Below are 72,089 nucleotides of genomic sequence, written 5' to 3'. Positions count from 1 at the left end.
AAAGGTGCAGGATGAAGCCTTGGCTCAATCCTTGAAGGCCGAGGAATCCGCTACAAAATAGAAGGTTGATGTGGCTAAGGCATCCGAGGCCAAGAAAAGTTTACGCATATGAAGAGAAAGTTCAACCATTATAAGACTAAGGCCCAGACCTACTTCAGACAACTTTCCAATGCTGCTTGGATCCAAGACTACGCCTAGGCCCTAGGATTCGTTTGGGGCTTCGAGACCTTTCGGAACTTGGCTTTGAATCATTCGACTCACATCAACATCATAAGATTTCTCCTACTACTTTTCCTGTTGAAGGTGAAGCAATAGAAGAAGTCACCCGTTTGGGTCAGAGAGAGATGCTTGATGCTCGGGGTATCTCTGAGTTTGGTTCTAGACCAAGGGCCGATGAATCCTCGGCAAACAATGTAACCTTGGGAATGTTGTGCTAAATACTACCTAAATTAACAGATAATAATTGGTATGTTATAACTTGCAAGTGCATAAGATCAAAACAGTAGTATAGTGCAGCAAGTACGAGATCGTTCCCACGAAAATTGTTGATTTCACTTATAATTGATTAAAATATCAACTTTGTCACGAAATTGATATCAAAATATTGAAAAGAAATAAAGATAAATAAAAGGTAGGGCTTTGATATCGACCACTAATCATGCTCAAATAATATAACAATATGCCAGTGCTCTAATCATATTATAAATACCTAAAGTTTGCCAACCTAAGGGTATAGGTGTTTACTCCTTTAGCTATTGATCTCCCTAACAAACGAATTAGGCATGAGTGTCTACTCTAATTCTTTTCTTTCTTAAAGGATTTAGCATGGGTGTTTTCTAAGTTGTTCTTTAAGAAAGCATAAATTTGTGGAAATGGACAAACACATGAGGCCTAGGGCATGGGTATCTATTCCCGGTTCCCCATGTTGATTAACCCAAAAACCCGCGGTGAGATTTTTTTGTTACTTTATTAAGCCCAAGACTTAATCATCTAAATTGACTTAAATAACTAATCCATACCACATGCATATAATTGTCAGTCATACACATATGAGGAATTTAGTAAAGCAGGAATTAATCAAGTTAAGCATCACAATATGATTATCACAAAGGCACTAGTATTGAAATATTAAATAAACATAATTAGGGCTTCAATCTAGCCCTACGAAGGAGTTTGGTTACACATAATTAAAATAAAACTAAAAAGAAAAGGGAAAGAAAGAACCAAAAACGACTCTTTGAAGTAACCTCTAATTCCTCTCCCCAAGTGTTGTGTCTGAAGATGGTCTCTTGAATTGTGAGACTTAGAGGTCTATTTATAGGCTTAGGAATACTCTATAAATCCTAGAAACCTAGTAAACGGGTAGGGTTTAGTCCTAGTGCAACTAAGACTAGAAAAACCCTAATATGGAAAGCAAAAGAAGTTTGGCCACAGCTTCTAAAATTTCCCAGCACATTGGTGCGATCGATCGTAGCCCGTGTGCGCTCGATCGCACGTCTGCAATCGAGTCTCCTCTTGTGCGCACAAGCGCAGGCCTTGCTTGTTCGTTTGGACCTCTCTGGAAGTGCACTTGATCGCACTACTAGAATGCTTTTGCTTGACTTAAATCTTCTAGGTTTTTTGCAATTTTGTCCTTTAAGCCTGATACTTCTAGAAATGCTTTCTTTCTTCCAAAAACCTATAAAACGAAAAAAATACAAGAAGGAAATAAAATAACATAAACTAACAAAACTAAGGAATTAACAAATACAAGTTAAGGGCTAAAATATGAATATTTTGGCACTTAACACACCTCCAAACTTACATATTGCTAGTTCATTAGCAATACGAAAGTAAAAACTAAATGAAAAACTAAAAGAGAAATCTATCTTTCGTGAGATTTACGATTACATTTAGCACATGCAACAAGCCTTTTAAACCCCTAGGCATTCCTTAGAGGACGAATGAAGTCTCGTGAGGGTTTTGTAGGAATGTTACCCACAAACATTATGCACAAATTCAAGTTATTCAAAACTCAAGTATTACTCAAAACCATGATTTTCATTCATTAGTAAGCTTAAAAAGATAAACTCCATCTTTACAATGAATTGAAATTTTAAAGTTTAATCACTTACAAAAAAAAGGCTAAGGCATCACAAGTTTGAAACAGTGTAAAGTCAACTAGCATACAAATATGAAGCTTCCAATTATTTCCAATGTGTAATGTCTCAATATCTCAAAGTTCACTGAAATCCCCATTAGAATGAACAACAATGGCATATTTTTCTTTTCTTTTTTTTTCTTAATTATTTTATTATTATTATTATTATTTTATTATTATTATTATTTTATTTTGGGTTAGGCTGTGCAATGTTTAGTCCCTTAAGCTTTCTAATTGACTCATGTAACGAGTGTTGAGTCAATGACTCCCAAACCAGGTGATTTTAGGGCCTTAGGTGTAAAACACCCCTAAGGAATTACTAACTCGAGTCAAAAAGGATACGAAACCAAACTAATTATGATATTAATCAAATCAAAATTCTTCACCTTTTGACGTGAACAGTCAATGCTTTGAGGCAGGCGGTCCAGTTACTTAGTGAAAAGCTTATCAATGATCACACACACACACACACACACACACACACATATATATATATATATGCCAAAGTATCCATCTAATAAATCATTCAATTTCAGCCAAGACATAGAAACACATACATCAGACTTTCATGTCATACCCCACAAATTATGTGCTAATGTGCTTGTGTAAGATCATATCAAACATATGAATTCTCAACTGCCTAAAGCAAGTAACCAAATAGAAAAACTCTATCATCAGATCATGTGTTTAAAATTTTAAGCTCACCAATAAAATCAAATCACAATTCTTCCAGATCAACCAAAATTTAGGACAAACATGAACATGCATATATATATATATTCTCCTTTTTTTTTCTTTTTTTTTTTAAAAAAAATTAGGACCAAGTGTATGCAAATGTGTCTCTCATACCCCCAAACTTAAATTACACATTGTCCCCAATGTGTGTATAACATGAAACGATCTTACCCAGGAGATGCTTGAAACTGTCTGGAATAGCATGGCTTATAGCACACCCCCAAACTTGAACGTAAGCACACCCATTCCTGAAAAGCAAAACACTCAAACAACTAAAAAGGAAACAAAAAGAAACTAAAGATAAACATAAAAATAAACTGAAAAACAAATAGAAAAATAACAAGATAAACTGTGGGGTGCCTCCCATTAGCGCTAAGTTTAACGTCTTGATCCAAACTGTTGTCCTCCTCTCACTACTGTCCCGAAGAAGATGCTCCTGAAGGTGGTGGTAATCAGTTTAGAATGGACGACATCATTACTTTTAGGTTTGCTAATCTTTGGTTTGCTAGGAATTTCTCCTCCCGGGCCTCTTGTCTTTGATTTGCCAGCTCAGACTGGAGTACGGCCATCTCTTCACTAATGGAACGATATTGTGAAGCGCCCATACTGAAAATCTCCTTCTCTTCTTCCGCTTCCTGCTCAGCTACAGGTTCATCTACTTTCATAGGCTCAAGCTCTTCCGCCTCGGCTTCTGGTGCCTGAGGTACACTTGGCATTTGTGAACAACTTTGATTCTATTGTCTTATGCCAAACCACATGGTTTTGGTGACTAGTCAATCTTCTAAGGTGCCCTTTTTCTGAAGTATATGAGTGAGTAAATATGGAAAGGGCAACCCCCATGAGTTTGTATTCTCAGCTCCCCCTAAATGCACCCCACTCTAGAACTTGTGAATTTGACTCCAGATGATCGCAACAATGGAACACGAAAAACCTTTATGAAATGAGTAAAGTGTTTGGAGGAATAGATCCCGCTTTTGGGTTTTGTGTCCCAAGGAGAATCCATTGCGATACAGAATAAAGTCCACAAGCCAGAGTCATAGAGGCATCTTGGCTCTACTGCTATCATTGTTATACTTGTCCGCAAATTTTCCCTCACACATGTCCGCGATGATATTTGCAATATAGAACCTGGGAGGTTGTGCCTCAAACGATGATTCTTTTGGAGTGTGCTCATCATTGCATTTTAGAGCAGTGGCAATGTCAGCTGAAGTCACTTCAAGATCCTTGCCTTGAACTGTTGAGGACAAGACACAAGGCCTAGTGCAGTCGAAAGAGAGAAGCTCATAGAACTAAATCATCAATTTATTGTAGGTAATGGAGGTGACCGGCTTGAACATTCTCGTTAACCCACGGCGTTTGAATTCTTCAACCACCCAGCTAGTAGCTTCAAGGTGTTGGAAGTCTTCTTGAATTGCAAAAGTTATCTAAAAAAGAAGCTCCCTCTGCTCAAAAGTGGGTCGGGAGGAGGTGGATTGAGTTTCAGAGACACAAGAGGACAAAGCTAGAGCTTTAGGCATTGTGTAGCTTGGCTCAGGAATTTCGTCGAACACCTTGTGTGCGGTATCACGAGCTAGAACTGCAAAAACCACTGTAAAATGGCCCAACCCCCTGCTAAAATAGATAAAACCAACCACAGAAACAATCCGTGCTTGGAGAAACTCCCACAAATTGCTTTACCAAGAAAAATTTTGGGAAAAGTGGGAGTGGGTGAGAATGGGGTTAGAATGGAGATGGGCGATGGGGGAATGGGTTGTGAGTGATATGTGGCGGTGAGTGGAGGCCGGAGGGTGAACGGCGACGTGGAGATGCAGTGGTGGCAAGAACAGGCCGGTGGAGGTGAGCTTGTAGTGTGCAGTGAGTGAAAGGGGGCTGGGGATGCGTTCGAGTGTGCAGATGAGAGGCTACGGCGCTGGGGAAAATGATAGGGGTGGAGTAAATGTGACCTAAAATTAGGTCAAATGACTCTCTACCCAAGTGCGCTAGATCGTATTCTCGCAAAGGTGCGTGTGTAAGGTGGTGATGCGCTCGAGCACACACAAGGTGCGCTTGTTCGTAGAAACAGAATGCCAATTTTTTTATTTTTTATTTTGCAAAAAGATTAAAACAAAGAACAACATATCTAAAATTAAGAAAAATAAAACTACAACACTAGATAATACTCCAACCAAATACTAGTAAAGTGCAACACATTGTTACAAAATATATATAATCAAAGAATTAATTGGAACAACAATGCTAAGGATAAAACCTAGTTGGAGATCTTGGACCCTTGCCTGATGGAGGACTCGAGTGCGTAGTTTGCTCTCAATCTTGTGGAGCTGACTCATTTAGTCAAAATATAGGGAATCCGCCAAGCCAACGGAATCCTCCCCATTGAAGCGCTTGATGCTTTTTGACCTTTAAGTTTAAACTTGAAACACCAGTCTTTTCTTCTTTTACACCAAAGAGAATGAATTTTTCCTATAGCAGGAGGATTTCAATTGTTTGTAGATCAGGGTAGACCACTCTGAGTTTTCTCAAACAGTTTCTCATTCGGTGGGGAATCATGAACTGGAATAAAATAAGAAGAAAACTCAAGCAGCTTTTCTATCTTGATGTCCTCAATTTTATCACTTGGTAGCTCTGACAGACTTCTCTCCTGGCCTCTTGGTGTTTTAAGAAGAAAAGCTAATGTTGAAGAATTCTCAGTGCTCTCTTCTTTTTCCCAATGTGGTTCTTGTGGAACCTCAGTTTGCTCCTCCTTCCTCTCATCCACTTGTTTTTCAATCACTTCTTCACTCCTCAATGTGGTGATAGCTTGCTCATAATAGAAAATGCACTCATCCTCCATGTAATGTCCATTGTAATTGGCCACCGATTGATCTTGGAGCGCTTCTTCTTTGTGGGTCTCTGATATTTGCTTGAAGTGAACCTCTATCATGATGGATTGCAACTATTGATTATAGGCCTTACTGTGGCTAAGAAAAGCTGACATTCTTTCTGCTAAGTTAGCATGCGCTTCTTCTAACGCAGAACTCGCTTCTTCTAATGCAAAACTCTTCGGAGGGGGTATCTCTTCTTGGTATTGTTGAGGTGGAGAGGAATATGAATAATCATATATGGGAAATGGCACCTCTTCTTGAGCTTCTATCTTAAAAATGGATTGCCTCATACTAGGGCTAAGAGAAGAATATGATTGACCATATAACTGTGGAGATGGCTCATCTTCTTGGTATTGTGGAGACCAATAGGTGGAAGATGGTTCCTCTTGGTGTGCTTCTTCTTCTTCTGCTTCTTTAAGTATGTCTGATATTTGCTTAAGGTGGGCCTCCATCCTTTCAAATGATTGTGTGCAAGAGTTCTCCATCCTTTCAAATGTTCGCTTGCTTTCCTCCATCACATCTAAAAACTCTTTAGAAACCTCAGGAAGAGGTGGTTCAACCTGATATTGCTGTTGTGGAGCTGATTGAGAAGAATATGAATGATCATAGAACAGTGGATATGATGGATGTTGCAGTCCATGAAATTGTGGAGCATGTATTCTAGGAGCTTGAGCTTGCCACGAGAGATTGGACTATTGGCTCCATGACGGGTTACAGGAATCAAAATAGCGGTTGTTCCCCGGTCTAGAGAACGATGTGTTCATATGCCCAAAATAATTGTTAGAAATTTGCCTTATTTAAGGACATTCTCTAACATGGTGATAAGGGTCATGGCAAAATGAACATGGTCCATGGGGCATCGGAGTGTTTCCCCACATGTGTGAAAATTTAAAATTAAAATAAAGAAATTAAAATCAAAAGGGAAATAAAAACAAAATTAAAAATTAAAACTTACGAAGTTGTAGACTCGAATGACCCTACATGAAACGAAAAGAAAAAAAAAAATCAGATCTGTAATTAGTACAATTTTTATGCTGCTGTCCAGATGTGCGATCAATCGCACAGTGAGGTATGCTCGATCGCACTAGTGCGCTCGATTGCCTTGGAATAGGCACTAAAGCGCACCTCCGGAGGCAGAACAGGAACTGTGGAAAAACTAAAAAATTCAAAAATTAAAAAAAAATTAAAACAAAAATAAACAAAGGAAAAAAAAAATTCTAACAAAATCAAACAATCCTCGGCAACGGCACCAAAAACTTGTTGTGTCAAATACTACCTGAATTAATAGATAATAATTGGTATGTTTTACCTCGCAAGTGCACAAGATCAAAACAGTAGTATAGTGCAGCAAGTACGAGATCGTTCCGATGGAGATTATTGATTTCGCTTAGAATTGATTAAAATATCAAACTTTGTCACGAAATTGATATCGATATATTGAAAAGAAATAAAGATAAATAAAAGGTAGGGCTTTGATATCCACTACTAATCATGCTCAAATAATGTAACAATATGCCAGTGCTCTATTCATATTATGAATACCTAAAGTTTGACAACCTAAGGATATAGGTGGCTAGTCCTTAAGCTATTGATCTCCCTAACAAATGAATTAGGCATGGGTGTTTACTCTAATTCTTTTCTTTCTTAAAAGATTTAGCATGTGTGTCTATTAAGTTGTTCTTTAAGAAAGCATAAATCTGTGGAAATCGACAAACACATGAGGCCTAGGGTATGAGTGTCTACTCCCGGTTCCCCATGTTGATTAACCTAAAAACCCGTGGTGAGGTTCTTTTGTTACTCTATTAAGCCCAAGACTTAATCATCTAAATTGACTTAAATAACTAATCCATATCACATGCATATAATGGCCAGTCATACATATATGAAGAATTCAGTAAAGCAGGAACTAATCAAGTTAAGCATCACAATATGATTATCACAAAGGCGCCAATATTGAAATATTAAATAAACATAATTAGGGCTTCAAACTAGCTCTACTAAGGAGTTTAGTTACATATAATTAAAATAAAACTAAAAAGAAAAGGGAAAGAAAGAACCAAAGACGACTCTTTGAAGTAGCCTCTAATTCCTATCCCCAAGAGTTGTGTCTAAAGATGGTCTCTTGAATTGTGAGGCTTAGAGGTCTATTTATAGGCTTAGGAATACTCTAGAAATCCTAGAAACCCTAGTAAACGGGTAGGGTTTAGTCCTAGTTCAACTAGGACTAGAAAAACCCTAATATGGAAAGCAAAAGAAGTCTGGCCGCAACTTTTGAAATTTTTTAGCGCACGGGTGCGATCAATTGCAGCCTGTGTGCGCTCGATCACACGTCTACGATTAAGTCTCCTCGTGTGCGCACGAGCGCACGCCTTGCTCGCTCGTCTGGACCTCTCTGGAAGTGCGCTCGATCGCAGGTCCCTAGCGATCGATCACACTACCACAATGCTTTTGCTTGACTCAAATCTTCTATCTTTTTTTCAATTTTGTCTTTTATGTCTGATACTTCCATAAATGCTTTCTTTATTCCAAAAACCTATAAAACAAAGAAAATACAAAAAGGAAATAAAATAGCATAAACTAACAAAACTAAGGAATTAACAAATATAAGTTAAGGGCTAAAATATGAATATTTTGACACTTAACAGGGAAGTGTTGTTGCTCTCGAGCCCAAAGAGTTGTAATATATATTTTGATCATTAATGAAAGTTGAATTTTCTATCAATGATTCTTGTCTTATCAATGTCTCTTCTACATTCCGCGTGAATTCTTCTGCTTACCTCAGTCTTCTATGATTTGCTTTCCTCGAGAATGGGCCTTTGAGGCTTCTCATTTTGAGAGTTTATTTCAGGAATGGACCCTTCTGGCTTCTCGTCTTGTGAAGTCAACTTTCGGGATCGGGCCTTTGAGGATTCTCATTGATGTACAAATTTAATTGTACTAGCAAGCGCACGAGTCGTGTGCAATATAACGTGTGTGCAAGTACGAGGTCGATCCACAAGAAATTGTGTCATGAAAACTAATTTTTATCTAAACTTAATCATATTTTAACCTAGTTCCGAAGTTTGTCGTGCATTTGAAATTGAAAACAAAAACTAAAACAAAATGAAATAATTAAAAGATAAAAAGGGCACTAAGAATTTCAGAATCCACCTCACCAAATTAAAGCATATATTCTCATGTGTTTGTTCATACATTCGACAAACAATTAAAACCTATGCATGTTCTATTGTTCCTATTGTAAGATTCAATGAATCCATCCATTTCACAAATAACAATGCATATCCAATTTAGTTCAAAATATTCAATGTATCCATGCTTTGCACAAAAGACAATGGATATCCAAAGTAAATCAAAAGCTGCACAGTATCCGTCAGATGAAACACAATGAATATCCAACTTCGGCACAATCAAACACAATTTTGTCACATAATTGAATTGAAACGAACATATATTACATTAAGGTCGGAATTGTATGAACAAAACATGAAAACATAAAACTAATCAATGGTGAGGCTTCATCTTCAACCTTAGTTGAAGATTTAGCCTCTTATAACAAAAGAAATCATAAAGAAACTAAATTACTTCATTAAAATTAAAAACTTACAAAAGAATTCAAGTTCCAAGCTATAAAAACCCAGAAAACACGAAAAACGACCAAGAACGGCGCCCCCGGCGCGTCTCTCTCCGTTTACAATTGAAAAAAATGATATTTATAAGCTAATTTTAGGGTTTTAGCGCTGCTAGGTCGGCCGAGTGCGCTCGATCATTCTCTAGGTGCACTCGATCGCACTCGTGCAACATGTATGTTGCTACGCAGGGCGCGAGTGTGCTCGAGCGCACTTCCAGTCAGATTTAACGTACTCTTGTGAAACATGACTTTGCAGATCTTTGAGTTAACTTTCCAATAACACAAAGATCACCTCAATCTGAGCTATACAGCTCAAGATATGACCTTTTTAGTGGGACTCGTCGAGTGCGAATCATCGCTCGATCCTAATTTGCTACCAATGCTCCATGAAGTGTTTTAAGCCCCAGACTTAATGGAATGAGGTGCAAATATCACCTTAAAGCCACATTTTCCTCTTAACGACTTGCAAATCACTAAAATACCAAAACTAACCAAAACATCATAAAATAATAAAGCTAAAGCCTTAACAAATGCAAATTAAGGGATCCAAATATGCAATATTTGGCACTCATCACTCATTCCCAAAAGATTTTCTTTGAAAATGGGCCTTTGAGTTTTCTCATTTTGTCGAAGTCTTAACCTCGGGAATGGGCCCTTGTGGCTTCTCATTCCCCGGAATGCGCCCTTAAGGCTTCTCATTCCCCGGAATGCGCCCTTGAGGCTTCTCATTCCTTGTGGGATAGGCTTGGGAATGGGCCCTTGTGACTTCTTATTCTCCTAACGATTTAATTCGGGAATGGGCCCTTAAAGCTACTCATTCACCAAACAATTTAACTTAGGAATGGGCGCCCGAGGCTTTTCATTCACCGAACAATTTACTTGAGACAATAACTTCAGAAAGTTCTTTCCATTGATGTGATGCTTTCCAATGGAGATTTTAATAAATTGAACTCATGCTGGAATTGAAACAAGGTAATTTAGATAAAATACTTCTTTAGATGCTCAACGTTCCATGGCCTCGGGAGTACACCCCTGCTCTATGGCATCCAACTACCTTATAAGGTCCTTCCCAATTTAGGGCTAGCTTTCCCTCGGCCGGATCCTTGGTGGCGATAGTAACTTTTCGCAAGACTAAGTCTCCCAACTTGAAGCTTTAGTGCTTGACCTTCTAGTTGAAGTATCGAGCTACCTTCTCTTAGCAAGCTGCCATATTAACTTGGGTGTGATCTCTTCTCTCTTGCAATAGGTCCAAATGCAACCTAATGCCTTCGTCATTGCTTTCTGGCCGAAGGGATTCTACTCGGAAGCTTTCTGATCCAACTTTGGCTGGAATTATTGGATCTATTCTGAAAGGCAAAGCATAGGGAGTCTCCTTGGTTGGAGTTCTCTTTATGGTCCTAGACGCCCATAGAACTTCTGGGAGATCTTCGGCCTATTCTCCTTTTCGCTCACCAAGCTTTTTCTTCAAAATCTTCAAAATCGTTTTGTTGGTAGCTTCAACTTGTCCGTTTGCTTGGGATGTCCCGGGGATAAGAAGTAATTTCTGATATGGAGTTTTGCATACCATTCTCGAAATGAGTCACAATCGAATTGCTTTCCGTTATTAGTGAGAAATGAGTGCGAGATTCCATACCGACAGACCACGTTCTTCCACAGGAACTTTTCCATACATTTGGCCATTATATTCTACTTCTACCTATTTAGTGAAATAATCAATGACTACCACTGTAAACCGAAAACCCCCCTTTCCTCGGGGTAACGGTCCTACTATGTCTACCACCCATTGTGAGAAGGGTCATGGTCCTCGAGAGGTTGCTTAGATATATTTACGAAAAATTGGTAGTTGTCACAATTTATGACCGTTTGCATTGAATCCTAATGCATGTTTGGAAAATAAAAGCCGGGTCTCACGGCCTTGTGTGCCAATGTCCTCACTCCCAAATGACTCCCACATATTCCTACGTGAATTTTCCGAAAAAGATAATCTCCCTCCTCTTTAGAGATGCACTTGAGAAGAGTTAGCATGAAACCTCGTTATAGAGAGTTCCATCCACCATAGTAAACCGAGTAGCTTTTGTCCTCAATTGTACTGCCTTTTTACAGTTGGTTGGAAGAATTCGTTTCTCCAAGTACTCCATTATTTTAAATGCCCATGTCGGCATTACTTCCAATGTTAGAACCAATATCCCCTCGATTATGGCTAGCTGGAGCAGAATCTGAACATCTTCCTCGGATTCTTCAATTTCTCTATCAGTAGCTAAGCCCAATCGTGCTAACCGATGTGCCTGCTCATTCTCTTCTCTCAGGATTTTGATTATCATTCTCTTTAGACAACTTCATCTTTAAGCCCCGGGCTTCGAACTCTTCTCAGATATGTCCGAAAATTACTTGCAAATCGCTTCATACCTTCACAAATTCGGCTCCTATCTCCCGAGCTAAGCTTAGTCCTTCCAGAACTGCTTTATACTCGGCTTCATTGTTGGTAGATTTGAAGTCCATCTTCAAAGAACTACACAACTCTTCTTCATTTGGTTTGATTAACACCACTCTTTCTCCTCCATTCTTCTTTGTGGATGACCCATTCATATAGATTACCCATACGTCGTCCCTCGGCCATTCAAATGATTCTGGCAGATTGGTGAACTCTGCCAAGAAATCTGCAAGGACTTGGCCTTTGATGGCATTCGAAGGGATGTTTCAATATCAAACTGCCCGAGCTTGAATGCCCAATTTGCTCATCTTCCTGACAGATCTAGCTTCTGAAGCACATTTTTTAATGGATACTCGGTTAGGGCTTTGATTGAGTGGGCATGAAAATATGGCCAAAGCTTTCTCGACGCAACTACTAAGGAAAAAGCCAATTTCTCCTTTTGCATATACCTCTCCTTGACTCCCCGAAAAGCTCGGCTAAAATATACCGGTTTTGTATGGCATCCTCCTCTCTGATTAATGATGCACTAACCACAATTGGGAACACGGCCAAATACAGGTACAACACTTCACCCTGGATTGTCCTTCTCAAGAGAGGTGGTTTGGCTAGATAACTCTTCTGTTGCTCAAAAGCTTGTTCACACTCCTCTGACCACTCAAATGCTTTTCTTAAGATTTTAGGGTTTAGGGTTCACACTCCTCCGACCACTCATTTGTCGATGGACCGAGAAATGAATCTGTTTAGTGCCGCAATCCTTCTCGTTAATTGTTGGAGCTTCTTGGTATTCTTTGGGGATTGTATATCCAGTACTGCTTGTATCCTTTCGGGATGGGCCTCTATTCCTTGATATGACACCATATTCCCAAGGAACTTCGCCGATGAAACCCTAAAGGCACACTTGGCAGGGTTCAACTTCAAGCCATATTGCTTCAACGGCTTGAATGTTTCTTGCAAATCATCTGAGTGATTGAGAGGTAACACACTTTTGACCAGCATGTCATCTACGTATATTTCCATGTTCGTCCCAATTTGCTCCCTAAACATTTTGTTCACCAACCTCTGATAAATGGCCCTTGCATTTTTTTAAGACGAATGGCATGACTTTATAGCAGTACAAGCCTCGGTCAATAATGAAGGCAATCTTCTCTTGGTCAACTTCATGCATGTAAATTTGGTTGTAACCAGAAAAAGCATCCATAAAACTAAGTAGCTTGTATCCAGCCATTGAATGCACCAACGAGTCAATTCGTGGTAGTGGAAAGCTATCTTTTGGGCATGCCTTGATCAGGTCGGTGAAGTCCACACACATCCTCCACTTCCTACTCGATTTCTTGACCAACACCACATTGGCCAACCAGACAGGATAGTATACATCTTCTATGAATCTGGCTAGCAGCAATTTTTCCATCTCTTCAGCGATGGCCATATTTCCCTCGGGAGCGAACTTCCTCCTTTTTTGCTTCACCAGTTTTATAGCTAGATCTACATTTAACTGGTTAACAATTTCTTTTGGGCTAATCCTTGGCATGTCTTCATGTGTCCATGCAAACACCTCCATGTTTTCCTGAAGAAAGCTGACCAAGCCTTCTCAGATTTTTGGGGTTAATTGTGAACCAATCTTCACAACTTTTCTTTCCCCCATCAGAACTTCTTCTAACTCCTCAGTTGGTGTTATGTGCTAAAATATCCATATTTTAGCCCCTTAATTTATATTTGTTAATCTCTTAGTTTTGTTAGTTTGTGCTATTTTACTTCCTTTTTTGTGTTTTTTTATGTTTTTGTAGGTCATGGAAGAAAATGAAGTGTTTCTGGAAGTTATGGGCTCAAAAGGGCAATTTGGGAAAATTCTGGAAGCTTTTGGATCGAGCACAAGACAATAGGATCGAGCGCATATGCGCTTGATCGTAGAAGACCTGCGCTCAAGCGTAAGAGACCAAGAGAACGAGCGTAGGCGTGCACTTGCAGAAAGTAGTAGGATCGATCACAGAGGTGCGCTCGAGCGCACCTCCCTTAGGATCGAGTGCACCCGAGGCGCCCAGTTTCAGAAAGAGGCTTTTCCACATCAGCTAGGGTTTTCCAAGTCGTAGTTGAACTAGGACTTAGACCTCCGATTTTATTAGGGTTTCTAGGGGCTTCTAGGGTTTTTCTAAGTCTATAAATAGGCCTCTAAACACAGAATTCGATACACAATCTTTAGGAGAAGAATTTATGGCTCTTCAAGAAGCGTTTTTCGAATTTATTTTTTTCCTTTTTATTTTCTTATGAAGATGTTTAGCATCAAATTCATGTGTAACTAAATACTTTAGTAGGGCTAGACTGAAGCGCTAATCATGTCTCTTTAATATATCAATATTGACGCCTATATGACAATCATATTGTGATGCTTAACATAATTATTTCATGCTTTATTGAATTTCTCATATGAATATGTTTGGCTAACATATGCATGTGGTATGGATTAGTTATTTAAGTCAATTTGTGCGATCGAGTCCTGGGCTTAATAGAGTGAAAAAATATATCTTTGCGGATTCTTGGGATAATCAACATGGGGAACCGGAAGTATACACCCATGCCTTAGACCTCATGTGTTTATCGATTTCCATTGAATTATGCTTTCTTAAAGAACAACTTAGTGTACACCCATGCTAAATCCTTTAAGAAATAATAGAATTAGAGATACACCCATGTCTAATTCGTTGCTTTGGGAGATCTATAGCTTAAGGAGTATACACCCATGCCCTTAGGTTGGCAAACATTAAGTGATCTTGATATGATTGAAACATTGGCATATTGTTATATTATTTGAGTATGATTAGTGGAGAATATCAAGGCCCTACCTTTTATCTTTATTAAATCAAAAATCAATCTTTCATCTTGTTTTATTTGCGGAATTAATTTTAAGCATAATTTACACAATCCTCGTGGGAATGATCTCGTACTTGCACCCTTTACTACTATTTTGATCTTGTACACTTGCGAGTTAAAACGTACATTTATTCCCCTATTAATTTAGGTGGATATTTACGAAACAGCTAGCTCACCATTCGGCTTGCCCTCCATCTTGCTACACACGTTACTGATAGTTAAAGTAGCAGACCCCGAGGGTTTCTTTAACGATGTGTTATAGCATTTTCTTACTGCCACTTAATCTCCTTTTACTTCCCCAACCCCTTATTTGGTCGGAAACTTCATCTTCAGGTGGTAAGTTGAAGTTGCAGCCTTCAACATATTTAATGATGATGGCCCCATGATCCAATTGTAAGCAGATGGCCGTTCAATGACTAAAAAATCCACCATTATAGTTGCTTGTTTAGGGCTTGTTCCTGCTGTGACAAGAAGAGAATCAGCCCGACCGGTTAAACATTCTCTCAAGCAAATCCTACTAGCAGTGATCCGAACGGTTTGATCCTTTCCCGATCCATGTTCATGTGTTTGAAAACCTGTCAATACAAGATATCGGCTGAGCTTTCATTGTCAACTAAGATCCGATGGATAGCGTGGTTAGCTACCATCATGGTCACCACTAATGCATCATCTTGGGGCATCGAAATTGGCTTCATCCTCCTCGGAGAATGATAGAATCATCGGATCTTTCTTTAAGGCTTTTGAGGGCCTTACAAAAAGAAGAATCTCCTCTACATTCACCTTCCTCACATGAGCCTTCCTCGCAGATTTGGATTCTCCTCCGTCAGCTAATCCTCATGAGATTGTGTGGATCTCGACCATCACATCCTGATTCCAAGGATTCTATTGGTCATCCCGACCTCTCCTTAACTCATCACACCTTCGCCTCTGCTCATCATGTCCTCGCCTAGGACCATCATTACATGCCTCTATCTGCATAGGCTGATTCTCCCGTGGGTTTCTTTTCCTCTCTCTTTCTTCAGCTAAGAATCTCACCAATCTACCATTCTTGGTGAAATTCTCTATCTCCAACCGGAAAGATATGCACTCTTGGTTGTGTGACCGTGGTCGTTGTGGTATTCGTAAAACTTCTGGTTGTTGCGAATCTGAGGTGGAGCCCTCATTTTTGTTGGCCATAGGAAGTTTCAATCCCTTTTGATTTCCATGAATACTTCGGTTACACTCGTATTCAGTGGTGTCAATTTATGTTCCCGTTGATAAAACGGGGTAGCAACCTTCTATGCAGGTATCTTTGGGCTTCTGTTTCCAGCTTTTAAGAACTCCCTCTTCTTTCCCAATTCTCCAACTATCCTTCTGCTGTTGCTAGCCTCACCTTGGCCACCTTTCCCTTTTTGACTTTAGCAGGACATTGACGGTTTCTTCCTAATTCATGAACTCTTCTGCTTTGCTCATGAATTGGCGGAGAGTTGTAGCAGGTCTTCGAGCCAGCTCAACCATCAATAGGCCTTTTGTTTTGATTCCATTTAGCAAGGCAACTAACACCATATCCTCCGGGTTCTCCACACTTACCTTTTCCCGATTGAACCTAATCATGTAGTCTTTCAAGGACTCAAATTTTCCCTGAGTTAAAGACAACAAGTATGCATGAGCTTTCTTCCTTTTTCGAATCGCCAAGAACTGAGTCAAGAACTAGCGTCTGAGAAACTCAAAGTTGTCCACGAACTTAGGAAGGAGCTTCCCGAACCATTCTCGGGCACTTCCCTTCAAGGTTAAAGGAAAAGCTCGGCATGCAATCTCATCGGGAGTATCATGGAGAACAAAGTGAGCTCGAAAACTCTCCATATGATCCTCCGGATCTCCATTCCCATCATATCTGTCGATGTGTGGGACTTTGAACTTCTCGGGTAAAAGGAACCTCATCATACGATCGGTGAACGGCAAGTGGGTATTTTGCATCAGACCGTCCACAATAGATCGGTATGCTCCTCCCTGAGCCATCTGCCGAGCAATCTCTGCGTACTTGAGTTTTAAGTCCTTCACATCATCATCGACATTGTGAGTCTCTAGCTCCTTTTCTTTCGGATGTACAGAACCACCCTGCATGGTTTCTTTGAGATCTCAAGCGGAGCTCTCTCGATCATTCTCTCCTCGTTTTTCCTTGCGTCTCTCTTCACTTTCCTTATCCTTCCTCAGGGGGAGTCAGGAAATAAGATCCTCATAGGGTCTGCATCTCCTTAGACATACACTTCATATGATCCTCCAACGAGGCAATCCGACCATTCGAATCAACTGAGGTTCCAGGTTGTCCAGCTTGAATGATTTCTTCGAGACTATCTTGCTCCCGAAAGTCCCTTGAACGTGTAGTCACCATTTTGGATTTGTTTATAGGAAATGAGATAGCCTCGTTCCCATAGACGGCGCCAAACTGTTGATGACAATTTTTTTAGGGATGACAATGTACGGAGTCTGAGAGATGCTAGTATGCAAAAGAAGGAAATAGGATAGGAGCTTGACGGGGGGTGCCGGATAGCTACGATGCCTAAGTCAATTGATGATTCGAGAGAGAGAGCAAGTGAGCAAAATAGCTTGAGAGTGATTAACCCAATAGCTGGTTGGAACTTCTCTTTTATAGTCATCAAGTAGAGGTTGGTGTCACTGATTTCTCGGCCCCACATTCCCGAGTATCCACTGTGCACAGTTCTGAAGTCATGGATAGTGGGGATCGTGGGTTATGTGTGTTAATGGTTTGGCCATGTTCGTATAGAATGTGGATGGCCAATCATTTCTCGGACGTGTTTGCTTGGCGATGTGGCATGATTTGGCGCTACCAGTTAGACCACGTTCTGTATGAACGTGGTCCTCGGGTTGGTGTAGTAGGCTAAGCCACTTTCATTTATGAACATGGCTTCCCTTCAAAACTTTGAATCCTTTTTTTGCCCTCGGTGGGCTAGTCCGGCTTCGGCCTAGGCCTTTCTTTGATGGGCCGACATGGTGTAAATAACGACTAGCAGCCCATTGGGTATTTATGTCTAATCCATTACCCAACAAAGTATATTTTTGAATGGATAGACCGGTCGACAGGCTCGTGCAAAAAAGAGAAAAGGTCACTGAAAAATCACCTGTTTCTAAAAAACAAAAAATACTCCGATGGTTAGGCAAGTAAATCTGTTTTAAGAGAAAATTTTGAATGGAAAATTTAGGGAGATAATGATAATGAAACTTGATTTTAGAGTGGGATCTCTTTTTAAAGTGAAGAACTCCTTAAAAATGGCTGATTGGATACTTGTCACGTGAAGGACAATAACTAAAAAAAAATAGTAATTTGGGCTTGTTTGGGAAGACAATTATTCTCAATTCTTCTAAAAAATTTTTTTTTTTTTTTTAATCTTTTAATTTTCAGTTGATTTGACACTACTAACACTCAACTCAACTCAAAAATTTTCGACTTTATTCAAAATTTTATATTATTCAAACAACCTAAACATAATCTCAACTCCTTTTCCTCCTCGATATTCGTAATTTTGAATTCAGTTCAATATAATAGAAAAAAATCGCAAACCCAAACAAGCCCGATCATCGACTTTAAACAATCAAACTATGTCGTATGATTCCTTATTGTTGATGATGTGTGCCAAATCCTTTAGCTATGTCGTAATCTAATGCTTTGTGTTAGTTTTATGTTTTCAGTGTTTTTAGGTTGTTGAAGGAAAATTGTGCATTTAAAGTGAAAAATGTGGAATTTTGGAAGAAAGCCACCAAGGAGCAGCATCGCGTGAGCACAAATGCGCAGCAAATGGTTCTACATGCGTTGGTGCGCTCGAGAGCATTGGCCATGCGATTGGGCGCACCCACGACCAAGACTCGCACCAGCGCACGAGCACACATGCGCTGCAGGAGAAATCTCACGCTCGAGTGTGCTCAAGCGCACCTAGTGTGCGATCGAGCGCACTGGCAGAAACTCATTTAGACGCCAATTTTAGGGTTTTAAACCCTAGAGGCCCGTATAAATACAATGTGAAGCTTCAACAAGAGGCGGCTGGTGACAAGTCCGAACTTCTTTACCGTTTTTCTCCATTTCAGTTTAGTTTTCCTCAGGTTTAGATTTATTTTCAATCATGTGGATCTAAATCCTCAACTAAGGTTGAGGATGAAGCCTCACCGATGAAGAACGCACTTTCATGTAAGTAAATATTTTATGATTTATTGGATTTTTAAGGTCTCAATTGTTTTGCTTTAGTTCAATTATTGAGATTACTCTTGGATATGTATTGTGATTCCCAGATACATGTGATGATTTAGGAGAATTTCATGTGATTGTTTGCTTGGATCTTTATTAAAATAAAATTGGATATCTACTTGTGATTTGTCCGACGAATACAATTGATGGTTTGGTTTAATCCGGATATCTTTTGTGATTTGTATAAAGGATAGATATATTAGATGATTAATTGATTTGTGAATCATAGCAAAACATACATAGGATTTTATTTATGCGAACGTCAGATTTTATTGATGAACGTGAAATTGTTCTGAATTGGTGACTATGAATTCCACAACTTTAGTATTTTATCTTTTGATTTTTTTTTTTTTTTTTTTTTTGTCTAGTTCTTTGTCATTTATATTTTATTTTATTAAAAAATCAAAATCATTCAGAACTAGGTTAAAATAGGATTAATTTAGATAGAAATTGATTTTTGCAACGCAATTTCTTGTAAATCGACCTCGCCCTTGTACAAGCTATATTGCATACGACTCGTGCACTTGCGAGTAATTATAATTTGCACATCAGTTGACAACTTCCACAAAAAACAGTACATGTTCAAAATCCAACAGTGCCCTAGACGACTGTACTCTATGAAATAACATGAAAACTAATTAACACAAACTATTATGAAATTTCAATAGAAAAAATCAACGTTTGAGGGAACACCATTGGACATCCCCAGCATTTGAAATCCAAAATAATAATAATAATAATAATAATAAAAGGTAGAAAAGTTCTAATTCTTGAATTCCTCTCTAGAAACCTAAACATGATGAAATGGTCCCTTGGAAGCTTGTATGTCTAAAAACTCCAGCGTAATACAACTATCAAGACTGTTAGGAATTTTACTATAGCATGTTTTCTGACATATAAAGATGTGTTTGAGATTATATTTGAAAAATTGAGCTTTTAAGTCAAAGAATTTATGGCAAAAATTTCATTTTTAAGTTTTTGTAAAAAATGCGTTTTAACTATTTTTTTAGAGTAAAATAGTCAAAATGTACTTTTCAAAATTTTTACCAAATATGCCAGCTTTTTGTTTGGTACAACTTTTTATATACTAAAAGTATTTTTTAAGCTGTGTAATGCAATTTCAAACAGGCTCACAAATACAATGCACCAAGATTTTTTTTTTTTTTTTTTTTTTTTTTTTTTTTTTGAAAAGGGAAGTTGGGGACCTGTTTCGAGACAAACCAAGAGAAATTGCTAAGGATGAGACCCATGACCACTAAGATTAATGGAGAAAATGCTATATTGAATCTCTGACCAACAGTTTGATAACCACAGATGTTTAGTTATTAAAATAGAGTGATACTATAAATATGACTTTTTGTCGTTTTTTATTTTTATTTTTTTTTATCTTTCAAATGTAACATGACTTTTAAAATTACTATTAAATTTGTTTATTTTAGAAGTCATATCCCCTTTAAAAGATAAAAGGGAGACAAAATTCTCGCTTATAACCTTACTCATTTAAAATAACTAGATGTATCGGTAAGGATTGTGGCGCAGCTCCTTCAAAATTAGAAGATATACATAAATTTTTTTGGACACAAATTTCCTCCAAGTTGGTTTGGAAGAAATTTCTTTCGACTTATTATAGTAAGTGACAAGTGTTATTAAGCATTTTTGGGTTTCTAAAAAATTAATGTTTTGGTTCTTATATTAGTGGAATGACAATAAATGACTGTTAAAATATTAAAGAAAACATGTGAGAGATGACACTTGCCACTTATTAGACTAAAATTTACGTCTTCTTTTTTTTTTTTAATTTTTTAATGTGTGATGCAGACATATATATACACTAAAGCCTAAATATCATAGAACAATAAATATAAAATAAAAATATTTTTGTATTCCCAGTTTCTTTATATAACAGTAGCTGGTTGGTATGTTTTAGGGGAAACTTCATTTTGACCCTCTGAATTTTCACCAGATTTTACAAACTTCCCATGAACTTTTGAATCTCTCACTTCGGACCCCTGAACTTTGTATTGCTCTCAATTAGGACCCTTCTGTCAATTTTAACCATTAAAATTCCAAAATATCATTGATTTTCTTTTTTTTTTTAAAAAAAAATAAATAAATAAATAAACGTTTTCGAAGTTGGAATTTTATACAAAAATCAGGAGTATAAATGTCATGTAATGTTTAAAATCTGACGAAGGGGTCCACATTGAGAGAAATTCAAAGTTCATGGGTATAAAGTGAGAAATTTGAATATTTAAGGGAGGTTTGTAAAATGAAGTAGAAGTTCAAATGGGCAAAGTAAAATTTCCCTTATGTTTTAATAACCCCTTTACAACAGGTCTTTCTTTCTGAAAGCACTAGTACACCATTGTTCCCACCATGCACCCAGCAGCTTGAAACTGCAAATAAGAGAAGAGAATCCTAGGTTAGGATATCTACACATGTTGTGATTTTCCTCGCAAGAACACCCTATCAAACAATTGGATCGACTATCCACTATCCACTATCCACTTGCTTTTTCCTTGTTAAAGCCAACGTCTTGGTGTTAACAGAAAAGTAAAGAGAGCATATAAAGCAATCAATCTTTGGTTTTGCTTTTATATATTTGAGCATGGTCTCCACCATTATGTGAGAAGCCGAATTTGTGCAGTTAACGTATGACCTAAATGTGTATATATATAAGGTTGCGTCAATCTTTGTCACTCCACCTCACATCCATCATTCGTGTACGACTCTATTTCTTATTTGTGGTGATGTGGTGATCAGTTGGAAATAAGGATCATCCAATTACCTGTTTGACTTTTTAACGATTCGAACAAAAAAGTGTGTAAGTTTCAATCGAGTGAGTCCGACATCTTCATGTTAGAAAACATAATAAGCATACCGCAGTTTTTATTTTTATTTTTGATAAGCGTCAAAGACCGAAGGGTTTGAGCCTAATAGTACGCTCATTTGTTAATATTCTTTAAGATTGTTTTTTAGCAAAAAAAAAAAAAAAAAGGCATTAGTAAATAAGGCAACACATAAAACACTTAAAACTAAATTCATATTTATGTGTTAAATATATTGGATAATATATTAGAAGCGGAAGAAAGAGAGAGAAGAGAGAGAGAGCGAAAGCACACAATGGACTACATTGTATTGACTCTGATAATAATAATGAATACAGAGGCCTCTATTTATAGAGAGGCAAGTAACCTAATAGATTAAGGAAAGGTAAACCTAGTAGAATAAGGAAAGGTAAACCTAGTAGAATAAGAAAAGGTAAACCTAGTAGACTAATAATACCTAAAGAAGTAAATAACAAGTAATATTCTTAACATCCCCCCTCAAACTCAATGTGTAAACTTGAGTTTGGACAAACGAAAAGGGAAAGAAAAAGGAATTCGCCGAAAAAGCTGCTTGTGCCGAAACAATTGCCGAAGTAACGCCATAAAAGTTGTTAGAGACCCGTGGATTCTGCCTGAATTTGAGCAATGCATTTAAGCTGGAGCTTGGTTCACTTGGTTATAATTTGACTTGAAAACCATATACTAGTAATGAAGTAGCACACCTGGTCGGCTGAGAAAAGTAGGTTCAGTTAAAAGGGGCTTGTTTGGCCCGTAACCCTTGGACTGTCTCGCCTGATCGGCTGAGCTAAATTCTGACCCAAAAATTCTAGCTAGTAGACCGTCTCGCCTGGTCGGCTGAGATAAGTAGGGCCGGTTGAAGAGGCTAATCATGTCTGAAACCCTTGGACCGTCTCGCCTAGTCGGCTGAGATAAGTAGGCCCGATTGAAGAGGCTAATCATGTCTGAAACCCTTGGACCGTCTCGCCTTGTCGGCTGAACTAAAGTCTGACTAGTAGACCGTCTCGCCTGGTCGGCTGAGATAAGCAGGGCCGGTTGAAGAGGCTAATCATGCCTGAAACCCTTGGACCGTCTCGCCTTGTCGGCTGAACTAAAGTCTGGCCCATCTAACTAGTAGACCGTCTCGCCTATCCGGCTGAGCTAAGTAAGGAGAAAAATGGCCGGTTGAAGAGGCTATTCAGTGACCGGTGATGGCGGCATTTGACAAGGCATAAGTGGGCCGGTTGAAAGGGGCTTCTTTGGCCCGAAAACCCATGGACCTAAGGAAAGATTGGTCTGACCCGAGAGTGCCATCCGCAAGAAGAATGAACCGGATTGAATTGCACCAAAGAACAGGCTATAAAACCGAATTGAACAAGCATAAACCAACTTGAACCGCATAAAACAAACGCCTAAATTTGAAGAAGAGTCTTGTTTTCTGCCATATAGAGATGCCAAAAGTAAAAATAGACCACAAATTTGAAATCAGGACGAAAAATTGAGTAGGAAACACCTTGTCAACTTTTTCAGTGGTCAAAGTCAACACAGTCAACAGTCAACAAGGAAAAGTCAACCCTGTCAAGGTGATGACGTGGCAGATCTGTCGATGTGCTGATGTGGCAGTTAGCTGACATGGCATATGAGTTGACACGGCAGGGGCAGATGACGTGGCAGAGATGGCGTGGCACATGGGTGCGATGGCGCGTGTGGTACACGCGCGAACGGAGGAGGCGTGTACTGGCTCGTGGATCTGACGCGCGAAACTTCTGGGGGCGCGTGGGGGCGCGTGGAGCGTCGTATGGAGGATATGGGACTTGTTCTGGAATCACCGAGATGAAAGCTATCGATCGGTGGCCTTGGAGAAGTGATCGGACCACCGTGGCGGCTGGTGGCGGAAGGGCAATGGCGGAATTGCCAAAAATTTGGGCGGCGCGTGAGGGCGCGTGGAAGCTTCGATGGGGCTGTGTGCGGCGGCTCTGGGACGGTTGTCTTCCGGGTTTTCAAGCGGTATAGTGATACACTGAGAACCTCGAGGAGAAGATAGAGAACCGTGAGGAGCAGAGAGAATGATTCGCCGGATAACACTGGCGGCGCCGGAAAACGTCAAAGACGTTTATTGGAGGCCACAGAAAGGTGGCTCTGATACCATGTTAAATATATTGGATAATATATTAGAAGCGGAAGAAAGAGAGAGAAGAGAGAGAAAGCGAAAGCACACAATGGACTACATTGTATTGACTCTGATAATAATAATGAATACAGAGGCCTCTATTTATAGAGAGGCAAGTAACCTAATAGATTAAGGAAAGGTAACCTAGTAGAATAAGGAAAGGTAAACCTAGTAGAATAAGAAAAGGTAAACCTAGTAGACTAATAATACCTAAAGAAGTAAATAACAAGTAATATTCTTAACAATGTCGTATTACAACCATAAGTGAAAAACATCATAAAAAAGAGTTACCAAACTAGCACGGAAGCCTGCGGGCAGAGTTCTTCTAAAGTCAGCTGAAGAATTTGATCTGTTTCTACTTAACAAACTCTTCAATTTGTGTTTCTATTTACTAAAAGATGCATCACTTAATTGGGTTGATAACATTTTTTTTACCATCATAACATGAATTTGAAACCAAATCTTCTTTTAACTTGGGTTGGATACTTCATACTGGATGGTATATGGGTGAGGAGAGGCTTAAAATGAAAATAAATAAATAAATAAATAAAAAATGGGTAATTTCACTAAGGACTCCTGAATTTTCACCCAATTTGACAAACTCCTTCAAACTTCAAAATCTCTCAATTTAGTCCTATAAATTTTTAATTGCAATTAATTTGAACCCTTCCGTCAGATTTTAAACGTTAAATGACATTTATACCCTTGATTTTTTTTTTTATAAAATTTTAACTTTACCCTTAATTCCAAAACGTTTTTTTATTAAAAAAAAAAAAATAAAAATCAGAGATATTTTTGTCTTTTTTAGTATTTCTAACGGCTAAATTTGGCGGAGGGATTCAAATTGAGAGCAATTAAAAGTTCAAGGAACTAAATTGAGGGGGTTTTGTCAAATCAAGTGAAAATTCAAAGGTTTTGAGTAAAGTTACCCCTAAAAAAAAAATAAAAAATAAAAAATAAAAAATAAAAAAGAAAAGAAAAGAAGAACTGTTTCTCATTGTTATTCTGTCGTTAATACATCAGCTTAATTTGACAGCAATTGTGCAAACGATTGAATTGAGCCAAAGTCTTAAATTGGATGCTGACAAAACAATCAGTGTAGATCTCACTTTAATGATATTGGCAAATTGGGCAGGATTCACGTCATTGAAGGGGATGGGAGGACCACCCATGTGCATGTTCCAACCCAAATGTTGCCTCATTGTTATCCATAATCCATCCAAATTCTCAAATGAAATCATTCAAATGCATCATTAAGATATGCATTTTCATTATATTAATTAGCGTACGTTCCCAAGAGGTGCTCAATCGGTTAGAACCACGTCTAATGAAGCGGAGGTCACTAGTTTAAATCTTCATATTCTTTCTTGTACGGACATGTCAAAATAATAATAATAATTATTATTATTATAACGGAATCGTACGGACTTACTCTTTTGTTTAATGCTAACCAATAATTAAATTGAGTACGTGGTCTAGTTGATGTGTGACAAAAGAAAGGGCCTTAGGTCCCGCTTTTTCCCCCTTTTTCTTGTCCTAGGAACTTTTGTACATGGGATTTATATTTGATTATTGGAGTGAAGAAGGAACTTATGGCTGAAATTTTTGGAACCCCAAGGTGGAGAATCCCTCCTAAAGAAAAAAGGAAATCACCTTATAATCATGTCAATTTGACTTCTCTACTTAATTAATTAGCTGTTGAGTTATAGTAAAATCTTTAGTGACGAAAGAGAATTGAAAACCAACTTGCAAGGATAAGCTGTCCAAGAGCTTATATAAATATGTTTAAGATTATACTTAAATCATGTGAGATATTTAAAGTCGTAACATATCACCACTCTTCTGAATTTGATGTCTACGGCGGCCCACTCTATTTCATAAGATGTCCCCTCCATTACTAGAACCCGAGATATGGTACTTGGCTTTGATACCAAATAATACAAGCTTTGAATAGAACTCATATTTAAAAATCGGCTTAGAGAAGGGGGGTACTCGAGAGCTTATATATATATGGTCAAAAATTGTACTTCAGTTATGTATGACACTTATGATTGCAATAAATCCCGACATAAACCCTGATCCCTCTCTTAAAGTTGAGGACCTCATTCTAAACGTAATGACCAAACTACAAATTGGAAGATCAACATGCAATTTTATTTATACTTTATTTTCATATGTAAAATTACAAGTTTTTAAGAAATAGTTTAATCGACTAGAACTATGTTTTATGAAGGAGAAATTACTAATTCAAAATCATCCTCTCTTTGTGCATATATATATATATATATATATATATATATATATCAAAAGAAAAAAATTAATTAAAAAAAAAAATTGAAAAATACCCTGTATTTGACAACAAATGCACCTATCCCCTTCCCCCAATCCCACGTTAAAACCATCCCTCTCACTCTCACAAGAACTGAAGAACTCACCACAATGGACGAAACCACCACCATCACCACCCCTCTCCTCCCAACCCCATGGCACCACCGCCTCCGCCTGAAGACCACCCTCTCTTCGGAGCTCTCCGGCGCCGTGGGGGACCTTGGCACCTTCATCCCCATCGTGCTCACCCTCACCCTCGTCTCCCACCTTGACCTCGGCACCACCCTCGTCTTCACCGCCCTCTACAACGTCGCCACCGGCCTCCTCTTCGACATCCCCATGCCCGTCCAGCCCATGAAGTCCATCGCCGCAGTCGCCGTCTCCGAGTCCCCCCACCTCTCCGTCCCCCAAATCGCCGCCGCAGGCCTCTCCACCGCCGCCGTCCTCCTCTTCCTCGGCGCCACCGGCCTCATGTCCTTCCTCTACCGCTTTCTCCCCCTCCCCGTCGTCCGCGGCGTCCAGCTCTCTCAGGGCCTTTCCTTCGCCTTCTCCGCCATCAAATACATCCGCTACGACCAAGACTTGGCCACTTCCAAGTCCGGAGCCCCTCGCCCCTGGCTCGGCCTCGACGGTCTCCTTGTCGCTCTCCTCGCTCTCCTGTTCCTCGTTCTAACCACCGGCGCCGGCGACAAACTTCACCAACATCACGATTCCGAACGCGAGTCCTCTCGGCGTCATCGCGTGTCCAGGAGATTACAGCTTCTCTCTGCTATTCCTTCAGCGCTCATCGTGTTCCTGATCGGGTTAGTTCTGTGCATTCTTCGCGACCCGTCGGCTTTCAAGGGTCTTGAGTTTGGTCCATCTAAATTAAGTTTTGTAAAAATTTCGTGGGAGGATTGGAAGATCGGATTTCTTCGCGCAGCGATTCCACAGATCCCATTGTCTATACTGAATTCCGTGATCGCAGTGTGCAAGTTGTCCGGTGACTTATTCCCCAACCGCGAGGCCTCGGCGATGAAGGTTTCTGTCAGCGTCGGGATTATGAACTTCGTCGGATGCTGGTTTGGGGCAATGCCGGTGTGCCATGGCGCCGGCGGCCTTGCCGGGCAGTACAGATTTGGGGGCAGGGGCGGTATGTCAGTGATTTTTTTGGGAATAGGGAAGTTGGTTCTTGGATTGGTGTTTGGGAATTCGTTTGCGAGGATTTTGGGTCAATATCCGATTGGGATTCTTGGGGTGCTTTTGCTTTTTGCTGGGATTGAGTTGGCTATGGCTTGCAGGGATATGAACACAAAGGAAGAGTCCTTCGTGATGTTGCTCTGTGCAGCGATTTCTTTGACCGGGTCTAGCGCTGCTCTGGGCTTCGGCTGCGGGATTTTGCTCTTCTTGCTGCTGAAATTGCGGCAAATGGAGTGTTCCACTATTGGCTTTCTCAAATCTGAATCTAAATCAGCGATCGATGACGAAACTGGTAGCATCATCCCCTAGGATTATCGTGTCTGATACACATAAAAAATAGCAGCTTTAGTGTGTGATTTCTCAGCATTATTCGAGCTATTTTGATGATTACATAATGTAAATTAGTTTGTGTGGGACTTATTAGTCATCTTGTAGCATCTTTCAGATAACAGAGCACTACGTATTTCTTAGTATTTTCGCTTCAAATAGCAGTCTGGGTTTATGTTATGAGTAGTTCCTTAAACTGTGGTTCAGAGCAATCAAGCAAAGAGTACCAGCTTGTTAATGGAGCCGGATATATAGATTTCGGTGTCTAAGGGAGGTGGACCTTGTGAAAGAACAAAAAAAAGGGGCAGTAGCAAAAGAGCAAGACATAAATCTGTTGGCACTTTTCTATCTGTTGCAGCAGTGGATGCATGAATCTGGATGCAGTCAAAGAGGAAAAACATACAGCAGCACCAAAAGTCTGCTAGCATTTGTGCACGTGTTCTACCATTAATGAGGATTTAATGCAAGGATATGGCTCACTCTTCAAAGCTCTGGCTAGCTCTGGCCGTCTGGTTAAGGATTCCATTTTGTATTCCAAAGGAATTGATGTAAAGGTCCAGCTAAAAGTATTCCAAAGGAATTAAGTTAAAATGTTTAGATGTTAATTTTTTTGGAAAATTGTGATGAACAATAACCAAAAAAAAACAAAGGAAAGACTTTGCCAAACAAAGCCTCTAATTTTGATCCCTAAAAAAATGGTCATCGAGTGCCAACACCTGTACATCATGGCTGAACCAAGGGAAAGAGTCATGTTGCATATAACGGTTTGACTTCACCACTTTGATTTTGTTGGAGCGTTTTCAAGTTCAAGAATTTGCCACTTCAGCAATTTCTTTTTTCATGGCTAAGCTTTGAAAGGACTCTTGTACGCTAATGAGATTTCTACAAAACAAAAGTAAGGTCAGAGGGTTTCCGGTTGGGCCAAAGATTCTTCGATGCTTAAGATAGGATCTTTATTTTTTATAAGAAAAATAATGAAAATTTGCCTCTAGTTACTCATGAATGTGTGTGTGCTGAGAGAGGTACGCAGGAAATGTGTGAGAGAGAGAGAGAGAGAGATGAGGGTCTCTAGGAGTCCCCCGAGAGAGTGAGACGTGTGTGTGGGGAGGAAGAAGAATAAAAAGAAGACCCTTTCTCTTTCTTCTTTCCTCTTTTTATCTAAAGATATCAAAAAATGTGGACACATGTCATTAGTTGAGTGGGTAATGACATATTGTAAATAAGTGTAAAATGAATTGGGGCTCACCAGGGATATTGTCTCTCCAACGAATTTGAATACTGTGTTGAATTATTATTATTTCAACAAATTAAGCAAATATAAATAAATAAACTTAATTATTTAATTAATATTTTAACACTAATAACATAAGCTAGTTTCAAAGTTTGCCTATCTTGAGCTGATGTGCGGTGAGTCAAGTAAAGAGTTTTAGGCCAAGTTCGAGTTTAGGACGCAAATTGAATTGTGATAAGCTTAGCCCAAATGCAAACTTTCCTCTCTTTTTTTTTTTTTTTTTTTTTCGAGTTGTTTCATCTTCATTTCATCAAAATAAATTTAGAGTATAAAAACTCTAAACAGACAGGGTGAATTGTTCTAAAGTTACAATATCATAAATAGTACTAGGGATCTCTTCCATCCATATTTTATCAATCTGTTCACATGTCGCCAATTTCGCCAACCCCCCCGTGTGCTACTCCATTTCATCAATAATGCTTTTGATCAGATTTGTTTTCTGCCTTTGTTGGACACTGGCATGAAAGAATTTTGAGTTTTTATCCCTATCTTTCAACCAATGTTCCTTCGATCGTTGCTTCCACCTCACCTCCTCCCTTTCTAATAAGTCATCAATCTCGGCCTGTAGAGTAAAAATTCTCTCCGAGTTCAAGATTTCCTTATTCTATTGCATAGCCTTTAAAGCTTCAGTTGTTTCTATAATCAGCCCACCTTCCTATTCCTTCTTTTTTCGTTGCCACTTGCCAATCACCTTTTGCTCATTGACAAATTTTCAACTACATTCATCCACGCATCCCTATGCCTCTCCTTCACCCTCCATATTTTCTTCTGAGTATGTTTATGATCATTGGCTTTCCCCCACCATTCTTCATAAAAAAAACGCAGTTGCCTTCTTCCCCTGCATACATGCATGCTTCTCAAAATAATAAGAAGCAGTGCATGATCCGAGCATCTTGCAGCAAGCACATCAACTAGCATCTCCGGGAATAAATTAGACCACATGGAATTGGCTACTACTCTGTCAAGACATTCCTTTATAAAATGATTACCCTCCCTACTCTTATTCCAGGTGAATTTAGACCCCACAAACCCCATATCTTGCAAAGAGCAATAATCAAGAGTTTGTTGAAAGTCCTCCATCTACCATCTTGGTCTTCTTGGCCCACTCATCTTTTCAAAATTATCCAAAATCTCATTGAAATCCCTTACGCACACCCAGCAATTAGGTTGATAATCACGAAGGTGTCGCAAAAGTCCCCAAGATTTAGGGCCGACAATTTTGACACGACCCACGAACCCGACGCGAACACGACACGATGTTAGCAGGTATTGGGTTTGGGCTTATCGGGTTCAAGTCTTAATTGAGTCTACCAATTAAGACCCGATTAAATTCGTGTCTGACAGGTCGACTCGGCGGGTTCGCGGGCCGACCCGACGGGTCCATGGGTCAACCCGTCATACCCGTTTATTTAAACGAGTCTGGCGGGTCAGCCGGGTCGCAAGTCGACCCACCAGACCCGTCACACATTTAAATTTATTTAAAAAAAAACCTGAGTGTGTACTGTGTCGTGTAAGCTGTTTGGGGTACCCAGTACCCACTAACCCTAAACACTAAAAGTCTAAAAGTCTAACACAGAGTCACATTTTCTTCACACGGTCACACCCTAGTACCCCACTACGGCACTGCACTACCCCAGCACAGTTGCCGCCAACCCCCCCCCCCCACCCAAACCGGCGACCAGAGTCACCTCAGTCACGGACTGTCTCTCCTCTCTCCCTCTCTGGCTCTCCCTCTCCCTCTCAGCTGTATCTCGGTATCTCCCTCTCTCCCTTTGGGCTGTATCTCTCTCTCTCCCTCTCGGCTTTATCTCCTGATTCTCCCTCTCGGCTGTATCTACTATCTCCGGATCTCCCGATTCAGCAATTCTCCCTCTCTCCCTCTCGGCTGTATCTCCCGATTCTTCTTCTTATGCTTACTTTTTTCTTCTTCTCAGCTAACTTCCAATTCATAATTTCAGATTGGTATTTTTAATCGGGTCGGGTCGGGTCTACCCGACCTTATCCGGTTATGTTAAACGGGTAGTGTCGGGTTACCCGGGTCATAATCGTGTCAGACCTGTTAACCCGATTAGCAAAATGGGTCGTGTTCATGTCTTGGGTAATCGGGTCGCGAGTCTTATCGGGTCTTAATCGGGTCTACCTGATTACCCGTTTTGCCACCCTTACCAAGATTCATTCCGTTTGGGTACTTCCAGGTGTCCATAAAATCCAGTGAACTTCCACCAAGATTCCGAATCCAACAAGCATACCCTTGCATTAATGTCTTCTACTCGAATTTTGAATTTCCACTTGGATGTCATCTTCCCATAGTAACGCCAAACCTCCTCTTTTACCTACACAATCAACCACAAAAGCATTCCCAAACCCCAACTTAATTTTTTAAAATTCCATTCGGTTCACCTTCAATTTGGTTTCCATTAAGAAAACCAGTTTGGGTTTCTTCTCCTTTACCATTTGGCAAAGGTCCCTAACTATCTGGAGGTTCCTAAGCCCCCAGTAGTTCTAACTTAGAAGACTCATAATTCTTGGCGGGGTTGTACAACAACCTCCGCCTTATTCTCACTTCCATTTTTCCGGTTATTCACATTAGCCTTCCATTTCTTCCTTCATGTTTCAGTTGTATCCATAAATTGCACTCCTTCAGCGTTTCTTTTTCCTACTACTAAGTTGATAGAACCCCCAAACATCAGCTGTCCCTGCAACATCACGTGCTTTCTTTTTCCAAGTCCTCACAGAATTTGGGCTTTTGGCTTCTCTGACCTGCGGCCTAAGCACCTGGCCCACATCTACAGCCCGTGACCTTAGAGGCCCCTCTCTAGAACTCACGTCAGCCCTCACTTCCTTAGCACTTACTCCCACGCAGTCCACCTCCCTTTGGTCATTCATATCTTTCCTCTTTTGGACTCCTTCATTCACGCCTGGGATTTCATCATTGCTCAAATCTTTGTTATTATTGATACCCCTATGATCCTATACGTTATCAAATCCCCCCTTAACTTGTCTAGGATTTTCGCCCCTCCTTCCTCCATTGACCTCCTTCATAACAGCATCCACAGCCCCACAATGAAACTTACTCATTGTATGCTGACCATTATGATCACCATTAATAGGGAAATCTTCACTTTCTCTTCCCGAATCTTCCCTTAACGGTTGCTCTTTCCTCTCCGATCGAAAAGTCGCCACTGTCTGGCTACTATCACGGTCGTACTCCCCCACGGGAGTGGTTTGAGAACATTGCCCCGAACTTTAACCCGCAGGAATTCACCCCAACCAATATCATCCTCATTTGGGTCTACATCTTCCACCTCCCCTATCGTTGATCCCAACTTTTGTCCCATCTCACTCCCCATACAAGCCAAAGGGAGTTTAAACATTCAGATCCAAAATGCAACTGTCTTGAATTTCATTTCACTGGGTGATATTAGCCCATCAAAATCCTCCTCCCAGAATAATTGCCCTTCAAAGATCTATGGTCTTCCCTCCAGTACTCGCAACTTATCCCAGTAGTGTTCAAAATCTAAGAGGAAAAGGTTTTCCCCCAAAGCTTTAAAAGATAGTCTCCCTATAGGTTTCCATCCTCGAATCAGTTTTGAGTGAAGCATCTCTTTGCCAATGATACAATCCACCATAAGCTTGCCCACCAAGCATGTTTTTCCTCTTTCTACAATTTCCTCCGCTTCTTCTTCCAGAAAATCCACTACATTAATCTCTGTCTCCAAGAGGGAAAAATTCCCCCACAGTTTCTCTAAGTCTTCAGCCATTACACTTATCTCTCACCTCCCCACCGTCTACGGATGTGTAGCAAAAATTCCTTCTCCTCTAGTTTCACAAATGAAGTCTAGAGAGAAACCAAGCGTTTTGTTAATTGAGCGGCACTTGATCAAATTTTCCCAAATTAAACAGGCATCTTTGCACATATTTACGGATGTGTAGTCTTCGGAGGGAGTAATGCTAAAAAAAATACTCATATCTTTCTTGTATATTTTCAAAATTAATGTGACTTTTAAAATTATCATTATATTGCAAATCTATCAATCTAGTAGTAATTTAAAATACATTAAAATTTTCATTTAGCATTACTCCTTTGAAAGATATTCAAATATAATTTGATCACTACGAATAAAACCACCATAATATGAAGAGGAAGGAAGAGATTAAAAACATGAGAAAATAACTATCAACAAAATTATGGAAGAAAGTTTCTTTTTAGGAAGATTTGGCATGATTTGATATCACAATTTTCGATAAAATGCACAAAACATAAGAACATATGTAAATCGAAATTCAAAGGCATAGTTTGTCTAATAAAGTGATAGGAAAAATATAGAATGATTGGTAGAATAGAAAGTTAGGCATCTATCATCCATAGCCCACGAGACCTCCGAAGCTCATTCGAAACTCTCTCCATCCTCCCAAAATACCCTTTAATGTTCACATCGTAATCGAAACCTAAGCCCTAAACCCTAAACTGTGGATTCAATGATTGATTTTAAGAAAAAATGCATTTTATTCCTCAAAGTTTTACCCTATTTACAATTTGGTCTTCAATGTTTAAAAATTGACAATATACCTCAATAAAGTATCAAAAATTTGCAATGTGACCCATTCGTTACCCATTTCCATCTAATTTGACTAAAAATTTCGCATGTGTTTTTTGTCTCTATTTTCCAAAATTGCCCCATATTTTTTGACAGAATTTCAAAAATACCCCCAATGAAAAAAAAAAGAAAAAAAAAAAGAAAAGAAGTGACCGGATTGGGGATGGTGAGCCACCCCCCATTTTTTTTACTATTTAGTTTTTAGTTTTTAATTTTTTATTATTTTTCTAAATATAAGGGCAATTAGGTATTTTTAATAATTTTCGTTAGAGAAAACAAAAATTATTGGCGGATGGGTTACATTGCGAATTTTTGATACTTTGTTAGAGTATATTGTTAATTTTTAAACATTAGATGCCAAATTACAAATGTAGTGAAACTTTAAGAAAATAAAATGCATTTTTCCCTTGATTTTAATAAAAGAAGAATGAAAAAGGATGAGAAGATGATCGATCTAGATGCTCTTCACCATCCTATATGAGTGCTCTATAATCAATGGGTGTAGCTAATATAAAAACACGCCATTTATGGTTCTACTTTATAATTAGATTTGTTGGTTTGATAATGTCCAATAAAAAATTATACACCCTTAAAAAATTATCTTGCAATCAAACACCCTTAAGAAATTATACGAGTATAGTTAAATGGGTTCTTTTTAGAGGGTAAAGTACATCTTATCCTTATGGAATTTCAGTCCAATTATTACAGTTATCATTATTCCTAAATTTTAAGATTTTGTCACACTTCAAAGATTTTTATCTCTATTTTAATTGTGACAATGTCCCTTTAAACTTCCAAAAAATTGACAAAATTCCCTAAAGGCCAGCAAAAAGACAAAAGAAACCCTAAATTGTTTTTTTTTTTTTTTTTAAAAAAAATCAATAAATTTGAAAAGAAAGAACACCGAAAAAAGAATTAAATTTTTTTAAATTCCATACCTGATTTTTTAATTTTTATTTTTATTTGAAGGTATTTTTGTCATTGGTGGGACATTGACGATTTCTAGTAGTTTGGAAGGACATTATTGCTTTTATGAATTTGTTTTCTTTAGGATAACAACCATACATCTATATGCATGTGTTTCCACTATCAAAAATTCACGCTCTTACCAATCGTATGTATGCTATTGGTATGCAATTTAATCATAAGTAATGTTATAAATTACATTTTTATCTCACAACTATTTTATAATGTTGACATAGGCGTCTTAACCGACTCTTAATTTTTATAATAACTTATGGCATTGTCACTGTAGTATTGTCGGATAGTAAATAAAAATGTAATTTCTATTATTACTCTTTAAACATATATAGATAGTCCCCGTAAGGTAAACCATAATTAAACTGATTCTGGGGATACAAATCTTTTTCTTTTTATAGCTGGTTTTGCGGTTTTTGGCTCAAATGCTTTGATAATTATTTAGAGTGCGTTTGACATTGTGATTTCACAAACCAAAAGTGTGATTTTAAACCAAATCGCAGAAAATATATTTATTGAGAATGCATTTTTAAACAATTGTGATTTAAAAACATAGAAAATGTGCATTTTCAAATTCCAAGCAAGGGGTGTATATTTTAAAATGCATTATTTTAAAGGTAAAACTGTAATTTTAAAGGTTAAACTACGATTTTACCAAATACTTAACAAAGTTTTTCAAATCACATTTTCAAATCGCAAGTTTTAAATTAACTAATTTTAAATCGCAATTTTTGAAATTATAAACCCAATCAAACCTTAAGCATAAGAAAGGCTCAAATGCTTTGAAAATACTACTTGTGACATGGCTTCCCTTGACCCTAAAGAAAGACAAAATACCTTTAGCATCATAAACCCTACTTCGTTTTTTTATCATAAAACTTATTGCATCAAATGTATTAAAATTGAAACATCAGTACACTAATGTTACAATCACGATTATTCTAAATTCATATGATTAATGAGATTTATTCCTTTTTCTTTTTTCTCTCTCTGTCTCTCCCTCTTTACGTGAAATCAAGCTCATGCTGTTAATTAAATTATTGGTAATTTTTATTTACCAACATATCAATAGACTTGTGATTGAGGTGGAATGAAAATCTACAACACACTTGAGATTTATTACAAATTAAGCATTGTTATTTAAAGAGATTGTAATTGTGGTGTCCTTTTCACGACAAGTATCTTTAGGTTGTCTGTCCTTTCCAACTTTTTCTACCCAAATTCTCCCCATGTTTTCACAAAAAACAAAAAATCCAACAAATGGCCAAATGCCACCATTAGTCAAACACTGAAAAAAAAAACAAAAAAACAACTTAAAATGACCAAATTGTCCTCCAATCTTCATGTTTAACTAAACAAAAGCAAAAAATACTTATTAATAACATATTCCTCACGCGCTACAAAGTCCGTGTCGACCATGAATGACATCCCTTCAAGTACATCGCAAGTCGGCAAGATCCTTGTACCACTCATTCCATATATAATGAGAAATGTTATTGATATTAAATTTTTTGAGAAAAGTCTATGTGCCATTTCAAACTATCATTCAATCGATAATATTTTTTTTAAATTTTTAATAGTGACAATTTCTTCTTCAAATTATCAAAAATTATTAATATTTTTCTAAAGACAAAACTACCCTTAATAAAATATAAACAAAAAAATTAAACCTTCTGAAAAAAACCTAAAACTTAAAAAAAAATCCAAAGGGTGGCAAATTTAAAATTAAAAAAAGAAATCCATTGTATAAGAAAAAAATTAAAAACTTCTGTTTTTTTTTGGGTATAAAAAATATTTTCTTTAGAACTTTTTAAAATAAAAAAAAATTCTGTTAAAAAAAAAATAACAATTTTCGTTTAAGAAAATAAAATTTTCGTTTCTAAAACAATTTTTTTTTTTAAAAAAAAATGTTTCTTTTAAATAAAAATTTCTGTTTAAAGAAAAATTGTTTAAAAAAAAAATTCGTCTGAAAAAAATTTAAAATTTTTCGTTTAAAAAATAAATTTTTTTTAAAAAATATTTCTTTTTAAATTAAAATTTTCGTTTTTTTTTTTTAAAAAAAAAAATTTAAATTTTTTTTTTTTTTGAATTTATAGGAGTATTTTTGTCTTATTGAGAAATACATAAGGGGATTTTATCTTTTTGCTAGCCTTAGAGGGGACATTAACAATGCTTTGGTAGTTTAGGGGAATATTGTCACAATTGAAAGTTTTGGAAGGAGTACATTGTTAATTAAGTAGTAGCTTGAGGGGGGTATGTGGACTTTACGTCTTTACCCAAACTTTTTTATTAAGGGCCCGTTTGGGAGTGCGATTTCAATAAGTGCGATTTTAAAAATTGCGTTTTTAAAAATTGCGTTTTTAAAATCGCTACTTTTTAAAATCGCAAAGGCGTTTGGTAAAACATACTAAAAAATACTTTTTTTATCAATTGAGTGTTTGGATAACATTAGCATATAATTGCAGTTTCATGACCAAATTACCAATAAGGATGAACAAGACAGAGATGATGAAAAAAAAAAAAAAAAAAAGAGAAAAGAAAGGTTTTAATATATTTTAGGTGGGTATTCTTGGTATTTTTTTCATTCATGTTCTAAAAAAGGTAACTATTGCGCCAAATATCTTTTTAATAGAAATCGTGATTTTATTTTAAATTCGCACTTTTTCAAATAAGCACCCTCTAATCAGCTTATGGAAATCGCAGATTTTTTTGCGATTTTAAAATTCGCGTTTTTAAAATCGCAATCCCAAACACCCTAAAATTGCGATTTGGTTTAAAATCTCAGATTATTTTTTTAAAAACGCACTCCCAAACGCACCCTAAGAAATGGGCATTAAATTGATGGGGAGTTATTCGTATTTGTAGGATTTCTTTTTGATTAATTGTTTTGAATTTCTTTAATAAACAGGCTTTGCATTAATTTGATACCTTTTTCTCAGATAAAAAATTCGGTATTCATAATATTTCTCTTATATAATACAAGCATCCTAGTTTTTTTTTTTTTTTTTTTTTCTATTTTTTTTTTAATAACTTATAGCATGAAAGCTTTTATCATCATTTTCAAGTATTAATACCAAAATAGTGAAATAACAGTCTAATGACCTCCACTTCATTAAGCGTAGTCTTAAGCCAATTGAAGTACTCTTCAATGAAATAATTTGTAACAATATAATTAAGTTTTGTTTAGCAAAAAAAACTTTTAAGACTCCAATTAGTCAATGCTCTTAAAAATAAAATTGAATCTCAATATATTGAGACTTTAGAAAGAAAGAGAAAAGTGAAAAATTACATTAATGGCATCCTAAAGTTGCCTTAACCTAAAACTACATTAATGGCATACTAGGTTGGTTCATTAAAGTAATGTTTAGAATAAAGTAAATTTGGTTTTGTGCATATTAAATTTCACATAAAAGGAATTATATGCAACTCAACACAAAATTTTCCATTTTTGAAACTAAATATCTTAATATCTTATAGCGGACAGAGATGAAATCTACATATTGTTTTGAAAAAATTAAGAACAAATAGCAGCAAAATTGATTTTTAAATAAAAAAAAATATATAAACTAAAATTAATATTAATATTATTTAAAAAATTTAAAAAATATTTATCAGCCCTGCAATGACCATTGACAAGTTGAGGGCGTCCGCCGTCCATGGGTCCTATCGGAAAAGTGGAAACTTCTTCTTTTTTATTTTTTTTATTTTTTATTTTTCTTATAATATTCATTTTCGCATGTCAATGGTTGCTGTATCATTTTTCTTTTCAATTTCTCATCCACTTGATTGCTTTTCACGCGCTTGGGGATGTTGTGGGATAAAATCCCCAACATCTTCAGAAGACAGTGGACTGTTACCAGAAGCACTTCATCTTCACTCTTCCCTTTGTTGTCTCCCCAAGATCCCAACTCTAAAGTCAAGCTCTTTCACAAACCCAAGATCCATAGTTCAGCAAGTGGGCTTCAGCTTCACAGATATGATCAAGAAGATACAAACAAGAATCCCCATTTCAGGTTAGTCTTCCTCACATCAGATTTGTCGTAGAATTGACGTTATACACATCTCTTACGTGATCGGTGCTCCAGTCTTCTTCATTGTCATCTGGGATGATTCATGTCCTTAATTTCATGTTTATGTATTGTGGGTTAGTACAAAAACTGCAGTAGTCTAATACAGATCTCTGACAGAGCAATTGGAATCATGAAGATTGCATCTTTAGCTTTTATTTTGTGGACAGTGTCTGGGTTCTTGGTATTTGGGTATGCAAATGTATATGTCCAGGAAGCAGATACTGTAACCTACAAGTATGATAGGATAGATGAAGTGAAAAAAGAATGTGCCTCTGTTCTGTCTTCTGCCTCTGAATGGAGACCTGATGACAAAAGAGTTTATAGTATCAAAGATGACCTCTCTTTTGTTAATGGGGATTGGAGGCAGGAGGCAGGTAAGGCTCCAATAATGCCATTTGATGATAGGGAGCTTCGGAAGAATCTATCTGATGGTCGGAAAGATCCTTTAAATTTGGTTTCTTTTTGGGTGATGGATGTTGATCATGCCCATCGATCTAGGAAGTCAGTGAGTGTGAGTGGGTTCTTGAATATGGGCATAACTGTAGATGGTTCGTTTATGAGTAGTATGTATCTTGAAACTCCTCAGTTTCAGATGTTTCCCAGCCATTCCGAACTCCCGATTGCATTTGAAGGAATTTATACTGTATCAAAGAAAAATGGTGGGGAAAGAGTATTGTGTTTATTGGGGAGCACAATGTTGCCATCTAGGGAGGCCAATTCCATGGATCCATGGGAATGGGTCAATGTTTCTATTCCGATTTATGACCAGCCTCCTCTTTCACAAGATGACCGAATTCTGCTTGTTCTTCGCTTTCCGAGTAGGTTCACATTAACAAACCGGGTGATACGAGGGGAAATGAGAAGTTTAAACCTGAAGTCAAACCCTAAGTACTTTGATGAGGTTCAGATTTTGTCCCAGTTGGGGAAGTCATCGGACTATGAGTTTGGTTCCGAAAAGATTGTGTCCAATGCGTGTGATCCATATCCATTCCAGGATACCTTGATGAATGGTGGCATTAGTATCTATAGAGGTTATCGTTTTTGTGAAATACTTGAAGAAGTTACTCGGGATCAAGCTTTCACAGTTGTGCCAAACTGGAGATGCAACAGCACAGATGAATTTTGCAGTAAACTGGGTCCTTACATGTCTGATAAGGAGATTAAAGCAACAGATGGGGGTTTTAAAGATGTTAAACTTTATATGCAGAATGTTATGTGTGATCAAAAAACTACTCGGGGAAACATCAGTTCTGTAAGGGTTTCAGCTGTTTTTAGAGCTGTTCGTCCAATGGAGAATCAGTATACTGCATCAACGAGATCTGGGCTTAGCAACATGACTGTTGTTGCTGAGGGAGTTTGGAAGTCTTCCAGTGGGCAGCTTTGCATGGTTGGTTGCCTTGGACTTGTTGATGGTGAAGGGAGTCCATGTAATTCCCGGATCTGTTTGTATATACCAATCTCATTTTCCATAAAGCAGCGGAGCATTATTTTTGGGAGTTTTTCCAGCATTAATAAGGATAATGCATCATACTTCCCTTTATCATTTGAAAAGCTGGTGCAGCCTACAGAGCTGTGGAATTATTTTAAGGCCTCCCATCCATATTACAGCTACTCAAAAATTGATGCAGCTGGTGCAATCCTAGAAAAGAATGAGCCCTTCACTTTTGGAACTGTCATCAAGAAGTCTTTGCTGAAATTCCCCAAACTTGAAGACACAGAGGCGCTCCTAATCAGTCTTTCGCTTCTCTCAGAAGATCTCACCCTTCATGTCTCTGCAGTTCCTGATCCGTTTCCTAGTCCTTGGCTGCTAAAAACTGATGTTCAGCTGGATATTGTCTCTGTTGGTCCCTTGTTTGGACGCTACTGGTCAAATGGTTCAACCACAGAAGAGGAGACTCCTTACCACACCAAGGCTGCATACACCGAGAAGCAGCTCCTTATCAATGTATCAGCACAACTCACACTCTCTGGGAAAGCTTATAACAACTTTTCTGTGGTTTTCTTAGAGGGTCTTTATGATCCACATGTCGGGAAGATGTATCTAGTTGGTTGCAGGGATGTCCGAGCCTCGTGGAAGATCTTATTTGCAAGCATGGACCTTGAAGCTGGGATGGACTGTTTAGTCGAGGTGGTGGTATCGTACCCTCCCACAACAGCTCGGTGGCTAGTCAATCCAACAGCAAGAATTTCCATAACCAGCAAAAGGACTGAAGATGACCCCCTCTACTTTAGTACAATCAAGCTCCAAACATTTTCGATTATGTATAGGAAGCAGCGGGAAGACATTCTGTCTCGTAGGGTTGTTGAGGGTGTCCTCCGGATTTTGACACTTTCACTAGCAATAGCTTGCATTTCAAGCCAGCTGTTTTACATCAACCATAATTTGGATTCTGTCCCTTATACATCCCTTGTCATGCTAGGTATCCAAGCTCTCGGTTATAGCCTTCCTCTTATCACAGGTGCAGAAGCTCTCTTCAAGAGAATGGCTTCTGAATCTTATGAGACTTCATCTTATGATCTTCAGAACGAGCAGTGGTTCCATATAATTGATTACACAGTGAAGCTTCTTGTAATGGTCTCATTTATCCTGACTTTGAGGCTTTGTCAGAAGGTTTGGAAATCTCGCATCAGATTATTAACACGAGCCCCTCTTGAACTGCATCGTGTCCCTAGCGATAAACGGATATTTCTTACTACCCTCACCATCCATGTGATTGGGTATATGATTGTCCTAATCCTTCATAGTATGAAGACTAGCCAGAGACCTCTCAAGACAAAAACACATTTAATCTCAACTGGAAATTCCCACATGCTGTGGGAATGGGAAACAGTACTAGAAGAATATGTTGGTCTTGTTCAAGATTTTTTCCTGCTCCCTCAATTTATTGGCAACTTGTTGTGGCAGATTGATTGTAAACCACTCAGGAAGCTCTATTTCATTGGAATCACAGCTGTGAGGCTGTTCCCTCACATTTACGATTACATAAGAGCTCCTGATCTTAATCCATACTTCGCTGAAGATTATGAATTTGTCAACCCAAGTTATGACTTTTACTCCAAGTTTGGGGATATTGCAATACCTGTGACAGCAATTATTCTTGCAATTGCAGTCTACGTTCAGCAGAGATGGAATTATGAGAAGCTTAGCCACACTCTTACTTTGGGGCCTGTTAAGCTTCTTCCATTGGGATCCAGAATGTATGAGCGATTACCTTCCCAATCAGTCGAAGCTGAGCTTGTTTCTGGTGTTAATGGTAATGCTGCTCATGAGAAAGAGTGCAATGATGTAGAATGAGGTGAAAAACTTCATATTACTGAGAAGATTATGCTGTTTTAGACATATATCCAAAGCTGATGTTGGCTGTTCAATGTTACAAATGTTGGTTTCTCAAAGAGTAATAATTAAAACACAGTTTTTTTCTCAAGCATGTTGATTTATCTATTTTATGTTGGTTTCTTATTCCTGCAACATAGTCAGTGCTAGCTGCTTGGATGTCAGGAGCATGAAAGCCATATTCATCCACTTGGGCTTATGCTATGAGGTTTTATCAAATATTATAGGGTTAATTACCTTTTTAGTATTTTGGTATGCACCTTTTCTTTTCCTTTTTTTTTTTTTTTTTTTTTTTTTTTTCACTTTGGTTACAATTTGTATCATTGATATTTGATGGTACTTGACTTATAGGTAAATATTAATTTAGTACCTCTATCATCATTCTATCAACCAAATTAACGTACTGCAATTTGGGTTATTTCAGCCACCCTTGCAGTTGGTCTGGGGGTGGTTCGACCACCCCATGGCTTCTTGTGGGGTGACGACCACCCCATGGCCTCTGAGGGTGGCTTGGCCGCCCATAAGGCCTTTGGGGTAGTTTTGGAATAAAAAGGGGTGGCCAAACTACCTAGGGGCCTTAGGAGTGGTTCGGCCGACCCGAGACGAGCCTTAGGTGGTGGTCAAAATCACCCCATTGTGGTCTGTTAGTTTGGCTGACGGAATGGTGATAAAGACACTAAATTGATATTTACCCATAAGTCAAGTATTATCTATAATACGAATTGAAACTTAGATGGAAAAAAATAAAAACGTAAAAATCTAGTGAAAACCTACGTACTATAAAGATAATTAACCCAATATTATGAGCACATATATCAATAAAGATGCAGTAGATTCATTCATAAGAAAGAACGTATTCCTCAAGGTTTATATTTGAATTAATATAAGAATGCTGCATGACTTGAATTAATAAATTGAACTTTTACTTAATTTGCGCCATGGGGAAAATTTTGAATTACATTAAAGCCTCACAATGTTCATTTTTCAAAAAATTGTTAACCAACTTCTTGCTGCCTTTGTAAAGCATGTTGTACGGTATCTTAAACTTCTTGTTTTTTTAAGTCTAGTCTGTATATCGTTGGAGAATGAAAGAAAATATAATGTGGAATAAAAAAATAAACACAAAGAATTATCTGGTTTGGTATATGACCTACGTCCATATTAGTTCAAAGGGCCTATATTTTGTTCTTATTTCTTTGGTGGTGTTTACAGTATAACGGTCTTATATTTACAATAGAACTAAGGTAGACGAGAATAATATAAATATGGAGATGACATCCTATTTGAATACATTCAAATTTGATAACCTAAAAGTAGAAGATCGATTACAATCAAATTCCATATTATTATGTCTAATTACCATCAAATTTGATAATAGTCAAATCCCATAATATAAAATAATCAAATATACTTTAATAGATAATTGGAAGTGTCACATCAAGCGTTTACGAAACATGCAGTCACATATGAAACATGCAGACTGGACAATGTGTCACCTAAACCCCATTACTAACATTCATTAGAACTATGGGTGAAACTGCATTAATACCCCAAAAATGTTAAAATTACCCTTAAATTTTTGAATTTTACAGCTAAAATTTATGATTTTTTATGAAATGTTCCCTCAAAACTAAAATTTTAGCCCTAAATTTTTCCTTCTTCAAATTTTGTCCCACACCCTTAAATGTTTGGTTCTACCCCTTATTAATTAGAACCAACCATGTTTTACTTTGTTGGCACCTTATTGAAATCAATAACCTAGTATTTTAAAACATTTTGGTTTAGTGATCTTTAAATTATTTAAGATTTTTTTTTTTTAAAAAAAATTAAACAATAATATTTAAGAAAAACAAAGAAAACAAATAGTAGCTAAAAAAAACTCCATTTTGACTTGGGCGTTTACTCTCCTTTTCACTGCATGCTGCTCACAAAGGAAGAGACGAAGAGTACTTTTGTCAGTCCCATTGGAAGGGCAAGACTTCGTCAACCATATCCCCCAACAATTGTTGTTCATACATTTATAAGACCCAAGCCCATGGGTCCGGATCATCAAGAAATATCAATATGGACTAGGACAGGGCCAGCCCAAGAAGCTTCAGCCCGTTAGTTGCTCAGATTACTGGAAGCATCTCCCAGATACTATGTCATGATCCTCGGGGGTAGGCACCCGAGAACGCAAGTATGAATCAAAAGAGAGCTAATTAATGATCATTATTCATTAAGAAGAGGCGTCGGTAACAAAGTTAGTAATTGCCCCTAAGCGTTATACGCGCTCATAAAGCCATCCGAATGTTATGTCCGCTTATCACAAACGGAAGATCTTGCCCTCAACTCTCTATAAGTTACGAGTAGATCTCAGATTCTTCAGTCGGTCATCATTGACTCCCCATCGATTACATCTAATCCTAGATCCTTTGCCCAGTAATTATTATCCCCTTATTAGCCATACTCTAAATAAGAAGAAAAGCCAGCAGAGAAAAGGTACACGCAAAATTGATTCTTAAATATTTCATCAACCCATTAAGAAAATTACGGACATAACCGTTGGAGGAGGATTCGACGGATACACCCCGGCGAACTCTCTTAACCATCTTTTACTTGCAGATAGGAAGGAGCAACTATTACCAGACCACTCAACATTAAAGAGCCGCTTCCCCTTGAATTCACCAAACTGGAAACTATTTTAACAGGTGTAAATCATTGAGTGCGAAGAAATCTTGAATGCAGGAAGCCTCATGGAATGTGAAGTTGCACTTCAAAAGTCCTATAAATACATGGGTACCTTACAGGTATTTCCGCATCTTCATTGTTGAGAGCAGAAATTAAGAGGGCTGAATATACCAGTTTTCATTACATTTCATGGCATTACGTAATCTTTTTCATATTGTTCATTTTCTTCATCTTGGTCATCTTTGTCATCGGATTGTTGATCTTTTCAAATCAAAAAAGGGTAAGGTCAAAAAAATGAGGACAGCATTCAAAAAGTGAGGACAACTTGATCATTTGCCTATACGTACGTATGATAATACGCAAGTGATCATATTTATATGTCATTTATGAATGGAATATCTATTGTATTGGACAGCTCATCAAATAAATTAAGATAAGGCATCATTTCTTTCGACGTAAAATGGTTTTCAGAAAATAATTTTTGCATTTTACGGTGTTTAGTGCGACGTAAAATAGTGGTTAACAGAAAATATTTTCTATTTGATCGAAAATTCCTTTTTAATTTTCAGAAAATGGTTTACGGTTTTCACCATAAACCATTTTTCGACTTTGAGCATCTAATTTTCAAATCGATGGACCCTGCTAAGACTTGCCCAAGACCGCTCTGGAACTTCACCGGGACCCCACCGGCACCTGTTAGGGACCCGCCTGGGACTTGATTGGGACTCACCCATGACCCATTCGGGACCTTGCCGGGACCTGCCCGGGATCCAACCAGACCTGAATGGGACCCACTCGGACTTGCCCAGGACTCGCCAGGACTTGAACGGGACCTTCCTGGAACCCCGCTGGGACTCGTCTAGGACCCGCTAGGGACCCCATCGAGACCTGCCCGAGACTTGACCAAGACCGGGACTTGCCCGGGACTTGACCAGGACTCGCCTAGGACCCGCTAGGGACCCCGCCGAGACTTGCCCAGGATCCGACCGGACCTGAACGGGACCTGCTTGAACCTACCCAACACCTGCCGAGATTTGACTGGGACCTGCGCAGACCTGCCTCAGACCCCGCCAGGACCTACTTGAGACCTGACCGGACTTGAACGAGACCCACTCGGACCTTCTCAAGACTTGCCTCAGACCCGCCAAGGACTTGCCTGGGACCTCACCGGGACTTGCCACGGACCAGATCGGAACTGAATGGGACTCGCTCGAACTTGCCCAGGACTTGACCAAGACTCGCCCGGGACTTGCCCGGGACTCGCCTGGGACTTGACCGGGACTCGCCCGAGACCCGCTTGAGACTTGACTAAGACCCAATTGGACCCACTTGAGACCCTGCCGAGACCAGACTGGGACCTGCCCGGGACTTGACCAGGACCCGCCTGGGACTTGATTGAGACCCGCTCGGGACTAGACTGAGACTAACCCAAGACCCGTCCGGCACCCCGCCGGGACCTGCTCGAGACCTGGCCGAGACTTGACTAGGACCCGTCCAGGACCCCGTCAAGACTTGACCTGGACCCACTCGGAACTTGCCCAAGACTGGCTCTAAACTTGCTTGGGACCCCGTTGGGACATGCCCGAGACTCTCTCGAGATTTGACTGGGACTTGCCTGGGACCCACTTGGGACATGACTATGACCCAACCAGACCCGCTCGGGACTTGACATGGACCTGCTCAGGACTTGATCGAACCTGCCGAGGACTTGCTCGAACCTGCCTAAGACTCGCCCAGGACCCCGCCAGGACTTGCCTAGTACCCGTCTGGGACTCGTCAGAAGATATTTTCATTGAAAAATATTTTCAGTAGAAAATATTTTTCAGCGGAAAACATTTTTCCATGAAAATGATTTCTTAGAAAACATTTTCTAGTATTTGGCATGTACGGAAAATCAGGCGGGTCCCCGTTGTCGGAAAATGTATTTTGGTATTTGGTGTGTACGCAAAATCATATTAAACACTAAATTACGAAAATGTCCATGTCGGGTCTTAGGCGGGTTCTGCTTGGGTCTCGGGCTGATCTCGACGAGGTGCTGATAGGGTCTAGGCAGGGTTCGGGTGGGTCTTGGGTGGGGTCCTTGCGGGACTCAGTTCGGATACCTCTAAGACTTGATTGGGACATTTTCGTAATTTAGAGTTTGATATGATTTAATGAAAAAATATATATATAAAATGATTTTCCGTGCGTGCGGTAAGCGCCGTAAAATGTTTTCGGTAGAAATTTTTTTTAGGGAAAATGACTTTCCTGAAAATATTTTCCGATGAAAACTATTTTACGTCGAAAAAAACGGAAATCATTGAGTGCGAAAAAAATCTTGAATGCAGGAAGCCTCATGGAATGTGAAGTTGCACTTCAAAAGTTCTATAAATACATGGGTACCTTACAAGTATTAATTTCCTCATCTTCATTGTTGAGGGCAGAAATTAAGAGGGTTGAATATACCAGTTTTCATTACATTTCATGGCTTTACTTAATCTTTTTCGTATTGTTCATCTTCTTCATCTTGGTCATCTTTGTCATCGGATTGTTCATCTTTTCAAATCAAAAAAAGGTGAGGCCAAAAAAATGAGGACAGCATTCCAAATGTGAGGACAACTTGATCATTTGGCTATACGTACCAATGATAATATGCATGTGATCATATTTATATGTCATTTATGAATGAAATATCTATTGTATTGGACAGCTCATCAAATAAATTAAGATAAGTTTCATCTCATATGATTGGTGACTTTTAGCTAGCGAGCTAAAGTAGCTGTTTACCTTTATTATCTTATCATGTAGTTCATGCATGTGTGATTATCTACTAAAGTTCCTCTTCCCCTTCTACTCCCTGCTCCTACCCTCTCCCTCCCCCTTCAAGTTTTTATTTTTTATTTTTTTTATTTTTTTATTTTTTTATTTTTTATTTTTATTTTTATTTTTTAAATTTAATTTTTTTTAATATATATATATATAGGCGTTTTCTAACCAAATCAGTAACTTCGTCATCTTTGTCATGCATCCTTCCACCATGTTGTGTCTTTCATCTCCTCCTCGGTCACTATTGCTGCTTACTGGTTATTTGTTTGTGTTTTTTGTTTCAAATAAGAGGTTTTTTCTCTCTAGATTTGCCTTCATGAGTGAGGAGGTATAATTTGGTGTGATGGGCTATTTTTTATAGCCTGGATAATTTGGTGTGAGGGGTTATCTCTCACGGCCGGTTTAAATAAATTTTATTAGGAAATTTAGCTATCTATGTCTTAGATCTAGAGCCTGTTTGGGATTGCGGTGAAAAATAGAGCTTTTGGCAAAAGTGCTATTATTGAAAAGCTGTTTACATGTTTGGTAACTGCATGTCTTAAGTACTTTTTTGATATTACTGATGTTTGGTAACAAAACTAAAAAAGTGCTTTAGTTGCAAAAATGACAATAAAGGACATGTAATGATTTTTTTTAGTATAGGCTAAAAAATCATTATCAGTCCCACCAAATATGTCATTTTACGTGAAATCATTTCATGTTTTTCAATAAAGGCCTAAGGTTGTTAATTATTTTTTTATTTTTTATTTTATAAAAATGTTTAATGTTAGCTTTCACAAGTAAAAATTATTTTGTGATGGTTTATGTGACAAAACGCCAACATTTTCTTTCTTTTGTACTTATATGTAATAAAAAGTGATGTCAATCATTTTCTTTCTTTTTTTTTTTTTTTTTTAAAAAAAAAAATTATTTAAAGTATTTAACATTTAAAAATATTTAACACATAAAAAAGAACAACATTCAATAAGATCCTTATAACATTTTAAATAGTTTATAACAAAACAACATTAAAAAAAAAAAAAATTAACGGGTCATAAGTAGATTAGCAATATGATCACACTTAATGTTCACAGAATTTTCATTGGACGTCTGTGATTGTTGTACGCTTGACTCATCTTGTGCTTCGTCATCGCCTATAGTGTCAGTAGGTAGTAAATCCTCCTCATCAACATATGGTTGGAACTCAGCATCCTTTATTGCATGCTTCCTAATGAAGTTATGAAGAACCATAGACACCACCACGATTTTCACTTGTTTATTATAAGGAAAATTCGACATGCAATGCAATAACTTCCACTTATTTTTCCAAACTCTAAATGTTCTTTCAATAGTGCATCTAAGTGATGAATGTGCATGATTAAAAATTTCATGCATACCCCTCGGTTGGCTTCCGCGACGAAAGTCTAGTAGATGATACCGCTCCCCATTGTATGGCCCATCCTGCGTCTACCAAGTAATATTTTCCTACAAACAATATACAAATAACGGTCATAAAAAATATTGAAAAGTATTTTTTTTTTCATGTATAATTCATAATTGTTATTTTAATTAAATACAAACCTCTAGGTGGGTGTGGAAATCGTAATTCTTCCTTTCGAATAGCTTCTAAAAAAATACGTGTATCATGTGTAGTACTTTCCCATCCAGCCCAAACAAAAGTGAAACACATACGAAAATCACAAACATCCATAACATTCTGAGTAGGAGTCCCTTTTCGACCAATATATCGTATTTGTTTTGATAGAAAAATTTTAACTAGCACATGGGTTCCATCAATGGCTCCAGTACAATTTTTGAAGTATGGCCAATACCGCTCATCATCACGAATTTTGTTTGGAACATCCCTAAACTCCCTATCAATAGGATTAATAATGTCAATCGCCATTCTCGAAACGGCCATTAAAACACTAGTAAAATGTCTACTAATTGTTTCTCCTGAATGTTGAAACATTTCTTGCACTATTCTATTTCCAAACCCATGGCCTAAAGTATTAAAAAACATAGCCATAAACTCTTCAACAGTTAATTTCCTAGTACCTCTTAAATGATATATTTCCTTCAACTCTTTACACAAGCAAATAAATACGTGTATTTCCATTCTAAAATTTTGTTTGCACTTATCAGGATTACCTTGTAGAATCTCCATAACCCACTTATAACCTGTTTGAGAAGAGATCCTATAAGGTTCCTTTGCAATATATGGCATATAATAGTTCTCAACAAATTCTACTGCTGTAGCTGCTAGAATAAAAACACCATTTTCATTTTCCTCTTCACCATAATCACAATCACTTGTATCATCTTGAGTGCTATAATCATTATTGTCCATGTTTGTAAGGAAAAAAAAATAAAGAAATAAACACAAAATAAATATATAAGCACCCATAAAAATAAGAAAAAGAGATATCTACGTAGTTATGAAATATTATAATATATTCACCTTAGCACACAAATCAACACATAAAAAAAATAACATTCAAATAAATCCTTAGAGCTTTTCAAATAGTTCATAACAAAACAACATTAAAAATAAAAACATTATTCTATGCTACGACGGTTAATTTCTCTATTTCCCATTCGCTTGATAAAGTCAATCTGCAACCATGGTTCTTTAATAGTCACAAACATCTCTTATGTGATCTCTTAAGAAATACCTCTATTGCAAACTTAAGGATGTCAATGTCATTTTCTCTTTCAGCAATCCCCCGAACAACATCCATAACCTTTTCAATATTACATCCAGGTTTATTGTAGCTCTTAGATGTCACTGTATTCTTACTTTCTATTATATTACAAATCCGACTCAGATGTTGACTAACGATTTGAACTCTTTTCTTTCTTTTCTTACATTGAACCGCAAGACCAAACTTTTTATTTCTTTTATCCCGCGTATCTAAATCAACAGGAATATCATCAATGCCATGTGTATTGAGATTTGATTTATCATCCAAAACACCTAAACCTTCTACAATATTGTCATCTTCATCAAGCATTACATCTGCAGCATCTATGGCACCAATATCATTAGGAACCAATCCTATGGATGGTGCCCAAGATCCCTCCCCGATGGCAATTATATCTCTAAACAATATTTCTACCTTCATAGCATAAGCTAAACTTGTCGTGCGAAACTTGGTTGCTTCTGGAACTTCCTATATTTAAGTATATGTAAAAATCAATAATAAAACAATTTTTAAATCATTTAAACAAAAACAAATAAGTACAAATATAGTACCTGCAATTTTTTTTTTCCACCAATCATCGAGCGCATCAATTGTCTTTTTCACTGGATCCCATCCAAGGCCAGTTTCCTTGCCTATCAATCTCTTCCAAATGTTCCACTCTTTTTTCAAACTATCCCATTTGTTCTTTAGTTGTTTATAGCAATAGTTTTTTTTTTTTTTTTTTTTTTTTTTTTTTTTTTTTCCAGTTTTTTCAATAAATTTATCTATCACATTTTTCCATCATGTCTTATTGAAATGTGTTCCTGGGCGGTTACCAGCATGAATCTCAGTAATACATATGTCAAGATAATCTTCTAACATTTTTTCAGTACAAGCTACTTTCTTTATCTGAGTATCTGCAGTAGTAGTAGCAACGTTGCTTTGACCTTTTTTACTCATGTTTATCACACAATAAATAAGCTAATAAAATTATAAATAAATAAAAAAATGTTAAACACTATTAATAATTAAAAATTTGTTTAACGTAATCAACTGATGATAGAGTGCAGAAATTCATATTTACATGAATAATATGTATGTCCATCAAACAAAAGGGCAACAAAATAATAATAATAATAATAATAATGGAACCAAGTTTCTGCAACAGGAAAATACATTATACTATAATTATTATAATGGTTTCTCATGAACTTTTATGCAACAGATTTTTTTTTTTTTTTTAAAAAAAAAATTACTAAAATACTATAATTACTATAATCATTTATGCAACATAATTTTTTAAAAAAATTTATTTCTTTTAAGATATTGGATGGCAGCTCCTATTCTTGAGTTCCTATGCTGCACGTCAGTCTTGGGAAGTGTGAAATGAAATAGGAGGTAGATTTTAATTTTTTGATTTTACACTTTTTTGCGGAGAAGGGATCTGGAACGTTAAACCCTGGGCACGGACGGTTTGGATCTTTTGGTGATATATTTGTTCCCTTCATTCTCGAAAAGATTGGATCTTTTTCACCTAAACCCATCTCACTTCCCCTCCCACCCGGCCATTCACTCTCATCTCTCAGCCTAGGCCATGGATTTGTTGTAAGTCTCATACTCTTCAATCACTCTCAAACCCATCTTCTATCACACACACCCAAAACCTTCAATCACTCTTAAACCTTATCTCTCCTTTATCTTCTTCCCTTCTATTCTCTATATTATTCGATCTTCATCTATATTTTTCCTTTATGTGTTCTGTAGATTTGTGTTTTATTGGAAAAAAATAGATGAGCAAAAGCAAAATCAAACAGAGCTTTAACTCACCTTCGACAAGATAACAATTCTGGCTGGATTTCCCTCGCTCTGGAGCAGCTCAAACCGTGGCAACGAGAAGGACAAATCGAGCCTGTTTGGGAAGAGATGCTTATATACAGGTATGGTTGTTATTAGTGAAATTCGTAAGGATATATTTGTTTGTGCATATATTTCATTAACCACAAAACCATGGCACGCCTTTCTTCCAAATGTACGTTTGAGCAGAAGCCTTGATATCCAGCTTTGAGGCAAACGTGTGTTTGGAACGTTTGAAACCTCAAAAGCCCTTTCGATTGATTTTACCAAACGACCATGATTTTTCTGAAACGGGCTTTTCAGGCTCTATAAGCACGTTTTGGGTCTGCAACCGCAGACCCAAACATGCTCCTAGTGTACTCGAAGCAGATTTGCTCTCTAACAGTATTTGTACATGTGTTAGCGGAAGATTAAAGTCATAGATAGCACCTAATTGTAAGAATTTTTGTTTGTATCTATGACTTTGTAATCTCATAGCATGTAGCTATGATTTGTGCTATAAGAGCTTGTTGCTCTACTCTGTAAGAGCTTTATGCTTGTGATCTTTAATCAATGAAATCCTCAGATTTCCGTTGAAAAAAAAAAAAGAAAGATCATCTACTAAAGCATCCGTGCGTGTTTATCATTTATGTTATCCTAGTACTGGTTATGATCATGCTAGCATTAGTTAAGTTTAACAAATAAAAGGCTAGCGCTTTTATATGTATCAATGTAACCGAGTTTATTATAATTAATGAAAGTATTTCAATTTACTATATACTAATTATCTTGATATGAGATTTCTCTATTTGAGGTGTGATTCAATATTTTTTCTTTGGTGGTAATTAAGAATACTCTACCAAAGCCAATGACACTCTAGTTCAATCTTTTCTTATCAAGAGATTTATCGTTTTTTTTTTTTTCTTTACTTGTCTTGGTCAGTACATATCGTATATTCTTTAAGCAATAACTTATAGAAGAATACGCAGTGTTCATTATGCTACTATTTAACAATAATCTAAATCAAACACCAAATTATCATTGTTTCTAATTGATCACATATTCTACACGTACATGCCTCCTTAATTCTCTTCTTCAACGTCCATGCCTCGTATTGAACAACACCAAAAGCAAGAAGGGAATATTTTGGCTATAGGAAAATTGATCTTTAGTCATTGCTAAAGCCCCCAAAGTGGTTGCTAATTAACATCAGCGACGACTTTGGGCATCGTTAAGTGGTTGCAAATGCTTTGTCGTTCAAGATGCATGTCGTCGTTGATAATTATTAAACAGTGACAACCAATTTGTCACCAATAGCTATCCAAATTTGTAACGCCCCAGAAATTAATTAACTAGTAATTAATTTCACAATTCGTCTGCCAGCCTTATCCCTCGTGGAACAAGACTTACAAACCTCTACTCCTAAAAAAGAGAGGATATTAAATAGCGAAAACAAAAGATTCTATAAACATTAATCATTACAATCAGAGCATCTATAAAGGATCATCAAAGTAGCTGAAATTATACTATACACATCCTTGTTACGAGGGATCTATGCTATACTTTAATATGCAAGCATACATAAAAGCTCTTAAGTCTACAGTATGACCCATAAGTACTAGTTACCATGAGCATCCGTCTAAGCTTGCAATAAGTCCTCAAGCATCTCCCAGGTCGAATCCTCCATAATAACCGGAAGTTTCGTGGTATCCACCCTGCTAAACTATCTATAACCGCATAGTTGTTTATATAGAGAAAAAAGGGAAATAATACAAGGGTAAGTTCAATGACTTAGTGAGTATAAATACACATGATATGCAACATTATGAGTAGACAGTTTATCTTGGATGTGATATAGATATAATATATGCTTATAATCATAAGTAACTGTAATAGTTCAATCGTATGATCTACCTGAGATATTACCCCTTCTTAGCATGGTTGGCGCTCTCCCGAGGGACCTGTAATACAACATTGGTGCCTTGGATATTGTACACTATCGTACATAATATTAGTGGCATGACCGAGTCTGACCTCGGGTGGCCCACACCACTAATGATAGATTTTTTGTTTGAATGAAAAAACAAAAACATGAGTAATTCAAAGTGATTGAAATCTTATGACGAAGCACTAAGGTTTCGGAATCCGCATTCACAAATTCATAACAACATAATTTCATGATCTATAATATTCCCCAAAGTTCTCACATATAAATCTTAAGTTTGTTTTACTATTGCTTCAAAGAATTAATCAAACGATCCCATGTATCCATTCATGACCCAAATCACAAAAGAAATCTAATATTCGATCAAATCATTAACTGTATTCGTAAATCACAAGAAAATATCCAATCTTTATCAAGATATCAATTGTATCTAGAGAATAAATCACAAGGGAAATCTAATTTTTTAACAAAGAAAACTAAGCACTCAATTGTATTGAATAATCTTAAATCATCAAGTGTATCCTTGAATCACAAAAGATATCCAAGAATTATTTAATCCAATTGATTAAAAGTAAAACTATAGAGCAATTAAACCATTAAATTGGGAAATATTACATACATGAAACAAAGTTGTTAATCATAAGTGAGGCTTCATCTTCAACCTTGGTTGAAAGTTTAGCCTCTCATGTTATTGAAAGACAAAACAAGATTGATTGAATTTATAATGTAAAATTGAGTATTTACAAATACGAATCACAAAGTTGAGATCCAAAAGCTAGGAAAACCTTAAACTCTCTTCTTTCTCCTCTGCAATCTTGAAATTCGTAGCTTCTCTTAAACTAATCTAATAATTCTCTATTTATAGGCCTAAAACTAGGGTTTACAACTTGAAATAGACTTAAATTCGCTGCCAGATCAGATAGTGCGCTCGATCGCACACCTTCTGCTCTCAAGCGTACTCGGGCTTGCTGCGCATGCGTATTCATGTGCTTAGGTTTCAAGAGGGCGCATCTGCGCTCGATCTTGGGGCACTGGCTCAACCGCATGTGCGCTCGAGCATAGTGATTTGCGCTCGATCGTGCAAATAGATTTGTAAATTCTTCCAAAAGCAACTTTTATATAAAAACCTCAGCTTTCCTTCAGGAACCTATAAAATACTAAAAACACAGAACTAACCTAGAACATTAGATAGTAACACAGCTGAAGGATTAACACAAGTAAATTAAAGGGTTCAAATGCAATATTTGGCACACATCAAACACCCCCAAACTTAACTTTTACTTGTCTCTTAGCAAAATAAAACGAAAAATAAAATGAAAACAACAAAACAAAACATAAATCCTCTTTCGTGGGAGAGACTGCTGCATTTATCATATGCAATAAGCCTTTTAAACCCCTAAGCATCCCTAGTGGACGAGTGAAGTCTCGTAAGGGCTTAATAAGATTGATACCCACAAACATTGTGCACTATGTTGTTAACAAGAAAGAATTTTCACATAAACCATGGTTCTTATTCATGAGCAAACTTGAAAAGACAAACACCATCATCACAGTCAAAGGGAAATCTATAGTCAAATCACTCATAAAAGGACAGTTTAGACCTCATATGTTCTAAAAAGTGTAAAGTGTAATTAGCATACAATCATGAAACTTTAGCTTAAACTCAAGACAAGTTCCATAAAATTTGTAAGACTCCCTAACAAATGAAATAAACAAGGCATGATATGCATTTATTTTTCATAGGCTCTGCAATGTCTAACTCCCTTAAGCTTTCTAATTGACCCATGTAACAAGTGTTAAGCCAATGACTCCCAAGCCGGGTGGCTTTAGGGCACTAGATGTAGAACATCCCTAAGGGCTTAATAACTTAAAGTCAAAAAGGCTGCGAAGCCAGACTAGCCACATCATAAATCAACATTGAATTTCACACCTTTTGACGCGAAGACTCAATGCTTAATGAGGCAAGAGGTCCAGTTATTCAACGGAAAACTCAACATGATCTTTCTTTTCTTTTTCCTTTTTTATTTTATTTTATTTTATTTTTTTTATATCTTGCAAGCCAATGGTTATTCATCAAAAGGTCATCCAACAAATCTCAAAGAGAACAAGCTTAAGCTCAAACATCATACCTCACAAAAAACATGCTAATGTGCTGAAAAACAATTTATCTCAAAACAAGTGAATTCTTTTTTACCTAAAAATAAGTCAAAGGACTCAGACTCCTAATGACATAATGATGCGTTCAACCCTTTAAGCGAGCTAATGAAATGCAAATCAGAATTACAGTTTAACTCAAACTTGACATAGCACAAATATATATATATATATATTAATTTTTTTTTATAAATTAAACAAAACAAATAAGCACAAAAATAAACAGACGAAATGTTTTTCCATACCCCCAAACTTGAATCACACATTGTCCTCAATGTAGGCAAAAATACAATACCAAGAGGTATAAGGCACCAGAGTGAGCAAAGAGACGACCCCCAAACTTAGTCGTGACATTACCCGTCCTGAAAAACACAAAAATAAAACAAAAATGAACATAAATGTAACAACAAACCAAAATTATGACTAAAAATACCAAAGAAAAAGGAATGCCTCCCATAAGCGCTAAGTTTACAGTCTTCAGCCAGACTTTTCACCGTTGATGATTAAATAAACGACGTAGGATCTTCCAAAGGCAATTCCTTACTCTTCGAAATTTTCAGTTCCAATAACGGCTTCAACCGCTGACCATTGACCTTGAGAGTACTTTCATTCTTAGGATCCTCGATCTCGATGGCTCCATGAGTAGAAATTGCACGCACTATGAATGGTTCAGTCCATCGGGATTTGAGCTTTCCTAGAAATAGATGCAGACGTGAGTTGTAAAGGAGGACTTTCTGACCAACTTCAAATGATCTTCTCAAAATGTTTTGGTCATGAATCTTCTTCATTTGAGCTTTGTATAGCTTGGCACAGTCGTAGGCATCATTCCTCAATTTTTCTAATTCATCTAGCTGTAGCTTCCTTTGATCACCAGCCTTGGTGAGATTGAAATTCAGCTACTTTATAGCCCAATAAGCTCGGTGCTCCAATTCCACAGGGAGGTGATAAGCCTTGCCATACACGAGTCGGTAGGGAGACATGCCAATTGAAGTCTTGAATGCAGTTCGGTATGCCTACAGTCGAAGAGACCAATCCTTCCTTGTCAGGTTCACTGTCTTTTCTAATATCCTCTTGATTTCTCTGTTGGATATCTCAACTTGCCCACTTGTCTGAGGATGGTAGGGAGTTGCACCTTTATGAGTAATGCCATACTTCTTCATGAGTTGCTCAAAATATCGATTGCAAAAATGCTTTCCCCCGTCACTGATGATGGCACGTGGTGTCCCAAAACGTGTGAACATATTTTCCTTCAAAAATTGCAACATGACTCTGTGATCATTAGTCTTGCAGGCAATGGCCTCCACCCACTTGGAAACATAATCCATTGCCACAAGGATGAAAAGATACCCATAAGAATTAAGGAAGGCCCCATGAAATCAATGCCCCAAACATCAAACAGCTCCACAATAAGGATTGGGTTCAGCGGTATCATATTCCTTCTTCCAATGCTCCCCAACTTCTGGCATCTATCACAGGCTAAACAGTAGGCATGGGCACCATGGAAAATGAAGGGCCAATAGAATCCACTTTGAAGAATCTTCGCCGAGGTCTTTTTAGAACTGAAGTGGCCTCCACATGCATGATCATGGCAAAAAGATAGGACATTTTGCTGGCCATTTTCAAGAATGCATCTCCTTATAATCTGATCTGGGCAGTATTTGGATAGGTAAGGATCATCCCAAAAGAAGTACTTCGCCCCAACCAAGAATTTTGATATTTCTTGCCTGGTCCAATGTGATGGTATCTGGACAGTGACAAGGTAGTTCACTATGTTTGCGAACCATGGTTCAAGATTTTGAGAGAGGTGCATAAGTTGTTCATTAGGGAATGTCTAAGCAATCGGCACAGTATTTTTATTGAAGTCCACAACCAGCCTGGATAGATGGTTAGCTACCACATTCTCGGAACTCTTCTTGTCCCGAATTTCAATATCAAACTCTTGCAGCAACAGAATCCACCGGATGAGACGAGATTTAGCATCTTTCTTTGACAAAAGATATTTCAGCGCAGCATGATCTGAGTAGACTAAGACTTTAGACCCTAGCAAGAGATCTAAACTTATCCAGAGCAAACACTACAACCAACAACTCTTTTTCAGTCGAGTAGTTGAGTTGTTCATCATTCAGAGTCTTGCTGGCATAGTATATGACATGCGGAATCTTCTCTACTCACTGACCCAAAACGGCTCCCACAGCATAATCTGAGGCATCACACATTATCTTAAACGGCACCCCCCAATTAGGTGGCTGAATGATTGGTGTAGAAGTTAAGGTATTCTTCAGAATCTCAAAGGTTGTCTGGCACTTGTCATTGAAATCAAAAGGAACATCTTTTGCCAATAGATTGCATAGAATGGAGGTCTTGCTATCTTGCTGAAGTCCTTGATGAATCTTCTGTAGAACCCATCATGTCCCACAAACGACTGAATCTCCTTAACTGTCCATGGGGGTGGAAGGTTAGAGATCACATCAACCTTAACTCTGTCAACCTCGATACCTTTGTGGGAAATTACATGCGCCAAAACAATTCCTTGTTTCACCATGAAGTGGCATTTTTTCCAATTCAGAACTAGATTCTTCTCCTTACACCGTACCAGCACCAATGTGAGATGATGTAGACACTCCTCAAATGATGAACCGAAGACTGAGAAATCATCCATGAAGATCTACAAGTGATGTTCAACCATATCTGAAAAGATGCTAATCATGCACCGCTGAAAAGTGGCGGGTGCATTACACAATCCAAACAACATACGGCGATAGGCAAATGTACCGAAAGGACAAGTGAAAGTAGTCTTCTCTTGATCTTCAAGGTCCAGTGGAATTTGGTTATAGTCGGAGTAGCCAACAAGGAAACAGTAGTACTCATGGCCAGCCAATCTCTCCAACATCTGATCAATGAAAGGTAGAGGAAAATGGTCTTTTCTGGTCACGACATTTAACTTTCTGTAATCAATGCACACTCTCCATCCTAACTGCACACGAGTGGGGACCAACTCATTTTCCTTGTTCTTGATAACTGTAATCCCTGCCTTCTTCGGCACCACATGAATAAGACTCACCCATTTGCTGTCAGAGATTGGGTATATGAGTCCCAAATCCAGAAGTTTAATTACCTCCGCTCAAACTACCTCTTGCATGGCCAGATTCAACCGTCTCTATGGCTCGCAAGAAATTTTAGCATTTTCTTCCAGATGAATCTTATGCATCACTACTGTAGGGCAAATTCCTTTAATATCTTTTATTGACTACCCAATTGCTTCTTTATGCTCTCTCAAACCTTCTAGTAGCTTCTGTTCCTGATCACTATCCAGGTTGGTAGCAATGATCACTGGCAGAGATTCTGTAGGATCCAGATACTTGTACTTCAGGGTGTCTGGTAGAGGCTTCAACTCCTGCTTGATAGGCTCAGCTGCTAATGAAGATGGACTAGGGGGTGATGTCAAAGTAATTTCTGCAGTCTCCGTCTCTATTTCAGGAGTTGAGTGTAACAAGGCGTCAGCTTGTTCCAATAGTGTGTCTAGTTCATTGTCACTTCCCAGTGCAATCAGGCATTCTCCCAATGGGTCTTCAATATCTGGTTCATTGACAGTTTTCTCTACTATCTCCTCAATTAAGCATGTGCTTTTAACCTCCTCATACTCAAATGGATGCCTGCTAATATCAAAGATGTTCAGATCCACTGTTATGTTTCCAAAGGATATCTTCATGACTCTAGTTCTACAGTTGATTAGGGCATTAGTCGTAGCTAAAAATGGATGCTGATAAGTGCCAAATATTGCATATTTGGACCCCTTTATTTACATTAGTTAATCCTTTAGCTGTGTCGTTATTTAATATTTTGTGTTAGTTTTGTATTTTTAGTATTTTGTAGGTCATTGAAGAAAAACTACAGCTTTAAAGGAAAAAATGCGAAGTTTGGAAGAAAGCATACTTTGAGAAGACCTAGATGATGTGGTTAAGTCTAACCAAATCTAAGGAAATGTTAAATCAGATTAAAGTTCAGATTGGATAAGATTTCGGATCGGATTCAAATTCAGATTCTGCATACGTCTTAGTATTTTGACCATAACTCTCTGCTCAAATATCGGATTGAAGTGATTCAAACGGCATTGGAAAGCTAGCTCAAAATAATACAATTTGTTGTGAAATATGATTTTCGTAATTCGGACGGTTTCTATGTCAAAATCGCCCCGCAATTAAGAGACATAAATTTGGACGAATCCTATTCCGATTTCAGACTTTTATTTTAACTGGGAGACAGACCTCCGAATTATCTAGGTTTACTTGGGCTTCTAGGACTTCCCTAAGCCTATAAATAGACTTCTTTGCATTCAAGAAAAAAAACACAATCCCAGAGAGCAAAATTCTTTTGTTTAGTTTTTCTTTAGGTTTAGGTTTAGGTTTAGATTTTTATGTGGAGCTAAATTTCCAACTAAGGTTGGGGATGAAGCCTCACCGATGAAGAACAACATCACTTTTATGTAAGTTTTTATTATTCTGATTTTATTGGGTTTTATATTTCAATTGTTTTACTTCTAATCAATTGTGTGGAGTAATTCTTGGATATCTCTTGTGATTCAAGGATACATGTGATGATTTGAGATAATTTCATATGATTGATTGCTTGGCTTTTAACTCATAAAAATTGGATATCCCTTGTGATTTGTTCTACGGATACATCTGGTGTTTCAATTGAATTTGGATTCCTTTTGTGATTTGGTCAATGAATGGATACATGGGATGGTTTTGATTAATTCTTTGAAGCATAGTAAAACATATCTATGATTTAATTTGTGAGAACTTCGGATTAATATTGATGAACATAAAGTATGTTGTTATGATTTGGTGAGTGTGAATTCCCAAACCTTAGTACCTTTATCCTTAGATTTACTTATTTTATTTAGTTTATGTTTATCCTTTAATTTTCAAAACTCAAAAATCAAAACCCTTTTGGAACTAGATTAGGATTTAATTAGTTTAGATATAAATTGCTCTTTCAAAAATACAATTCTCTGTGGGATCGACCTCGCACTTGCAATCCATTAAACTACAATTGATTCGTGCACTTGCGAGTTAAATAAATTTGCACAACAGATGCCCTAATATGATTGGAACTTGAATTTCTGCATTTTTCGTCTCTGTATCTAAGACGATGAAGTCCATAGGGTAGTAGAACTTATCAACTTTGATCAGTACGTCTTCAATAATTCCCCTTGGAACCTTCACAGATCTGTTGGCCAACTGTAGTGTAATTGAAGTGGATTCTAACTCTCCCAATCCCAACTGAACATATACTAAATATGGCAGTAGATTTACACTGGCCCCCAAATCCAACAGAGCTTTTTTAACTTGATTGTCACCAATCTTGCAAGCAATGATAGGACATCCAGGGTCTTTATACTTTATAGGCATCTTGTATTGCAAGATAGAGCTAAGTTGCTTAGTGAGGAAAGCTTTCTTGGGGACGTTCGTGTTCCTCTTAATGGTGACCAAATCCTTCAAAAATTTGGCATAGGCACTTGCTGGATGGCATCTAGGAATGGAATGTTTATCTGCACTTGATTGAACACTTCCAAAATATCATCGAACTTTGAGCTTTTCTTTGGCACTATCAGTCTTTCTGGATATGGAGCTTTGGGAATGTACTTTCTGGAAGGGTCCTTAGCAATTGGAATGGCAATGTCTGGTCCTGTGACTTCAGCAGGCTTGTCCTGGTTTTCCTTCTCTTCTGCAGCCTCAGTGGCATCTTCAGGCTTGACCACTTGATTACCCACTTGTTTACCTGACCTCAGAGTGGTGATGGCTTGTACATGCTCCTGACCATGCGTAGAGGCGGAAGAACTTCCAATCACAAATTGCCCTTTTGGGTTAGGCACAGGTTGACTAGGGAACTTCCCTCTTTCTCTTTCCCCCACTTGATTTGCTATTTGGCCAACTTGTCCTTCTACCTTGATCATGGCTTGCTTAAGTTCTTGTATGTTTCTATTGTTAGCCATGTTGGAATTCCTCAGCTCCTGTACGGCTTGATTGGTGAAACCTTTTAGCTCTTGTATAGCTTGGGAGCTTTGTATAGCTTGGGAGTTGGACTGGTCGACTTTTTCTAGTAATGTTTTCATCATGTCTTCCAGTGATGATTGTGGTGCAGGCTGTGGCACTTGAGTGGTGGATTGATAAACAAGCAGTTGAGCTTGGTGAGATGGCCGGTACTGATTTTGAGTTTGAGTGGATGTACCTCCCTGGTTCAATGGCTAATTCTGCTTCCAAGAGAAATTGGGGTGATTCCGCCACCCTAGATTGTAAGTTTCAGAAAACGGTCCAATTGTGGGTTTTCTGTACTCATTGAAGGCATTGACTTGCTCAGTTTGGTACTCTGTTGACAAAGTTGGCCAGTTTTGAGTGAAGTGCGTTTGACTATCACATAACCCGCATACATGAACTTGGTAAGTATCTGTTGCCTTCACTGATTTGTTTAAGACCATAGTATCAAATTGATGTTTGAGACCCTTCAATTCCTCCCTTAATTCAGCATCGTTCCTTACCTCATAGATGCCTCCTGTCTTGGGGGCGGGTTGTTGTCTGTCCCAACTATCTTGACTATTTTGAAAATTCCATTGTTCTGCTCGTTCAACCATTTCGTCCAAAGTTTTATGGGCTTCATCTCCAGTAAGACTTAAGAATTCTCTACCATTCATAGTCTCAAGCAAGTTTCGCTCAGTTGGTTTTAGTCTCCTATAGAAAATTTGAACAAGCACCTCATTCATAAACCTATGGGGTAGGCATTTTATGGTAAGCTCTTTAAACTTTTCCCAGCTATCGGTAAATATTTCCCCTTCTTAGTGTCTGAAATTGGTGATTTGTAGACGGAGGTTATTGATTTTGGAAATTGGGAAGAATTTGTGGTAAAATTTGCTTTTCAGCATATCTCAAGAAGTGGTAGATCCAGGTCTATTGTTGAGTAGCCAGGATTTTGCCCTATCATGTAGGGACAAAGGGAATAACCGAAGACGCACCGCTTCTGCTGGGGCATTTTGAGTATTAACAATTTCACAAATTTCCAAAAAAATCCTCACTTGAACATATGGATTCTCATTCTCTAATCCTCTAAATGCTAGAAGGTGACTTATCATACTCGGCTTCAGCTTGAAGCGAGTAGCTGGCAACACTATACACGACAGTGTGTTGGTAATATTGGGTACAAACAGCTCCCTAAGGGATCTAGCTTGATTTCGTTCTCCCATCTTAACAAACTTTTCCGAATTAGACTTGGAACTTTGAGAAATGGTGGGTGAGTTTGGTGGCTGTCTTAGTGTTGCCAGCCACTAAGACACCATGAGTTTCTATCCATTGTCTTGATTCCTTGATAGAATCTTGGTTTAAGAAGAGTTGTGATTTGCTTGTTGTTTGTCTATTACGAACCCACTATGCCACCCTGCATTAGAGACCTCTCTCATTTCATTCCTCTAGAAACCACCGTAGACGAAGAAGAAGAGGAAGACTACATGCATGCTATTTGAGTAATGATTAAGTGGTTAAATTTAGGGTTAAATACTCCAAACCCCCCTAGGGTTTTTCAACTTTATTTTTTCCCCCCTGGGGTTTCATTTTTATCACAGGAGGTCCCTGTGGTTTTGATAAGTGACCAAATTAGTCCATCCGTTAGTTGACCGTTAGGACTGATACGTGGACCAATCAGACGTCGACACGTGGCACATATATTAATTTTTTAAAAAAATTAAAAAATATATATATTTTTAAATTAAAAAAAATGTATTTAAAAAAAAAAAAAAGAAACGGAAAACATTGGGGGTGGCCGAGCCACCCCCCTGGGCACTAGGGGGTGGCTCGGCCACCCCCTTGGAGCCCAAGGGGGTGGCCGAAGCCACCCCCTTTACCCACTGGGGGTGGCCGAGCCACCCCCATGGAGCCTTGGGGGTGGCCGAAACCACCCCCAAGGCTCCATGGGGGTGGTTTCGGCCACCCCCAAGGCTTCATGGGGGTGGCTCGGCCACCCCCATCCGGCCAGATGGGGGTGGCCAGGCCACCCCCATGGCCAAAGGGGGTGGCCGAGCACCCCCAAATGGCCAAGGGGGTGGCCGAGCCACCCCCAATTGTTTTTCTTTTCTTTTCTTTTTTTTTTTAAGTAAAAAAAAAATTAAATAGGTGCCACGTGTCGATGTCTGATTGGTCCACGTGTCAGTCCTAACGGTCAACTAACGGATGGGCTAACTTGGTCCTTATCGAAACCCCAGAGGGGGTCCTGTGATAAAAATGAAACCCCAGGGGGGTAAAAATAAAGTTACCAAACCCCAGGGGGGTATTTGGTATTTAACCCTTAAATTTATCTCTTCCTATAAGCCTAAGCTTTTGACATGGGATAATTGATAATTTAACATGGTATCATAGCTAAAGGTCCTGTGATCGAACCTTGATTTCGTCACTTACCTCCCATTTAAATTAAATATTCCACGTGTTTGGACTCACCTATCAAAATGGATTTTGAGCCCATACGTGAGAGTGAGTATTAAAGTAATGATTAAGTGATTAAATTTACTCTTCCTATTAACTTAAACTTTTGAGATAACTGGTAATTTAATACATGCATGCATGGGGAACCTTTCTCATATCATCCCTCTAGAAACCATCGTAGAAAAAGAAGAAGACTATATGAGAAAGGTCATCTCTGAGAGGTAAAAAGAAGAAGACTATACCAACTGTAACACCCATGAAGTTAATTAACTGGTAATTAATTCCACGGTTCGTCTCCCAGCCTTATCCCTCGCGGAACAAGACTTAAGGACCTCTATTCCTCAAAAGAGAAGATACTAAATAGTGAAAACAAAAGATTTTATAAACATTAATCATTACAACCAAAGCATCTACAAAGGATCATCAAAGTAGCTGAAATCATACTATACACATCATTGTTACGAGGGATCTATGTTATACCTTAATATGCAAGCATACGTAAAAGCTCTTAAGTCTACCGCATGACCCATAAGTACTAGTTACCATGAGCACAAGCCTAAGCATGCAATAAGTCCTCAAGCAGCTTTCGGGTCGAATCCTCCACAATAACCGGAAGCTTCACGGTATCCACCTCTACTAAGCTATCTATAACCGCATAGTTGTTCGTATGGAGAAAAAAGGGAAATAATACAAGGGTAAGTCCAACGACTTAGTGAGTATAAATGCACATGATGTACCCGTCATTAAATAGTGAACTTAGTTGTTTATAAAACACATGCAACATTATAAGATAACAGTTTATCATGGATGCGATATAGATATAATATATGCTTATAATCATGAGTAACAGTAATAGTTCAACCGTATGGTCAATCCGAGATATTACCCCTTCTCAGTAAGGTTGGCGCTGTCCTGAGAGACCTGTAATACAACATATGTGCCCCGAATATTGTACTCTACCGTATATAACATTAGTGGCACGACCAAGTCCGACCTCAGGTGGCTCACACCATTAATGATGTCTGTCCTATAGTGACCATCCATTAGGGAATGATTGCGCTTGGTCATGAAGCCATTGGATCCAAAGCCCACACACACACACATTTGACAATAAAGTTAACCTGTATAGTAAGCTTATAGCCGTTATCCCGCAAATACCGGTGTACCATATCATACGATGCAATTAATCTTATCAGTCTTTTACATGCATAGTTTTACAAGCCTCATTGTTATCTTATTTATCAACACACGTTTTCACAAAAGAGAGTTTACAATAGTTCCAAAATGTATTTCATGAGAGTTACAAAATATGCATATTTGATATATAAAATAGATGTGCAGTGCGGGAAAAGTAACAACAAGCATCCATGTGAGTTTGTACTCACCCAAGTCGTAAGGCTCCTCCATCAAATTTCCTTGAGGCACTACAACCTCGAATACGGAGAAAAGATCTATCATTAGTTCTAAATCCAACTAAAATGAACTTAGAACATGAAAACAGAGGCTATCGGACAACTGGCCAAAGTGGCGTTCCCTGGAACACTTCTGACTGTACGTCCGAGTCCGTGGCTGTACGTTCGCCCAGAAGGCTCGTACATCCGATCTCGTGGCCGTATGTTTGCCCAGAAGGTAAAGTAGAACCTCATTTGGTTCAACCATCCTCTTATCCTCCCAAACTGGTTCTAAAGCTACCAAAATGATTCCTAGGACCTCCTATCTCAAAATGACACCTTCATGCAAAAGGAAACATGTTCAACAAGAATTAAACACTAACCAAAGCTTAAACCAAGATTAAGGGCAACAACATAACTAGAAGCAACAAACTACCAACTAAGCTAACTACGAAATTTTAGGTCACTACAAAATTTGTCATTGAAACTGCCTCTTAAGTGCCAACTTTGTCGATGATGATGCACACATTAGAAACAACATGTGTCGTCACTAGCTGATAATGCGATCATTAGCGACGACTACAATGTGTTGGGATTTTGTAAAGAAAATTGGGAGGGTATGTATGGAAATTGAATTTTCTAAATAAATTTTTTTTTTTTTTATTGGAATAGGAAAATGTGAGAGAAGCTATTGTGAAGTGTATTTGAATAGAGAAGAAAAAAGTAATTTTATTTCTTAAATTTAGGAAAAATCAAAAGGAAGATGTTGCTAGTGCTCTGATGATTTGTATCATATATGTGTTTATTTTTGTATGATGAATGTTCCTTATATATATATATATATATATATATATATATATAAAGAATGAGAAATAATATTTAAAAGCAAGTAGAGAGTAGAATAGAGGATTTTTTGGAGTGTGTAGTAGAAAAGCAGTAGATGAAAGAGTTATACTTTTTGACTAGTTAAAGTAACTACGATTTTTGGAGATGCTCTTATGGTTTCAAAATGAATTTATAAGTTCCTATGGTATTTTTCTATACCAAAATGATCCTTCCCTACAAAATTTCAGCCATTTATTCCTAGAAAATATCTATTAAAGTAAAAAATTTGAGGAATGTTAAGCTTACAAACAAATTTTACAAAAAAACTTTTACAACATGATGTAGCACAACATGATAGAAAATTGGATAAATTCAACTTCTGAGAAACTCAATCATATTGTGCTACATTATGTTTTAAAAGTTTTTTTATAAAATTTATTAGTAAGTCTAGCATTTTTTTTTTTAAAAAAAAAATTACGCTCAATTAAAACTAGTAAAAAAAGAAAAAAAAAATGTTTTGGCAAGGCTATTCGGCCACCCCCTAAACCAGTTGATGGGTGGTCGAATCATCCCAATATAACTATGTTCTCTCTCTCTCTCTCTCTCTCTCTCTCTCTCAACACATTCTTCAGAGCCTAATAATGAAGCAACCAATTGAGCAGCCCTAGAAGAAGAAGAAGACTACATGCAAGGGGGGGATTGATGCAACGCCAGTTTTAGCCTTTTTGGTCAAATTCGCACCTGACGAGTTGTACAAAAAATGTCATATCTCGAGTTTTAGATATTGGATTTGAATAAGCTTGGTGGTGTTGGAAAGCTAATTCGAATATCTACAAAGTCATATTCACAAGATTTGGCTAATTTTGATGTTTACTAGATCAAAACGGGCTGAAAATGAAAGATTGGAAAGCTGGACGGAAATAAGTGCAAAAATCCAAAAATGAAAGACTTGATTGTTCTATTGTGGAATTTAATGAAGATTTTATTCCAGAAAATCAAATAATCCAGCAATCAAATATATTTTATTTTATTATTTATGTTATTTAAATTTGGATTTTATTTATTAATTGTAATAATTTCCGTTATTATTCTAGAAATTTCCATAATAAGCTTAGCTTTAGTTTTGGTCCAAGTTTGTCTATTCTTATAAATACAACAGACCTAATATGTAAGAGGCATAGTTTATGTATTTTGATCAGTTTATCAATGTGAAACACTCCATGAATGTTTTTATATCCCTTTCGTCTTGATTTTTTTGATAGAATCTTGTTTTAAGAAAAGTTGTGATTTATATTCCTTTCTCATATTGACGTCCCTCTAGAAACCGTCTTAGAAAAAGAAGAAGAGAATATGCTTGGGGGACCTCTCGCATGTGAGATTAGACTAGGGGTGCAAAGGTGGGCGGTTAAAAACCGTCCGCTAACCGCTAACCGCTATAACCGCCAACCGCCTAACCGCCTAACCGTCTAACCGTATTAACCGCTAACCGCCTAACCGCTATAACCGCCTAGCGGTTAGCGGTTAGCGGTTATTGGGTCTACTAACCGTAACCGCTAACCGCTAACCGCCTTTTTATATAATATATTTTTATAATTATAATTATAAAAATATTTATAGATATAACATAATCACTTGATCATTAAATCACAATTTTTTAAAAAAATAATTAAATCACAATTTGAGTATTAATATATTATCACTATAATTTATATGATTATATCATATAATCACTTGATCATTAAATCACAATTTTTTTAAAAAAATAATTAAATCACAATTTGAGTATTAATATATTATCACTATAATTTATATAATTATATCATATGAGATTGATCATTAAATCATTTGATTATATAATAACAAATTATACATATATAATATGACATAACTCATAAGTATACCACTCCATACTAATACAACAATTAAATATCTAGAGACTTATTTTCAATGTATGTTATAAACTTATAAGTCTATATATGTTATAAGTCTATATAAGTCTACATATGTATATGAATAATATAAATGTATAATATCAATACTTAATCATATGATTTAATGACAATTCAAATACTTTATTCAAGACTTCAAGTGAATCATATTATTAACGTACAATGATGATATAATTCGTATAATATCAAATTAAGTAATTGACATTGAATTAAACAATGACCAATGCGTTACTTATAAACACAATTTAAGTATTAATGTATTATCATTATAATTTTAGTAATTTATATATTATCACTATAATTGATATGATTATATTACATGATGATTTGATCATTAAATCATATGATTATATAATAATAAATAATACATATATAATATGACATAACTCATAAGTCATAAGTCTACAAGTTAATCATATGATTCATGTACAATGATAATCACAATTGATTCAATTGAATTAAACAATATATATATATTACTTATAACTATAAGTCTACAATTTAATTAAAGCATTATTAGATACTTTAGGAATTTAGGATTTAGGAGTTTGAACATTACCATTTACCATTAGATATTAAGTTCAATTCAAAGAAAAAAGATTATAAGTAAATATGATAAGAATTTAAATGATTAACCGGTTATGATTTAATATTTAAGGAAATTTTTTTAAAGTACAAGAAAATGTAAATTTTTGGTCAAATATTTTTGATTTTTCAATATGGGCTCTTTTTATAGCAATTGGGCCCAAGAAGATATTAAAAATACAAGAAAAAAAAAAGCGAGGGTAAAAAAAAGCCCAAAAAGCCCTAAAGAAAGCCCAAAAAGCAAAAAAAAAAAAGCCCAATTTTAAAAAAGCGGTTAGCGGGCGGTTATCTATTTTGCTAACCGCTAACCGGCGGTTAACCGCTAACCGTTAACCGCTAGGCGGTTAGCGGTTACGGTTAGTAAAATCAACTAACCGCTAAGGCGATTACGGTTAGCGGTTATTGCCACTAACCGCTAACCGTAACCGCCTTTGCACCCCTAGATTAGACCCTCTTACAATTGGCCATAGAAATTATTTCTTATATATATATATATACACGCCTATTTATAGTGGACCATGAGAATATGCAGAAAATTATGGTGAAAAATCATAAGATATTGTAATAAATCCAACATTAATGTCACCTAAGCCCCATCACTAACATACATTAAAACCAACCATGTTTTACTTTGTTGGCACCTTGTTGAAATCAATAACCTAGTATTTTAAAACATTTTGGTTTAGTGATCTTAATTTAAATTGTTTGAGATTTTTTTTTTAAATTAAATAATAATTAAGAAAAACAAAGAAAACAAATAACAGCTAAAAAAAATCCATTTTGACTTTGGGCGTTTACTCTCTAATTTTCAATGCATGCTGCTCACAAGGGAAGACTTTGTCAGTCCCATTGGAAGGGCAAGACTTCGTCAACCATATACCCCAACAGTTGGTGTAAATCATTGAGTGCGAAAAAATATTGAATTCAGGAAGCCTCATGCAATGTGAAGTTGCACTTCAAAAGTCCTATAAATACATGGGTACTTTATAAATATTTCCTCATGCAACTTCATTGTTGAGAGCAGAAATTAAGAGGGCTGAAGATACCAGTTTTCATTACTTTTCATGGCTTCACATGCTCTTTTTCAAATTGTTCGTCTTTTTCATATTGGTCATCTTGGTCATGGGATTGCCAATCTTTTCAAATCAAAAAAGCGTAAGGCCAAAAAAAATGAGGGCAGCATCCAAAAAGTGAGGACAACTTGATCATTTGCCTATACGTACGTATGAAAATATGCATGTCATCATATTTATATGTCATTTATGAATAAAATATCTATTGTATTGGACAGCTCATCAAATAAAGATAAGTTCATCGCATGTATATGATTGGTGACTTGTAGCCAGTGAGCTAAAGGAGGAGTTGTTTATCTTTATTATCTTATCATGTAGTTCATGCTTATATATGTATCAATGTAAACCGAGTTTATTATAATTAATGAAAGTATTTCAATTTACTATATACTAATTATCTTGAGATGAGATTTCTCTATTTGAGGTGTGACTCAATATTTCTTCTTTAATTTGGCGCTATTTAAGAATACTCTACCAAAGTCAATGACATTCTAGTTCAATCTTTTCTTTTTGTGAGATTTATCCTTCGTTTTTTTTTTTTTTTTGTTCTTTACTTGTCTTGGCCAGTACATATTGCATATTATTTAAGCAATAACTTATAGAAGAATACACAATGTCCATTATGCTACTATTTAACAATAATCTAAACCAGACACCAAATTATCTTCGTTTCTAATTGATTTTGTTAATGAGACGCAAATTTTGATGTGGGCATGTTCTTAACTCTTAGCATACTGTATAGTATGAAGTTTACATACCAAACTCAAGTTAGCAAGATGGAAGCATATAGATCAAATCATATATAAATTAAGCGTTGAGCGAACAAAAAAGATGTAATATTTGAATTAAGGGCATATATATGGCAGAATGAAAAGATGTAACTTTTGTTTCATGAATTAATTAAGGGCATAGCAGTGGAAATAATTGATGTGCGCGCAAGAGTACAAAATTTGCCAAACAAGAAAATCCAATAAAATTCATATGTACATAAGATCAAATTAAACATGGCCTCGTTACTTCTGGATTATAAGCACACAAGTATCTTAATTTGTAGAACAATAAGCAAGCAAAACGAGCAACTGATGATTTAAGAATAAATGAATAAAATTTCACTTAAAAAAAAAAAAAAAAAAAACTCTTAAATGATGGTGGATCTTCTCATGAAATTTTTTAACCATTAGCACAATAGGGTGGTAATCGAGGGAGTATTTGTAACTTTATCTCTTTGATGTCCTTCTCTTGTCGCAAATATTGCAGAATATTTCCATTTAGCTTATATCTTGGTTAAAATGTTTAAGGATGTAGTTAATCAACAAAAAATTTATTTCTATTTCTATATACGAAACCTCTTAATAATAGAATTCAAACGTCATTCAAGCTAGACTTCGAATAAGATTCTCTTCATTTCATTTAAAATTGATAGTATCTATTTTATGCTTAAGATTTAAAGTTTATGTATTTAGTGGTGTACATGATGTCATATTATGTAAAGATTTTTAAAAATGTAATGACATTGACATCATGTAGGCCATTGAATACACCAATTTTAAATTTTAACCATTAAATAAATACTATTATTTTTAAATAAAATTGTGAGAATCCTAGTTGTCGACATTGACGGTGTTTATTATCATTTATTACTTCAAACCTTGACTGGGGCTCAACGGTGAAACGCTTGGGCTCTACATTTTCCAAGCTTCATCTCACTCAGTCAAGCCCAACACTATTATT

The 72,089-nt window shown here is 37.2% G+C and overlaps 3 protein-coding genes across 3 annotated transcripts; 2 read left to right on the top strand and 1 right to left on the bottom strand.

The window, feature by feature from the left end:
• Positions 1–26,292: 26,292 nt before the first annotated feature.
• Positions 26,293–27,819, top strand: MOT2 (sulfate transmembrane transporter). The gene has a single exon (XM_088517084.1). The coding sequence runs from the start codon at positions 26,332–26,334 to the stop codon at positions 27,706–27,708; it is 1,377 nt and encodes a 458-aa protein (XP_088373210.1). The 5' UTR covers positions 26,293–26,331; the 3' UTR covers positions 27,709–27,819.
• Positions 27,820–38,395: 10,576 nt separating this feature from the next.
• On the top strand, positions 38,396–42,086 carry LOC132187648 (PII, uridylyltransferase (DUF2921)). The gene is made up of 2 exons (XM_059602035.2): positions 38,396–38,606; positions 38,781–42,086. Exons 1-2 carry the CDS (start codon positions 38,401–38,403, stop codon positions 41,956–41,958), a joined length of 3,384 nt encoding a protein of 1,127 aa, XP_059458018.2. The 5' UTR covers positions 38,396–38,400; the 3' UTR covers positions 41,959–42,086.
• A 16,259-nt stretch (positions 42,087–58,345) lies between these two features.
• Positions 58,346–62,065, bottom strand: LOC132162912 (uncharacterized). The gene is made up of 5 exons (XM_088517643.1): positions 61,716–62,065; positions 61,185–61,602; positions 59,319–59,827; positions 58,822–59,135; positions 58,346–58,710 (listed from the first exon to the last, which is right to left on the bottom strand). The coding sequence occupies exons 1-5, from the start codon at positions 62,063–62,065 to the stop codon at positions 58,346–58,348; spliced, it is 1,956 nt and encodes a 651-aa protein (XP_088373769.1).
• Positions 62,066–72,089: the final 10,024 nt, after the last annotated feature.

This window comes from Corylus avellana, chromosome 6 (genome assembly GCF_965113065.1).
Source record: "Corylus avellana chromosome 6, dhCorAvel1.hap1.2, whole genome shotgun sequence".
In the NCBI taxonomy this organism is placed as follows: domain Eukaryota; kingdom Viridiplantae; phylum Streptophyta; class Magnoliopsida; order Fagales; family Betulaceae; genus Corylus; species Corylus avellana.
Note: the sequence above shows the minus strand (reverse complement) of the source record. Positions and strands in the feature narration are given on the sequence as shown.

What these genes read in the sequence shown, in the direction of transcription:
- MOT2 (XM_088517084.1), top strand. Translation starts at nt 26,332, where the DNA reads ATGGACGAAACCACCACCATCACCACCCCTCTCCTCCCAACCCCATGG.
- LOC132187648 (XM_059602035.2), top strand. Translation starts at nt 38,401, where the DNA reads ATGTTGTGGGATAAAATCCCCAACATCTTCAGAAGACAGTGGACTGTT. An exon ending in AACAAGAATCCCCATTTCAG is followed by an intron (nt 38,607 to 38,780) that starts GTTAGTCTTCCT and finishes GATCTCTGACAG; the next exon opens with AGCAATTGGAATCATGAAGA.
- LOC132162912 (XM_088517643.1), bottom strand. Translation starts at nt 62,065, where the DNA reads ATGGCTAACAATAGAAACATACAAGAACTTAAGCAAGCCATGATCAAG. An exon ending in GCTAAGGACCCTTCCAGAAA is followed by an intron (nt 61,603 to 61,715) that starts GTACATTCCCAA and finishes TTCCATTCCTAG; the next exon opens with ATGCCATCCAGCAAGTGCCT. An exon ending in CGGTACATTTGCCTATCGCC is followed by an intron (nt 58,711 to 58,821) that starts GTATGTTGTTTG and finishes ATGATTTCTCAG; the next exon opens with TCTTCGGTTCATCATTTGAG.